This window comes from Rhinolophus hipposideros, assembly GCF_964194185.1.
Source record: "Rhinolophus hipposideros genome assembly, chromosome: 21".
NCBI classification, from domain to species: Eukaryota; Metazoa; Chordata; class Mammalia; order Chiroptera; family Rhinolophidae; genus Rhinolophus; species Rhinolophus hipposideros.
This window is the reverse complement of record NC_138067.1, coordinates 16327548-16388495: the sequence shown is the minus strand read 5'-3', so window position 1 is coordinate 16388495 and position 60948 is coordinate 16327548. Positions and strand designations below refer to the sequence as shown.

Genomic DNA, 60948 nt, shown 5'->3' with positions numbered 1-60948 from the left:
TGACCTTGAATTCAGCTCAAGATCACCATGTCATAACGTGACTTTGAATGGCTGTCCAGGATTATTTTATGGATCTGCCATAATTTACCTAACTAGTCTCTCATTGTCAGACATTTCTATTTTTTCCATTTGTACATAACCTGAAATTAACATTGTGGCAGATATACCCCGTGCATGTCTTCTGTGGGGAATTGCGGGTGGTCTGAGATTTTGGTTTTGGTGACTCAACCCATCACCTCAAGGACAGTAGGATTCATTGTAAGGATTCTTGACCTGGGAGGTACCTGGAACCAAGGCACTTAGGGATGGCCGCTGTTTCTGGCCTCGAGTCAGTGCTCCAGGATTGGCTTGGGGAAAGCAGGGTGGGGCAGACGAGGAAAACTGGGCAGACACTGAGGCAGGGGTTCCTGGTGCCAGGAGGGACTATGGGGTTTATTGTGACCCTCACAAGCCCAAGGATCCCGCAGCCAGGGTCAGCTGCTCCCTGTGATTGAGATTCTCGGTGGCAACAGGGCTGCTGGAGGCTGCAGGTACCCTATCTCCCCAGAGAGGCGGGGAACTAGGTCCTTGACTCTTTCCCATCAGAACCTGGCATTAAGGGAGGTGCGGAACCGGAACCTAGGAGGGGGTTGTGGGGTTGGATTCCTAGCGCCTCTATGATTCAGCCAGGTTCTTTGTCAAGAGCAATGTATTACACCTAGGATGCCAGCGAGGGCCGAACATTTGTTGATGACGCACGCCACCTAGTGGTCATTTCTCCCTATAACCAGCACAGTGGGCCTGGATGGTGTTTCTTGGTCCAGCCTCCAGCCCCAACATCTGGGGACGTCTCCCTCAGATCCAAGTTCTCCTGGAAGCCAGGAGGTGGCTTCTAGTCCTAAGTCTGTCTTTAACTTGCTGTGTGGCTCTGGCCACATTGCACCCCTTTCTGGGTCTCACTTTAGTTATCTGTGAAATGAAGAAGGTCATGTCATGCAGGCCTCATAGGTTTGTCCTAGGGAAAGGGAAGGGCTCAGAGCTTCTGCTGCCCCTGCTCACTTTAGCCAGGCCCAGGGCTGGCTGGAGAAGGTATGTGCAGTGTGGTAAGCAGATTCCAGGGAGCATTGGGTTTGTGCCCTACTGTGGTGTCCACCAAAGTTTCCAAATCTAAAGGTGAGCCTTCTGCTTTCACGAAGATGACTCCTTCTGCCTCAGGATGAATAGGAGCCAAAGAGAGGAGGTGGCCAGGATGACCCAGAGTTAAGAGCCAGGCCCCACTGGAGCGTTGGAGGAATAGGGACTGACTGACCTGGAGGTGACTTGAGACCTGAGAGCCTTCTAGGAGGAGGAGGAGGGGGAGGGGGAGGGGGAGGGGGAGGGGAGGGGGAGGGGAGGGGGAGGGGGAGGGGGAGGGGGAGGGGGAGGAGGAGGAGGAGGAGGAGGAGGAGGTAGTGGACAGATCTCATGGGTTCCAAGGGTGGACAACTGTGAGTTCAGGAGCAGGCATTTCACACAGGTAGGAAAGCAGCTTGAAAACCAGCATGAGGGGGTGACATTAGCAGGAATGGCAGAATAAAGAAATCCTGTCTTCCATAAAAGCAATAACAGTGGAAAAATTGTCAAAATAAACTTTTTCAGAACTGTGGAAATTAACCAAAGGCTTGCAACAATTAAGGGAGTGTTTATTCAAGAAAATGGCTAAATCTTGGTAAGAACAGTGAACTTTAAAGTGCTTTCACTTACCTTAGTCCCATCTCCCTCTCTCCAGCCCTGTAGCCATGTAGTAGCCCTTAAACTCAGCCCCACCATCACAGTGAAAATAAGCCGCCTAGCAGCTGCTGGAAGGGGCAAAGGGGTTGGAGGTCCTCCAAAGCCCAAGGCCTAGATAACTGCCATTATTTTCCCTAGAAAACATCACTTGAAAGGTTATGTTTATTAAGCCTCACTTGAAGTTTGCTCAAAGGCACAGCCATTTCCCCCCTGAGGGCATTTGTTGAAAACAATCAATGGCAATTATTTACATAGCTGGGGCAAGCAAGACGCTGACCAAAAACCTTAAAAGGAAAAGTTGGTAAATGAGTTGTCCATGGAGGGCTTTGAAAACCTTTGGCATGTTCCTGGGAATCTAAAAGGCCACTCATATGTGTAAGACTGTGCATATGTACAGGAAAGACCCGAGAAGGCCCTAAGCTCTCAGTTCTGGCTGACTTTGAGGCTCCGTACAATCAGAAAGTGAAGGCTAAGGGAGAGGTGTTCTCAACATGCACACAGGGTCCCTCATCAAATGCTGAGAGAGACTTACTGATTCCAGGCATCTAAGGGTATGTTTGCCAATCGTTAGTCGACCACTACCAAGCAGAGACTTCAGTGGCCATACACAACAAAAAAGTACAAACTTTATGGTGTTAGTTTAGGGAGCCACTAAATAAATTGCAGCAGCAAGAACAAACCAGTAACAACAATCCCTGTGGGACAAGGATCTGGTTTCCACAGTTGCCACATTGTATTATTTAAAGTATGCAATTTTCTACAAAAATTATGTGATATGCAAAGAAACAAGAAAGTATGACTTATTCACAGGAAGGAAAGCAATAAAGAGAAACTACTCCTAAAGAAGCCCATGTGTGGGACTTACTAGACAAAGACTTTAAAATAAATGATTTAAACATTCATTTAACATATGTTCAAAGAAAACCATGTCTAAAGAACTAAAGTATGAGAATGATGTCTCATCAAATAGACAATATCAATAAAGAGGTATAAATTATTTAAAAAAAAAGAATGAAGTAGAAATTTTGGAGTTGAAAGTACAATAAGTGAAATAAAAAATTCACTAGAAGAGCTTAAGATTAGATATGCGTTAGCTGAAGAAAGGATCTGCAAACTTGATGATTATCTAGCCTAAGGAACATAAAGAAAAAAAGAAAAAAAAAGAATAAACTCTTAGATACCTGTTGGACATCAGAAAGCATTCTAATATGTGTATAATTTGAGTCCTAGAGGAGAGGAGAGAGAACAACACAGAAAGACCCTTTGAAGAAATAATGGCCCATACTTCCCAAGTTTGATCAAAATATCAATCTGCAAATTCAAGAAGATCAATGAACTTCAAGTAAAATACGAGTTTACCTTAGAATTTATCTTAGACACATCATAATTAAACTATTAAAAATCAAAGCGGAAATGTTGAAAGTAGCAAGAGATAACAACTTATCACACACAAAGTTTCCTCAGTGAGATTAACAGCCATTTCTTATCAGAAGCCAGGGAGAACAGAAGACCATGGGTTGATCTTCAAAGTGCTGAAAGAAAAAAACCTTATAAACCAAGAAGCCTATATCTAGCAAAAATATCCTTCAAAAATAAAGGAAAAATCAAGACATTCCCAGATAAACAAAATGGAGAGAATTTCTCACTAGCAGACTTTCCCTACAAAAAATACTAAAGGGAGTACTTCAGGCTGAAATGAAAGACACTAGACAGTAACTTGAATTCACATGAAGAAATAAAGACCAGCAATAAAGGTAGGTATAGGTAGGTATAGGTAGGTATAACGACAGTTTAAACAGCTATTTTCTTGTTTGTGACTTTTCCCTACTATGTGATTTAAAAGACAAAGGCACAAAGCAATAACCATAAAATTGTATGTGCTGATGGACATACAATGTTCGAAAATCAATATGCATGATCATGATAGTACAAAGGACGGGGGAGGTAGTGGAGCTTTATCTGAGCAAGGTTTTATATACTATTTAAGTTGGTACAAATTATAACTCGATTGTTATAAGTTAAGATTTTAAATATAAACCTCAGGGGACCCACTAAGAAAATAACGGAAAAAAAACAGTAAAAGATTTGACAAGATAATTAAAATGGTACTAGAAAATGTCTAACATAAAATAACATAACATAAAATAAGGCAGTATTGGGGTAATAGAGGAACAAAAAACACATAGAAAACAAATAGGAAAATGGAAGACATAAATCCTACCTTATTGGTAATTACATTAAATATAAAATAATTAAACACTCTAATCAAAAAGCAGAGATTGGTAGGATGGGTAAACTGCCATGATCCAACTATGTTTTGTCCACAGAAGATATACTTTATATTAAAAGACACAAATAGGTTGAAAGTAAGAGGATGGAAAAAGATATACCATGTAAACAGCAACCAAAAGAGAGCTGGAGTGACTATTCTAATATCAGACAAAATAGACTTTAAGATAAAAATTGTTTCTAAATATGAAAGTTACATTTTATGATGCTAAAGGGTCAATATTTTACAACCATTATAAGATACAACCATTATAAACCTATAGGTCCCTACAACAGAGACCAAAACTAACTGAAGCAACAACTGACAGAATTGAAGGGAGAAATGGACAATTCAAGAATAACAGTTGGAGATTTCAGCACCCCACTTTCAACAATGGATAGACTCGCTAGACCAAAGATCAACAAGGAAATAAAAAATGTGCACAACACTATAAACCAACAGGCCCCGATAGACATCTGTAGAACACTCTACCCAACAACAGCAGCACATACACCTCTCAAGTACACGTGGTGTGTTCTCCGGGATGAAAACATATGTTAGGGCATAAAACAAATCTCAGTGAATTTACAGCGATTGAAATTATAAAAAAGTATGTTCTATGACCACAATGGAATGAAATTAGAAATCATTAACAGAAGGAAATTTGGAAAATTCACAAATATACGGAAATTAAACAATATATTCCTAAATAAACTATGTATAAAAAAAAATCTCCAGGGAAATAAGAACAAAAAATTGGAATTGAGACAAATTGGTCTCTGAGAGCTTCAAAAAGTAGTGTTTGTGCAGAACACAGTTTGCAAAATATCATTTCTGGGGGACACACTGCCCAGGAAACCCTGCTGGCAGGAGTCAAGGAGCAGGGTCCATGCCGAGCTGGGCTTCATCCCCCACCTCCCCAATTCAGACCTGAGCCTGACATGGAGGCAGCTGCTTCTCATTTTCATTTTGAGATTCTCCAACCAGGATCTTAATGTTGGGGTACATACATCCCAATAAAGTGCTGGCTGCTCAATCACTGTTGTCAGCCAGCTAATTGGAGATTGATTTCCTCCCTCACTGCTGATGTATCTCACCTCCCCGAGTCTTCATTTGCAAGATGGAAATGGTATTGTGGCTTCAGCTCCCAGAGGTTCTTGCCTAGTGTATAGGGTGGAATTGGGGGGCATGTACAGAGACTGGGTGATGGTATGGGGTTCTGGGAGGAGAGGAGGCTGCACTAGGCATTCCTTGTTATTCTCTGCTACAATCCCTTTTCTGTGGTGTCTCTGAAATTCTGATGGCAAATGTCTCCTGGCTCCTTTGATGATCATGGTTGTGTGTGTGTGTGTGTGTGTGTGTGTGTGTGTGTGTGTGTGTATTTCACATGTGCTCTCTAAGCTCTAGAAATGGAAGAACTTCAAGATTTTTCTTTATTTAGATATAAAAAATACAGTACGTCTCATGCACCAGTGTGGTCAATATATAGTCATTATCTCTAGAGCAGTTACTACAATGATAGGAAATAGGTTACAGGAATCTGTTTATCATACTAAAAAAAAAACCAAACACCTGTTAAATTGTTAACCTAAAAAGCAACTTGCTTACTATGCAAAACTCTTATATTTTTGTGAGAGCTAGAAACATGTAAGTATTATTAGTAAAAAAAAAAAGTTTACGAAGAACTAGTTACTGGTTAAAAATAAGTCAGTTTTATCTACAGTCCCCTGAAGTGTGAGGGGCCTTACCCAGAGTGGGAATCTCAGTCATGACCAAGAATGAGTTGGAGGGTTTGCCTCCTTCCCTGACCCCTCCCGTTGAGTGATGCCACTTCTCCAAGGCGTGTTTACAGTGGAATATTCCATGTGTGGCTAAAAGTGGGAGATGAAGAGAGGACTAGGGCATGGGCAGGGCAGGGGCCTTGTCTTCTGCAGGGTGTGCCCGAGGGATGGGGCCCTGCTGGAGTTCCCTGAGATGTGGCAACACCGAGGTGTAAGGGCAAACTGTGTGGCTCCATTGCAGTCATGCTTGGGTTTAGACATTGGCCAGAGTTGCTAGTTGCTGTGGGTGCCTGCCTCTAAGTCAGTCAAGAGATGAGGAGAGAAAGAAAGGAAAGAGAGAGCATGAATGAGTGACCAGGTAAGACAGAGAGGGGGAGAGGTGTTCTGCTCTGGGAACATCGGTTCCCCCTTCCAGGCAAAACTAGAGGGGTGTTGATGAGGCTCATATTGGGGTCACAGCTACTCCAGGCCCTCTAAGGAGGGTATGGGTGTGGAGGTATCCCTCACTCTAGGATTTGTCACGCTTGGTCCCCACTGTCCCTTCAGGATAAATTCATAGTTGCTTCAAAGTTCGGCGAACCATTTCCCTGACTTTGGTTGAATTTTCAATGTTCAGTACAGCACAGTTACCCGCATGGCAGACAAGTGAGGTCACCTCAGGACCTGAAGTTGGGAGCTGCCAAGGGCCACTTTCTCCCTCTTGACAGACCTGGGGAGGGGCCCAGACGTGGTGTGGGACTTGGGAGGGGGCAGTGAGGAAGTTAAAGCAGGGCAGGCATGATGGACAGTTCCAGTCTCCCTTGGGACTGGGCCACCGGGAGTGTCAGCCACGGGTCCTGCTGTCCTGCACTTTGCCTTCAGGCAGACAGGCACCAGGGCCTCACCAGCCTCACCAGGGATTTCAGGGACCTCCGGGGAAGACCTCTCCTTGGCAGGTGACCATAAGCTGCTTTGAGGAGCCAAGGAAGTCTTTGTGTTAGACCTGTGGTCCCTGGTGATGGGGTTATGTGCATGTCCAAGCCCAGACACAACGCTAGCTGGGATTTTCCAGCATTTGGGAGGTAGCCATCACTGACATATGTTCCTGGACATTTCAGGGGCCTGGACTTTGCTACCCAAGGTGGTCAGGTCTCTGGGACTCGCGAGGAAGGGCTGCTGGGCTGGGGTGTCAGTGCTGCAAGTTGAGGGCTCCGGTCCTGGTGTCCGACTGGCGGAAGCTGCAGTGGTTTGGGCCCCCAGGCCCAGAGGCGCGCAGCTCCCTAATACACGAGGCCCTCCTGGGGGTCGGAGCCGTACAGCTCGGCCAGCATCTTGAACCGGGGTCCCCAGTCGTTGAGGAAGTCGTAATCGACGTCCGCGTCAGAGGAGCCGGTGCCCAGGGAGCTGAGGGACTCGGCGATGGACTCGGAGCCCTCGTAGCCGTAGACGTGCAGCGTGTCGTAGGGCGGGCCGCCGCCGTCGTGGTCAGCCTCGTCTTTCTTCACCTCGATCACGGCGGCCATGTCCCCAGGGCCCCCGTGCACAGCGGGGGGCGTGCGCCGCGGCGGCTTCTGCACCTGCGCGTACACCAGGGGCCTCGTGTCCGGCCCGGGCCGCGGAGACCGGGCCCCGCCGCGCCGCATGGAGTTGAGCACCGACACGTCGTAGCTGTTGGTGTCCATCTCGCCGCCGCCCTCTTCGTTGTAGGTGACCAGCTGCTCGTGGATTTCCGGCACACTCTTGCCGTGGGCGCGGGCCTGCTTCCGGAGCCGCCGTCGCAGGACGATGAGGAGGGTGATCACTGCGGGGCAGGGGAGTTGGACCGGGTGCCGCTGGGGGGGAGGTCGCCACCTGGGGGGGGGGGACACCGCGCCCTCCCCTCCGCCCTGGGAGCTCCGGCACCGCCCAGCTTCCCCGTGACACCCAGGCCAGCCCCCAAGGTTTGCTTTGGTCCAGACGCCTGGAGGGCCCTCCATCCACCACCTCCGTGGTGCCTGCCCGGCCCTGCTCCCGTGGAATCCTGCCTGCGTGTCCCGCCACCGGTGAGGATGGGGGGCGGGCACGGAGGGCACCGCCCTCAAGTTCGTTCCCTGCTGCCAGTCTCCACCCCATCTACCTGCACCTTCCTTTCCTCCCTCCTCGCACCACTGTGGCACATCCTTCTCTGTCATGTCCAGGGGGAGAAAGCCAGAGGTGGGCGCAGGATGGCGAAAGGGACCGAGTCGCAATTTGGAGTGCAAAAATTCGGATCCATTGGTTCGTGGACAGTTCTGATAATAATGCTTAATAGAGGGGATGGCAGACATGGGACTCATCACAGTAGCGGTGAGCACCTACTGTATACATGCTGGCATGCGATCGGCACATTTCCATGTTGTCTCACTCAAGGTAGGAATTATTATCCCATTTTACAGGCAAGAAAATGAGCTCAGAGAGGCTGAGTGATGTGCGGAGACTACCGGGGCTGGCAGTGGTGTAGATGTCGACCCTGGTGAAAGCCCAGGAGTGTGGATGTATGAGGGGGACCAAACCCCCCGAGGAGGGGTGGACTGACAGCTCCTAAAATTAGACTTAGATCATCCCTCAGGCTCTGTCCTTCTAGTCTGGAATTAGTTAACAAACTGTTACATATGTAAGTAAAGTTGAGATGCTCTCTCTGAGCCTCATTTTCCTGGCCTGTAAAATGGAAACAATGGCTTCTCTGCTCTGTTTATATTTGGTCAGGTGGTTATCAGGTTAGTGCCATTCTGTGTGTGGTGGCAATGCCATTATCATTATTGTTATTAACTATTATTCAAAGAGGAATCTGGGTCGGGACTCTCTGCCACAGAAGCCCCCCAGAAGGGAGGCACACTCAGGGGGCCTCTCGGGAACTACTGGCAGGAAAGGCCTGGAGCAGAGAATGTGGGTGCTTCGCTATCTCCCACCTCAGTTCCTGTCACCTGTGGTGTCCTCTGGAGGACGGGCCCCTGCCCCATCTCATGGCAAGTGAAGTGCAGGAGAACGTTTGCCTCTCACAGGAGTCCCCAACCATCAGCTGGTGGGAGTTGCTGGGTAAACACTGGCTATGAGTTCCGCCCAGTCCCAGTGGGAGGAAGCTCCCGTGACTCACGGGGGTAATTTGGGTGACAATGCACTCTTCATTGGCTGCCTCCATTCCTCATCTCACACCCCATCTACCTTCTGGGCTTCCTGGGAGCATCTCCCAAGTAAACCATTTGCACCCCAATCCTTGTGCCCAGGTCTGCTTTCTGGGAACTCAAACTAAGGCAAGGCTTTAAATATTCCTAAAATTTCAGAGTCCCAAAAAAGAAAGAAAGAGATTTCAAAGCTGGAGGGTTCCTATGAAAGGAAAGAAAGCCCGTGGATATAATCTAAACTAGAAGTTTTGAGATTTTCTATTTCTTTCCAAAAGAGGAACTGTGTCTTCTGTTTTCAAAGTAGGTTTATGTAAATAAATGCCTAGAACAGTAGCTGGCACACATGAAGTTGAATAAGTGAATATAAAAGTTGAATAAGTGAATGTCATATATAAAGTATTTTAAAGCAGGGCCCAAGGGCCTGTCCTCCTCCCCGGTCCACCCCCACCCTTAGGCACCCAGGGAGGTCGAGCTGGCCTTCCTGGCCCCACCTCTGAACCCCAGGGGCCCACGTTGGGTCCCTGGCCTCTTCCTCCTCTGGTGCAGCCCGTGCAGTGTCCCCTCCCTGCCCTCCTGGGTACTGACCTGTGATGGTGAGGATACAGAGGAAGATGGCTACCAGCGCCTGGACGCTGACGCCCACCTGGTAGGCCACCTCCTCACAGAAGGTGAACTCGCCATACTCATTGCACTTGCACACTGTCACAGCCAGCGTGCTGGTGCCCGTGAGGCTCGGCCTCCCGTTGTCCGAGATGAGCACAGGCAGGTGGTGGACCTTGGTTCGTTCCCGGTCAAACTGGCCGTACTTGACTGTGATGTTGGCTGTGTTATCTGGAAACACCAAGGCTGCAGGGTCAGGCTCTGCTGCCCAGAGTGCCCGTCCTCTTATCCACACTGATGGCGTGGCCTGCCTCCTCCAGGGAGCCCTCTCTGACTGTGCCAGCCCTTGTGCTGCCTGGGCTGCTTCTGTGCCCTTTGCAACCCCTGCCTCATGTTTCAGCCATTTCAGTGCAGGTCTGTTCCTCCAGAGAGGGGATATTTTGGGCAGCTCCTTTTGACTTAGTCTTTAAAAATGGCTTGGCCAGAATGTAAAATTTTTGCTTTCTGTGTCTGTGGGCAACTGATATACCTGAGCTTTCTTCCTCCTTAACACACCTAATCGGGGATTTCTGGGACAGGCTGGAATTGGGACTGTGCTTCAGCTCAAATACTGGCTCTCCCTCCCAGCTCCCGTCAATGGTTTCATGTATAGGCTAATTCCCCAAGGGAGCCTTTTAAACCTGCTGATTTTCAGACCCTCCTTCAGCAATCCCCACCTCCCTCCCTCCTCCATTTCTGACTCAGTGGCTTTGCGCAGAGGCCAGATAATCTGCCTTTTGTAGGCTCCCTGGAAGGTTGTGATGCTGATGGTCGGGGAGGGTTCAAGGACTCCCTGCTCCAGGATTTAGAAGGGGAATTTGAGCAGCCGGCAGGGTCTGCCTACTCAGGAAGCCAGCCGAAAGCAAAGGAGGCCATCTTTTAGATTTCAAATGATAGCCGGTGACCTCTCATTATTTAGTAGTCATGTCTATTATAATGGAGAATCAACGATATGGCATTGACGTTTTATGGGAGAAACGAGGGCTTTCTCACTAAACTCACTTAATACCATAGCATGATATTCATGTTATAAGTGAATCTGGGACCAACAATTGTGCCTCCTGGTGGCACTTGGGTATCTTTTGGTTGGCCTTTAAAGCTTTCTACCTGATTGCAGACCTTCTCTGAGGTGGGATTGAGTTGGACCTTGTGGGTGGGGTGACAGGTATTTTTGCCACATTATTTACTGCTAAAGAGCTGAATGTCGAATGGTCTGTCATTGACTGTCAACACATCATGACCACCTTGCCCATCTCACAGGAGGCTGTGGCTGATTCCCTGGGTCTATCCCCCCTCTTAGGGACCCTACTCCCTGACTTTCCTCAACAGTGGCAATGGCTGTTTCTATACAGGGTTCCTCATCAACCACAGTTTCGCCAGTCAGGGATGGGTAGGGATTCCATTCACCCCATACTGGGTGAAGGATTTCTCTATTTAGACTCAAAGGGGGATTTTTTCCTATTTTTGTAAGGAAGCTGCTGAAGCCATGGAAGCCTGTCTGCTATTGGCTGGAATTCAATCAACTCAGCATCATCTCTTTCCCAAGCTCTGATTGGCCACTGCTGACATCATAGGACTCTCTGGGTTGTGATTGGTGGGCCAAATCCTCTTCCAGGGCACCTGGTGGTAAGTAGTTATTATAACTGGATTACGACAGTTTTCTCTACCCTTGGCATCTGGTTTTGACTCTTTGGGAGTGACCTCAAAATTCAGCAATGTGTAATTGTGCTGCGCACAAAGATCTTGTGTGGGAAGGAATTCCTTGGCTAGTTCATGAATAGAGCTCCCCATATCTATTCCGTCTGTACCCCATGTCTATTCTGTATGCCTCGCTGACTTAGATCTTAAGGGGAATGGCAGGCCACGTGCACTTGGCAGTTTGGCCAGGGTGGCTCTGACCATTGCAGACCAATAAGGTATGTGGCAGAAGTTGTACAAAATATTCCGTAATGTGAAAACCCCAGTGAGGGCCTGCCCCCAATTTCTTGGCTGGTCCTTGACCCTGGTGTTTCAGGACTCAAATAACCCCATCCCTGAGCCCCCTAAGAGCCAGGCTGACTACTTTGACGCATACCGTGATTATCTGTGAGGCTGAAGTTGCTGTGCTCGGTGCCCAGGGAGAATCTGAACCTCACGTTTCTTGGCGTTATGTCCTTGTCTGTTGCCGAGATTTGTACAACCAGCTGGAAAGTGTGAAAGATGGGGGACAGTCAGTGGTGGTGTTGGGGTGGCCTGGGGTTCACTGATAGAGATTTTGGGTTTAGACCTGATCATGGCTGCTTCTCCCGTGCAACACTAACCTAAATGATCTCCATAAAGCCACTCTTTATACCAGCGCCTTCCCTGCCAATCTGTTCTCCACGTATTTTCTCTGAGTCTCAGTTTCTCCATCTATAAAGTGGGGATAATGTCGCCTTTCCTTAAGGTTGTTGTACAGGTTACATTAAGCTCGGTGAAATGCCAGCTGACTGTGGATGGGAGGGAGGTGGTGCCCCACAGCTTGTCCCAGATGGGTGCCGCCTCACTCGTCCCCCCTAAGCCAGACTCACCTTGCCCTGGGCAGCATTCTCACACACTTTGGGACTGTAGGGCTGGGCGAACTCGGGGGCATTGTCGTTCTCATCCAGAACTTCGATGTGCACCTGCACGATGGATTCTTTGCCTGTGGGGGTCCCTGCAGAAAGAAAGGACTTGTCACCACAGTGGGCTCAGCTCATGCCAGGCCCAGGAGCTGAAGGTGTGTGGATGGGCACTCCTGGAGGGATGCCCATTTTGCAGGAAGAGGGGGCTATGGACCTGGAAGAGAGGCCAGGGATGGTGCTCTGGATGAAAAGTGTGGAAGAGAAGGGGTTTGAGCTTTATATACAAGCATTACTTGTAAGAATAAAAAGGTAAATAACCTAAGTGAATTTTAAAAAGGTTTAATGAAGTTAATTGGATTAAGTAATTTAAGTAGCTAAATTATTAAACTAATCTAATGATTCAAGTAAGTAATTGAACTGAAATACATATAATTTATTAAATTATATTAATTGATTTCAAAATAATTTAAAAGGCAAACAGCCTAAGTGAGATTTGGTTAATAAATTATGCCGCTTCAAAAGAATGGACTATGTGGCCATTTACATGCCCATGTAAATTACATTTAAAAAAATGTAATTAAAAAAAGACATTTTAGTATCATGAAAAAGTGGTTCTGGAATAAGGTTACATAAAAATGCAGGATATGATTTTACACACATATTATAAACTTACTTGCATAAAAATATGTATAGAACAAAGACTAGAGAAGCTATACTAAAGTGCTAACAGTAGTTGTCTCTGTATGGTGGGATTATAGGGGAATAATTTTCTTCTCCTTTTCTGTTTTTTTATGTTTTAAAATGAACAACAAATTATTCCTTTTAAAATTTAAAAACTGCATGAATGATATTAGATGGGGGAAAAAGGGGGTAAGTATTTCTTTGGAACATATGCAGGAGCCCATTGAAGTTGGCCTGACTGCCACGTTGGGGGGCCCAGCAGAAAGTAGGGGCCTTCCAGGGTGGTGCTTAGTGGGGCCTTGGCCACGTCAATCCGTCTCTAGGCTGCGGGTCTCCTGGGTAAGTTGGGCATGTTAGTCCTTTTTCTGGAGGGGAGTTATGATTTGCTCATATAGGCAAAGGGTGCAAAACTCCAACACTTGCCTTTCCCTCTGGCACAAGTTACACTAATTTCTAGAGAACCTCACAATCTTGGAGTTAGAAGCTGCGGCAGATTTTGAATTCAACCCACTAACTGGAACATAAACAGCCCCCAAAGCTGCCTTTTCCAAACTTCCACAATAATAAGATTCAAATGGCACTTGTTCAGTATACTTTCCTTGGCACTATTTCTGGTTCACTGGGCCAAAACCTCCAGAGAGGGGCCTGAGAAGCCATATGTTAAGAGGTTCCCTGGATGATTCTCATCACAGGGACATCTGGATGCCTGTTGGTTAACAGAGCTTCTTAAACTGTAACATGCACGAGATTCTGATTGAACTGGGGTTGGGGCCTGGCCTTCTAACAAGGTTTCAGGGGCTGTGGATACTGCTGGTCCATGCACATTTGGGGAGGGGGGCTCTACAGCATCCTGGGCAGGTGGTGCTTCAGCAGGAACTTGTAATACCTGTAGAGACCTGCAATGACAGATGATGCCAATTTTGAAAGAATGAGAGAAAGGAGAAAGACCAGGTTCCCTGGCAGATGGGGCCACTCACCGCTAGAATCCAGTTCTTTGGCTTCCACAGTCAGGTTATACCAGGGGTAGATTTCTCTGTCAAGTTCTTTATCATTGGAAATACCCCCATGCTTGGTTACTCGGAAGAACTGGCCCTTGTCACTGGTCCTGCGGATGGAGTATCTGCCCAGGGGAGAGAGATTCATGGCTTTCCATTGTTCTTTGCTGAGTTCAAACTCTCAGCATGACAGACGAGGCCCTTTAGGATCTGTCCTTAGTATCCTCCTCCGTCCTCCTTTCACTGCGCATTGCACTCTACCACCCCGAGCTGTTCAGAGCAGTGAGATATATCCTTCGATTTGAGCAATGTTGCCATCACTGGACTGAGGGTAGTGCTTGGGACTCCATCAATAGCACTTTCAGGCAGGTGGCACAATAATCAACTATACCACAGCTGGGATTGTTTTTTTATGATTAATGAAAAGATAGTTGGGCAAGAGCCAAGAAGAAATAAAAAAGGAACTGGAAGAGATAAGAAATGAGTGAAAGAAAATTAAATTTTTAAAGTGAAAATTTGAAAAGTTCTTCCAGAAATCAAGAGCAAAGAGGTATGAAGAGGTGAAGAAAGAGGAAAAATATCATTATTTTATATGTATTATATATATATAATATTTGGAATATATGTATTTATTACTACTGAAGAAAATTCCAGAACAAATATAAACAGAAGAAATAAAAGATATAATAAAAGAAAACTCTTCTGATTTGAAGAAAGCCCCAGGTCTACAGATTAAAATAGGTCTTTGATATTAGGCATAATTTTAAAAAGAGATCAATATTTAGGCATATCCTGATGACACTTTTGAATTTCCAAACAATATGAAGAAAGTGAAAAGAGTCTAGACAGAGAAATTGCATTTTCATAAAGAGAAATCAGGTTCACCCAAGAAAGTCCCCACAAAATTAAATGCTAGAACACATCAATAGTATTTTTAGAGGGAAGTGTCTATAATCTTAGGATTATATGAACACATCTAATTGTTATTAACTTAAGGCAAAAGAACTAATGTATTTGTAAATATTCAAGAAATCAGGAAGTATATCACCCACAAAGATTGGTCCTGAAAAAATTATTTGAAAACTTCATCTAACTAAGAAATATCTCAATATAAAAAAAAACTTGGTTTGGTAGGAATTAAAATGAAATTATTGATTTATTAATTATCCATAGGAAAGCAGTGGTGTGTGTGTGTATGTGTATGTGTGTGTGTGTGAGTAGAGAGAGAGAGAGAGAGAAAGAGAGAGAGATAGGTAGAGAGAGAGATAGATTTTGAACGACAAAATACAGGTCTAGGAAAACATTTATAATTTTACAGATAGAAGTAAATCTCACTGATAAAAGTAAAAATGGATGTACTCAATCCAAATATCTAGGTGAAAATAATAGATGGTGAGAAAACGAAAAAAAAACATTGAGAAATGGGAAACGTAAAACGGTAAAAGAAGTATAATCAAACATCGTTTATGATGAAAAATGTAAATAGGTTAAACACAAAGCATCTCAGTTTAGGTTGAAAAGCAAAGCCAACTACATTCTATTTCTGAGAGACAACTTAAAGCCAAATGACTTAAGAAAGTGAAAAAGTAAAGGTTGGTCAACACAAATAACATGAAAACAGGGCTGACAAACTTAACATTAGGCCATATGGAATTGTAGGCAAGATGATTAAGCAGAATAAACTGGGTAATTTCATAAGGATAAAAGTCATAACGAAGGTAAAATAATTATAAACTTCTGTTAAGGGAATAGAATGATTAAAATATATAAAGCAAAAGCTTTGATATTCTAGGAAATAAATGAAAAAAAGTATCAGTGTATTCCACCACAGAAAAAGTTAAAGCAAAAATACAGAATATCCAACCACTTGTAAATGAAAACGAAGACAAATCTCTTAAAAAACCCCTTGGCTCTATGAAGAAATAAAAAAAATCATTATAGACTATTTAGAATAAACTGGCCAAAAACTTATGAGATGTGGCCAAAATGGAGGGACATATTTTGTCCTTAATAAGAAGATCTGATAACATAGAAACATGAACGCTTCCAAAATTGATATGTAAGCAGACCTGATAACATAGAAATATTAATTCTTCCGAAATTGATACGTAAACACAATTAAAAAACTGGATAAAAAAATTTCAAAGTTCATATGAAGGAATGAATGTTTCAGAGTGCATAAAAATTATGTAAAGTAAGAATACAGTGAGGGAAGGACTTGCTTTATACACACTAAGTTTCGGTGTTAAGCTTCTACAATAAAACAGAATGGAGATAGAAGAGAGGATTCCGAAATAGATTCAGGAATATACAGGAACTTAGTATACAACAAAGGTGGGAACAAAGGTGACTTGTTTAATACATGGTGCTGGCACAATTGACTACCCCTCAGGAATGAAATGAGATTGGATTAAATTCATACTTATTATCAAATGTTAAAGGCTCTAGAAAGTATGACTTAGAACTATATCGTTTGTCCCAGAAGAACAAGTAGTGATGAAATGGGCATAGTATGATCTAAAACATTTTAAAACCAACCCAAGCAAACAGCAAATCCACCATAAATGTACCTAGATGTTTGTGTGGTCATGAACAAAGGCGTGATAGGACCACATGAAACAGGAGTTGGATGAATATCGGTTATCTGGGAGTGGCGGTTACTTATGTTTCTTTATCGATCTTCATGTTGTTTCTCTGTGTGAAATAAACACTTTTTCCTTCTGTGGTTTTGGGAAGATTCATAAAACATGTTTAGTGTCATCTGGTTGGTTGCCCTCTTGACTGTCTGATCTCCCCAGATGGGACCTGGGGGAGCCTGGGTCCAAAAAGAACAGGCCCTTCAAGGTTGAGCAGCTCTGATGGCCAGGACCATGCTAGGTGGGTGTCTGGGCAGGACGAGATCCCAGCTGGCCATGTGGGTTAGTGGAAGAGCTTGGGCTATACTAGTCTGGCCTCTGCCACTTCCCACACACGTGCTGGGAGAAGCGAGTGTCCCCTTTGAGTCCTGGTCTCAGTCCAGCAGGTGGAAGAACCGCAATGCCAGGATTGTCACGACCACCAGCCTCACACTCTCCTTACCCAATGCTCCGCCGAGCGGCGTCAGGGTCCACGGCCCGCACTGAGCCGATCAGAGGTTTCTTTTGGTTCTCCCGCAACTGGAAGTGGTAGAAGGGCTGCTGGAAGGTGGGAGGCTCGTCCACGTCTGTAATGTTGATGATGACCCGGGCCTTGTTTTTGGCAGAGGCGCTGCTTGCGTAGCGGAGGTTGATGGTGGGGTCCATGGCCTCAATGGTGAAGGTGTATTGCTGGATGCGTTCATAGTCCAGGGGCTGTGGGAGGGAAATGTATGGTGGGCATCTGTTCTGAGCCAAGCACATGGCACATGAGCTTCACGGCAACCTGCGAGGTGGTACTCATTTTACGGATAAGGGGCCTGAGACCTGGAGAAGTGATATTTCCAAGGTCATCAAGGGAGTGGTTGGGCCTGGCTGTCCTCAGCTGTCCCCCATTGCACTCAGCTGCCTCCTGGCTGCACCCCGAAGCCTGGTTCTATGCCTGGCCCTGTTCCAAGTATTGGGGACAGACAGGGATCAGCGTCAGTTCTGCTCTCAAGGGGATCAAAGCCTAGTGGTTCTAGACACAGCTCCTTAAGGATGAGCCTTTTCTTCATGTCTTTGCTAAAGGTGTTCCTCCTGCCCTGCCTGCTTAGTACACTCCTAGTCACCCCTCAAGAAGCCAATTCAGAGCTAATCAGATGTTCTCTCAGAACCCATCCCTGTCCCCCCGACACAGGCCATTGTCCCTGCACAGGTCGCTGTAGCACTTACACCCGGCTACGTGTTTTGTCTTTGCGTGTCTTCCCTGCTCGCTGACCGCTTCAGTAATGTGGAGGCAATCCGACTCCCTGGGTGGCTCCAGTCCCCAGTTAGAGCTGCCCAGAGATGGACTCAGGGGAGCTCTGCTGGCGGTCTGGCTTGGACACAGGGGTTCCGGAGTATCCCATTCGAGGTGGGTCATCCCTGGCCCAGGACCTCCAGTCCTCTGAATGGCCATTCTGGAGGGGTTCTGTGCCCCTGGCAGGACCTTCCCTCCTCTTTCAGATTCAATTGGTCTGGCTGCTGTCAGCAACGGCCACTGCCAGGGGCCACCCACATCCTCACGGCACTCACTGTTTCCTTATGTGCTGATACGGCTTTCTGCTGCAAGCAACTGTAACTCTACCAGGGCTCTAGTGTCCAGGGCAGGCCAGAAAGAGCCAGGGAGGGAACGCCCCCAGGAGCAGCCCTCAGTCCATGCCACGGCGCCCTCACCCTCAGCTGCTGCAACTCTGAGGCAGCTGTCCCCCAGATGTCCCCAGTGGAACTGGGGCTCCATTACCCACAGTGATTACCTGCTCGCGGAGGAGCCCTACAGACTTCCTCCTTTTCATGCGTCACTGCTCCTAGGGCCTCCTGGGATCACCTCCCAAATAAACCATTTACACCCAAATCCTTGGCTCCAGGCCTGCTTCGGGGGTAACCCAGCCCAAGGCACCAACTCTTCTCTCCTGGCTCCCCTATCCCAGCTCCAGGGCCACAGTCTTCATAAGCACATGACCAGCTCTGAGCTGACCCAGATGTACACCTCTGATGGCCTGTGACCCGGGAACAGCCCCTGGGAGAGTCCTGGGGATGCTGAGAGCCCCCAACCCCACATCTGAGCTCGTTGCCCCAGACCGACAAACCTTCATGGGCTTGATGATGCCCTCATTGCGCGTGGAATCTGTCTCGATGCTGAAGGTGTCCCTGTACTCGCCCTGCACGATGCTGTACTTGGTCATCCGGTTCTGGGGCTCGTCTGGGTCCTCAACAAACAGAGAGCCCAGGGGGCTGCCCACACGGATGTCTTCGGGCACCGAAAATGTGTACTTGGCTGATGCAAATAGGGTGCCCCAACGGGCATTAGGTTAATGAGATGAACAAGGCCATTGTCCCTCACATTATCCTAACAGGTTCTGATACAGGAAATGGACATGATAAAATAATTACAGTAATAATGCCACTGGAATTTTGGGTCCCAAGGCAAAGAGGTTTGCTCTATGTGTCCTATCCCTCTATCCTCCAACAAGTAGTTATTGAGCACCTACTGTATACTAGGCACTTGGCTAAGGGACCTATCAATTGACAGGAGACACAAGTCCTGCCTTTAGGGAGCTTGGGCCATGCATAGTAAGGCCACCTCAGGAAAACTGGCCTTGGGGGCAGCTGAGACTCTGAATTATGCCTCAGTGTTGGACAGTACAAGTGATAAGCCATCTGACTTCTTCCCCAGCCCCTCCCAGAACATGTGAAAAGCTCGTGTCAGACTTTGGTTAGGGAGAATCAGTCTGTGGGTGGGGTCAGGGCCCCATGACGGGGCAGTGGCACAACCTTGGGAACAGGACCTCTCTCTGAACCAAAATGGCTTCCCTGTGCCGTAGGCCCACTCTGAGGTCGGGGGAGAGACAGAGGGACTCTGGGTTCCTCCCTGAGAGCCCCCCAGGACAGTGAGGCTGGCGCATCTCAAGCCCCGCCCTCCCCGGGGCCCTAGGGGACGTGCTCACTCTGGGTGAAGATGGGGAAGTTGTCGTTGATGTCCTGCAGAGTGATCAGCACAGTGGCTGTGCCTGAGTCTCCCCGGAGGCCCTGGGCATCTCGTGCTTCCACCACGACCTCATACCTGGCCTTCGTCTCTCGGTCCAAGTCTTTGGTTGTTGTGGAAATGAGTCCTGTAAAAGTGTCCCAGCAGGAGCCACGTTACCTGGGGAACTTGTAGAAAATACCGATGCCTGAGCCCTCCCCAGAGAGCACCTGACTTAAAACCTCCCCAGACGGTTCCATGCGCCGCCATGGCTGAGAACCCCTGGCCAACCACCCCCTGCCTCCATGTCCTGTACTATAAGGCCAAAGCTGCCCAGACTATTTGGTCCGATGTTGGCCTTAGCCACCTGGAGCATTGTGCCGAGAAAGAGCGCGAGGCCACCTCTAGGCTCAGCGTGCAAAGAGTGCTATGATAGATTAGTGATGCTTGCCTGGGCACCTTACAGGGTGTGGTGACATCTGGGCTGTGGACTTGCCATCCCTCTGAAGAACAGGGCGCCCCAGGTCTGGCCAACGGGACTTCTGTTTTGCTCCCAAGACTCAGTCCTCACAGTTTTTAAAGTCACACTTAATAGACAATTACTATGGACCATGAGCTCTCCATACACTAATTCGAACTTCGCGGCTACCATGCAATATGAATATAAGCGTTGCCATTTTCAGATTAGGGAACTAAGGCTTGCAGAGGTTAGTGGACTTGCCTGAGGTCTTAGAGAGGATGAGTAGGAGAGCTGGATCTGGAAACCTGGTCTGTCTGAATCCATACCCCACATTTATTTCTGCCACTTGGGTCCTGCTTTTGTTCCCTGGACTGGAGTCCGTGTCTTGGGCACCTGTCTGCTTCCTCCTGCCCTCGCCAGCCACCTTGTCTTAATGTGTGATACTGACCACCTCCATAGGGCAGTGTGGTTCAGTGGTTGGGGATACCTGTCACACTGCACTTCCTCAGCCCCTGTACGTGGGATATCCACCCCAGTCCCTCCCTCTAAGCCAGTGCCTGCCCAGGAGGGTTAGTCCCACAGACCAGACTGATCGATGGCAAAATACTCGTTTCCTTTCAGGACTTCGTATGTGACAGAGGTGTGGTCTGCTATTGTAGGGTCATCTGCGTCCACGGCTGTCAGATGGGTGACCGAGGTCCCTGCAGAGAGAGCATCCAGGGGTTGCTGCCTTGTGCCTGCTGGCCCCTCATCCCATCCCCAGGCGAGGGACGATGGGGCACAGGCTGTTCCCTGAACCCATCTCCCCCACGTCCTGAGGGAGAAAACCCTCGTGTGGGGGCAAAGTGCTGGCGGGGGTGGAGGCCCAGCCTGGTCAACCTTGAAGGGGGCAGAGAGCGCAGGTGATTTTCATTTCCAGGGAAATGAAGGAGGGGCAGGGGTTTGGGATATGAGGAGAAACCCAGGAGAGTGAGGGGCTGCTTCTTTCCTCTCCTGGAAGGCTGAAAACAAAGGAATAGGAAGGTGTCCCCAGAGGGGTAGGTGTCACAGCGCTTTTCCCCGTGCACTTAGGGTCCTCATACTGAGCAGGACGATCTGGTCCCAGGGTGGTGGCCAGGGATCCTGGACTAAGGAGTGGGGAATGGAGTCCTTTTCTGGCGCCTCCTGGAGGCTCTGGGTAGAATTGAGGAAGGAATAGTAACCTCTGGAAACCTGGGGTCCATGCTGGTGACACCCCTTGGGGTGAGGGTTCTACTCCTGCATGTGTCCCACAGATGACTCTTCTTGCCTTTGTGGTACAGTTGGCATTTCTTCACGTGCAAAGGCTATGTTTGTGGTGTGCCAGTCCTGAGAGTCAGAGCAGTGGGTAGGGTTTGTTCTAAAGAGTAATCAGATGTGTGTGTCTCTGATGGTTAAGGCTCTGTTCACGATCAGGATTAGGGCTCAGTCTATAATCAGGATCAGGGATCAGTCCATGACTAGGGGCAGGACTCAGTTTGGGGCCAAGCCACACCTTAGTCTGTGGACCAGTGTTTCTTTCAAGCCATATAAAATGGGAAATAGGCATTATAGTCACTGCTCTGAGCTTTCTGAACCCTGGCCCAGGCAGAGAAGTTGCTAATGGAGAGATGCCTTCAGGCTGGGGGTGAGGGAGGGAAGGAGGGCGAGGGACAGACTGGGCACATACCCACAGCCGACATCTCAGGCACAGATGCGTTGAAAAACCGGTGTGTGAACACAGGCCAGTTGTCATTCACATCGTGAACTTTGATGGTAAAGCTGGAAGGAGATTCCAGGTTCATGTTGGTATTCTTGTCCACCACAAGAGCAACAAGGTGGTACTCAGAGATCTTCTCCCTGTCTAGCCTCTCAAAGGCAAACACGTCTCCTGTGTCTTCTTTGACCCGGAAGACCTTTTCGGCGTACTCTCCTTTGAGCAGGTACTTGGCGTTCTTACTGTTCACACTCGATTTGATCTAGGAAAGAAGAGGTGCTGTGAGCTGGGAATGAGCAGTGGTGTGCGCGCATGTGAGTGTGCAAGTACGTGTGTAGGTCTGTTTGTGTGTGTACACGTGTGCATATACGTACACACATGCATGTTTGTGCACATGTGTGTATGTGTGTGTGGTGTTGGCCAGGGATCCTAAATGTGACACTGTATTTTTTTTAAACATTGGCATACGATATTATATTAGTTTCAGGTGTATAACATAGTGATTTGACATTTATATTCCTTACGATGTGATCCTTATGGTAAGTCTAGGAACTGTCTGTAACTATACAAACTTATTGGAATATCGACTGTTTTCCCAATGTTGTACATCTCATGACTTTATTTATTTATAATTAGAAGTTTGTATCTCTTATTCCCCTTCACCCTTTTTACCCATCCCCCCATTACCCTCCCCTCTGGCAGCCATCAGTTCTCTGCATCTATGAGTTTGTTTCTCTTCTATTTGTGTGTTTTTTTAGATTCCACATGTTAAGTGAAATCACATAGTATTTGTCACTCAGCATAATAGTCTCTAGGTCTGTCCATGTTGTCGCAAATGGCACGATTTCATTCTTTTTTATCGCTGAATAATATTCCATTGTGTGTATGTGTATATATATGTGTATACAACACATATGTATATATACACATATATATTACATTACTATATATATTACATATATATGTAAGTATATATATATACACATACATATATGTGTGTGTGTGTGTGTGTGTGTGTGTATATATATATATATATATATATATAAAACACATACCATATCTTCTTTGTCCATCTGTTTATTGATGGACATTTAGGTTGCTTCTATATCTTGGCTATTATAAATAATGCTGCAATGAGCATAGAGGTGCACATGCATATGTCTTTTTGAATTAGTGTTTTGGATTTCTTCAGACACTCAGAAGTGGGATTGCTGGGTCACAAAGTAGTTCTATTGTTAATTTTCTGAGGGACCTCCATACGGTTTTCCATAGTGGCTGCACCAATTTACATTCCCACTAACAGTGCACGACGGTTCCCTTTTCTCCGCATTCTCCCTGACACTTGTTATTTCTTGTCTTGTTGATAATAGCCATTCTGACAGGTGTGAGGTGATATCGCACTGTGGGTTTAATTTGCATTTCCCTGATGATTACTGATGTTGCACACCTCATATGTCTATTGCATGAGAAAGAGTGGGTCTCAAGACAGAAGAGGGAGGGTCAAGAAGGGTGTGGTCAAATCCCACTAGGTCTGGGAATGTCCCTAGGGTTTAGCAGTGTGCAGTCCTTGTAGCCCTTTGTGGGAACAGCAGCAAGTGGACGGTGGGGTGAGAAGCAGGTGACAGAGCATAGGTAGAGAAGAGTCTGCAAGGTGAGGAAGTGGAGACAGGGAGTGAGGCCCCTCACCTTGGGCGCATGGGGAAGGAGAGAGAGAAGGCAGCAGCTGGAGGTGGTGGAGCGTCCTGGAGCGGGGCTGGGGTGTTCAGGGGGCAGGTCCTGAGCGGGTCCTCAGGCTTGGTGGCTGGGTCAGATGATGAACAGTGAGGTTGTGTAACCTGTGGCCTGGGGGGACTATACTCAAGGAGGAGGAAGAGTCCGAGGCCCTGTGTGAGTTGCTCAGGGTTAGGATAAGATGGTAGTTCCGAACTTGGTTCTGGGTTGGGTGTGTTAGGATCCATGTGGATGGGGGGAGCAAGGGGGAGTGAGGCAGCTTTGATGTATTTGATTAGAATTCTGAGTATGATTTTATGTGAATATAAGTTTCTGTTTTCCTTCCCTCCAATTTTTCTTAAATACTATATATCTTTTAGATTAGTTTTAGATATACAGAAAAATTTAGAAGACAATACAGAGAGTTCTTATACATTCTGATCCCAGTTTCCCTTATTATTAACATCTTATATTAGTCTGGTACCTTTGTTATAAATTAATGGACCAATACTGATACATTATTATTAACTGAAGTCTATGGTTTATGCAGATTTTTAAAGTTTTTACTTAATGTCCTTTTTCTGTTCTTGGATCCCATCCGGGACAGCACCTTATACCTTAGTCATCATGTTTCTTGGAGCTCCTCTCGGCTGTGACAGTTTCTCGGCCTTTCAGTGTTTTTGATGACCTTGACAATTTTGAGATGTGCTGGTGAAGTATTTTGTAGGATGACCTTCTGTTGGAATTTGTCTGGTAGTTTTCTTATAATTAGACTGAGTGTATGCATTTTGGGGAGCCTTCCTTTTTAAAAATTATCACTATATTTAGATACAACGTCTTCATGCCATAGCCATGCTGACCCATATTTGTGGATTCAGAAGGCTGCTCAGGGCTCACTCCTATTGTCCCCAACCAGCTCTGTAAACAAAGGCTCTTGGCTATGGCTTTGATAAACAGGGACTTCCTTCCCTCAGATGACGTCTTTGGAGCCAGGAGGTGATCCTTGGAGCCCTGTCCTTGCCTCCCCTAGGCACCCTTGTTTCTATGCAGGGTGGAGACAGCATGTGGCTCCTCTGTCCCCTGACCCCATGCCAAGTGAACACTGTTGGCAGATGACGGCAGGCCTGACGCTCTTCCTGCTGCTTGAAGACCCTAGGATGAGTCCTTCAAAGGTTGCCGTGTCAGGCTATGCGTGTTACAGGGGGCCCCCAAGTTCTGCTGATTCTCCCTGACTCAACCGGCAGATGTTCCTTGGGGCTGGTCATTTTCTTCAGTGGCTGATTCATGGCAGTTATCCCATTGGGAAGGATGTAGGTAGGTTGACAGCATTTTCCTCTATGACGTAGTTCATATTTCTGTTGGGAGTCAGGAACCCTCTGCTTTCCTGGGGCTAGGTTCTCCTAGGGCTCTGTCCTGGCCTCACTGTGGGATCCTGGGCAAGTGTCTGTTCCCCTGTGTGGCCATACTGAAGGATTTAAACTTCCCTCTCAAGATTTAAACTTTTTGAGAGCTAGAGGAGTCTGTGGGCACAGTCAGTTGGCAGTAGGCAGAGCTGTGAGTGGAGATCCCCGAGCAGCTGTGGCATTTCTGGTACAAGGCCAGACAGGACCCTCCCCCATCAGAAGGTCCTCTCCAGTTTGTTTCTCTATGACCATGGGGCTCCTCCATCACTGCTGTTTGTGAGGTTCTTTGCTGTGTGTTATCCCTCTAGACTAGGGCTGGCAAGCTCTTTCTATAAAGGGCCAGATAGCAAATATTTTCAACTTTGTGGGTCACATGGTCTTTGTCACAGCTGCTCAAATCTGCCATTGTAGCATGAAATCAACCATAACAGTTTGTAAGTGCATGGGCGTGCTCTGTTCCAATAAAACTTTATTTACAAAACCAGGTGGTGGGCTGGTTCTGCCAGCGCTTGTTTTAGACCAAAAGCTCCACAAAGGTGGGGACCATGTCCATCTCTGCCCACTGTGGTCTTCCCAGAACCTAGCCTAGTGATTGGCATCAGACTTGGCCTCACCAGCCCATTCATCTATTCTTTCTTTGGCCAATCATGTTTAGAGTACAAGAAACAGACGTGATGAGATTTTATGCACTTGAAAGAAAAGGTTTTCCTCACTGAAAACTCTCAAAATGCCCAGTCCGTCTACCTGTCACTGTGTGTGAAATTCTACCACTAGAACAATTCTTTTGAATCAGAATGGCTGGTTTTGACATGAGTAACAACTTGACAGAGTACGACAGTTCAATCATCACTCAGATTAGTTCTAATCTCGGAAGGTGACTGAGGATGAACAAGTTTTAGAGGGGAAGGAAGTGGGGCTTGGAGTCATGGAGGGCAGGCATCTTGTTGTGGGTATCCTAGAAATCTGGGGAGTTATGTGCATGACAGAAAACTAGGGAGGGATTGTCTGAGAGAAAGGGTTTTTTGAGGAATTTCAAAGGCAGAGACCTGGGTTGGCCAACTATGGCTTGGACAATTAGCTTTATCACCAGCATGATTTTGTAGAAGGCTGCTTAGGTTTTCTGGACCTCTCAGATGGAAAAATTTAATGGCAGCCTTGGCTGGTTTTGCCCTAAGCCCTGAACCCCAAGGTCAGGCTGGCCTCCTCAGCCTGTGCCCAGCGTGGTCCGTCTACCAGTGATATTTGGTCCATGGACCAAGATCTGGGAGAAAATGAGCCATAGCCTTCAATATCACTTCCCCCACCGTCCCGGCCATGGTCACCACCGCCAACTTCCCCTTCGTCATGATTAACACCATTATCACCACCACCACCACTTTGCTCTTCTCCATCACCATCATCAGCACTATTATCATCATCACAGCAACAACTTCCCCTTCCTCCTCATCACCATCACTATCACCACCATTCTCACCTTCCTCTTCACCATCACCTTCATCGCCACCATTATCCTCATCCCCGTCGCTGCCACCACCATATCACCAGCACCATCACGTCTGTGATCGCCATCACTACCACTGCCAACGTCCCCTTCCTTGTCACCATTATCACCACCACTGCTACCTTACACTTCCCCATCATCGTCATGGCCACCACCATTATCATCATCAGCACCGTTATCACCACCACCACCACCACATCTACCACCTCCACCGTCTATACCACCATTACCATCCCCTCACAACCATCATCCCCACCCCTACAACCTCCACAATGCCTATCACCATCTTTACTACCATCACCGTGGCCCGCCTGCTGCAGAGGCCTCTCCTGCTCTGGGCCTGAGCCTTACCTTGCCCACATAATGGGGCAGTGGCACGTTTTTCTCTTCATCGATGTGCATCTGGTTCCAAATCCAGTCTCTCTTCTGGCGCCGGAGGGTGGGTAGCATGCTGGGAGTGTCCAGCTGGGCAAGGTTAGCACTCGTGGCAGTTGCCACCAGCAGGCCCAGGCAGGTGCCCATTGCGGCCAGAAGCATTAGGAGCACATGCATCTTCCCAAGAGGCACAGATCTGGGGACAGAGAGGAGACACCATCAGGGCATATTGGTCACTATGCTGGGGTGTGAGCAGCTCCCAGGGACAAACGAGCTCCCCTTATCTGTTCATTCCTTTGTCCTTCACCCTTTGCTGATCCTAGCACAACCAGACTCTGTTCCTGCCCCCAAAGAGCTCCCAGCCTGGGAGGGGAAGACAAGCACAGAAACAATTCCTACTTAATGTCACATGTGCTGGTGTGGAAGCAAGTGCAGGTGATAGGAGAGCCCGGAGGAGGGCTGCGGAGAAGGCTTTCTGGACGAGAGGGTGACGCTAATGGTAGCTCCCGAAACCTTGTGCAGTGGGCACCCAGTTATCCTTATTTTCCACGTAAGAAAATCGACACACAGAGAGGTTCAGTTGGAGGTGGAGCAGGTGGTGGGGCTGACAATGGATCCCAAGAGTCTGACTTCAACAGCTAACATTTATCGAGCACTTATCAATTGCCTGACACTGTTCCAAGCACGTAATGGGTTGTCTCACTTTAATCCTCCCAATAACCCTCAAGGTGGGTATAATTGTAACCCTCATTTTACAGATGAGCTGAGGAACAGAGAGGTGTAGTAACATTTCTGAGATCACTCAGACTGGAAGCAGCAGTGCCAAGATTTGAAGGAAGTCTGTCTGGTCCAAAAGTTCATGTTTTTTCTTACTCTCTCTCTTGTCTCAGCAGCTGCTATGACATGGGATTTCAAGGCTCCTCTAAATAAACATGTCCTTTGGCCAGCTTTAGAGCCCCTGTAGCAGTGTGGCTTTGATGCTGTCTTCAGAAGGCTCTTAGGAAACCCAAATGTGTTAACCCAGAGGGTCAGACCTCACCCCCAGAATTCATGGGAGATTATCAGCTTAGGAGCTGTCACCAGCGCAGGGGTGGTTGGTGTGGGGTTTGAGAGTCTGGGCTTACAGTACTAGCTTCATCATTTTCAGGGCCCACAGCAAAATTTAAATGTGCGGTCCCATGTTCAAAAGTTATTAAGAATTTCAAGACAGTGACAGAAGAACATGAAATCAGGCATGGGGGCCTTTTAAGCACAGGGTCCCTTGTGATTGCCCTTCAAGGCAGCCTTCAGGACATGCGATCAGCCCAGATTGGGATCTAGGGTTCCCCATCGATGGGGGCCTAGCGTCCTCCGGAATTCCAGGGAGAGGGATTTCCCCACTGCCCCACAGTGGGTGGAGGCTCTGACCTTGGCTGTCACTATGCCCTCAGCCCTGACCCCTGTAGTCCACCCCTGCTGGGTCCCTGTGTCACTGACCTGTGGCGCATGGGATGGTTCAAGAAAAGGAGGCAGGTGGTGGGAGTGGGACCAGCACACCTGCCAGGAGAGAAGAGGACTCACAGGGTGCTGCTGGAAGGAGACCCACTCACTCCCTGACTGTCCCCTGCTTCGGCCCAGGGGAGAGGCGGGACTCTGCACATCACAGGAGGTTTCCAAACTCTAGTCACATTTCCTCTGAGACACTGGCGCCAGGCTGGCCTCAGTGAGGGCCGAGGGTGTCTGTCTGTGCTGGGCCAGCCTGGCCTCTGGGTCTGCTGATCTTAGCATCCAAGGTTCCCATCTTGTGTCCCCTGCCACTGGCCCAGGAGGAAGTGGGCTCCTGGGTTGGGGTAGAGCAGAGCAGGCCCCAAAATACAAGTGCCGTGTGCCTCCAAGGCCCTCCTGCCTCTGCCTCTCACTTTCCTCAGTCACAAAGGAGGCGGTAGACTTTGGAGAGACCTGGCTCCCTTTGAGGTGGGTGTGGCAAGGGCAGCCATTCCAGGTGAGAGGCAGGCAGTGAACAAAGCCATGGGGAGGTTGGAAGTCCTGGCCAGGAAGCTGGTTTTGACTTAGGGAAGGCAGCAGGCATGACCCCTGCCCCAGCCTTGCTGGGCCCAAGCCTGGTGGGTCATTTCCTTCTTTGCTTAGAAAGGAACTGCAAGTCTTAGTTCTTTCTTCCTCCCTGAAATGAGAAGTGACTCGAAAATGAAAAAGTGAAACAGAAGTGAACCTGAAAGAGAGAGAGAGAGAGAGGAGGGAGGGAGGGAGAGAGAGAGAGAGAGAGAGAGAGAGAGAGAGAGAGAGAGAGAGAGAGAGAGATACCTTTCAGGTTTCTGAGCAGGACAGGGTGTGAACCCTGATGGGTATTGAGCACCTACTGTATGCTGGGCCCCATGCTAGGCATTGGGGTACAGCAGTGAGCAAGACAGACAAGAACCATCCTCAGGGAGTGCACACTGTAGAAGGAACACTGGGAAAATAAGTAAATGAGGAAAAACATCAGCTAGTGATCAGAGGGGCTCAGGGAATTACAATGGGGGACACAACAGAGACCGAGGAAGCAGCTGGTTGAGATGGAGAGGCCAGGAAAGGCCTCTCATAGAGATGATAGCCTCTGAGTGTTAGTCCTAGAAATGCCAGGGGAAGGAAGGGAATTCTAGGCAGAAGGACCAGCAAGTGCAAAGGCCCTGAGGTAGAAACATGGTTAGTGTGTTTGAAGAAGCAAAGGAGGTCCCTGGGTAGGATACATGATGCCACCCACACAGACGTCCACTCCTCATCCCAAGAACCTGTGCATGGCAGGTATGATTACGTTAAGGATCGTGAGATAGAGAGATTATCCTGGGTCATGTGGGTAGACACAATGTAATCAAAGGTTTTTAAAAGGTGAAGGAGGGAGGGTCAGAATCAGGAAAAAGGAGATGTGACAATGGAAACAGTGGTTGGAGTGATGAGGGACCCTAGGCTGAGGAATGAGGGTGGTCTCTAGAAACCAGAAAAGGCAAGGAAATGGATTCTCCCCTAGAGCGTCTAGAAGGAACACAGCCCTGACTTTAGCTCACTGAAACCTGTTTCAGACTTCCGACCTCCAGAACTACAAGATAACAAATAAATACATTTGTATTGTCTCAAGCCACTGTGTTTGGGGAGGTTTGTTAGAGCAGCCGTAGGCAACTAATGCGGTCAGCTGTGGGGAGGGGGCTGGCGGGGTGAGGGGTGACAGGAGGAGGCAGTCACTGTCATACAGGAGAGAGTTGATGGTGGTCCAGACCAGGTTTAGGAGGGGATGGCCATGGGAAATATTTTGAGGGTAGAGTTAACAGGACTCGCTAGTGAAGGGGAGGTCGGGGAGAGGGATGGGAAAGAATGAGGGAGGGCTCCCAGTCTTTGGCCTGAGCAGTTGGGGGACAGCAGGGTCTTTCCTGAGATTCAGAAGCCTGGGGCTGTGGCATGTTGGTGGGGAGGAAACCAAATGTTCTGTGCGGACTGTGTCAGATTGCAGTTACCTATGAAAGGTCTCTGGTCATGGCCAGCAACTGATGGAGACCCGCCTGGAGGCTGGGGGAGCTTGCAGTTGCCGTCTGGACAGTGTTCAAACTGCGAGGGTGGAACAGTAAAGAGAGCAGGTAGCTGGAGAAGAGAAGTGACCCCAGGACAGCACGACCGGTTTTGCCTCTTTCTCTGTCTGGTGAACTTGTCCTTCAGAGTTGAGGACAAGTCCTCTGGGGACCGTCCTGGTCCCTGTGTCACAGCCCTGCATTCCCTACATCCTCCACTGGATTGACATCCAGGCCCCAGGGCAGGGCTCAAGCCACAGCTTCCTCTGCTTCCTGGAGACCATCTTTCCCTCTCACCCCAGCTATGTCTCCCCTACTCAAGGCTCAGCCACATGGCACACGTGGATTGTTTCTCCCTGGGCCCACACAGTGCGGCGTGCTGGCTATGACGGCAGCCTCGTACTTTGCAGAACCTCCGTTGCATGGCTTTGTTGCTAAGCGACTGTGCACAAGACACTTCACCCCTCTGAGCCTCAGTTTCGTCCTTGGTGCAGTGGGAACACTAGCATCTACGTCTCAGGGTTGTTTTCAGCTTGAATTAGAAAATGTTTGTGACGTGGGCAATAAACAGTAGCTAAAAATGGAACCAAAGGTGTGTGAATTCTCACTGACACTCTGGTTCTGCTCCCTCGAGGAGTCTACTTACCCTTCTTGGTACTTCACACCCCATCACTTGGTGGAGGGATTTGCAGGTCCCCACCTGCCAGATCCAGTCTCCCCAGGCCTCCCCTGACCGCTGCTCTGTGTCGAGGGGCTGACCCCTGGGCTTTCTGGCCCTGGCTTCTGGTGTTTGGCCAATAGGCGCTCTAGCAGGAGCTCTCAGGATGGGAGGAGAAAGCGGGTCAGTTCTTCCCTTTGGCTCTTGATTCTGGTTCATATTATTTGCTGTGGCTGACAGCTCCTGGTGGGAGGGCAGCCCCTCCAGGGTCCTGGCCCTGACTGGGTTCTGGAAACAACCCTCCCTCCTCTGTGCCTTGGCTCTGGGTGGTAACGGCTTCCACTGTTGCTGGTGCCCACATGCCTCAGTGTCCCCCGCGTTCCCTTAGCCGAACTCCCAGCTCTGTAAGTAGTCCCTCCGAGCACCCAGAGTAAATACTGTTTCCTGCCAGGACCTGTCTGCCCCAGTGAAGAGGAGCACAGCTTTCTTCAGGGTGGGACCTGCTTGGATGAGCTCGAGGTCCCAGGGCTGACAGCATCCATCAGCTAAACAAATATGTAACCATGCTGGACTTAAATAAAGCCGAGGCCACCCGTCACAGGCTCCGGCCACGTGGCACACAGGGGACAGTAACCCCTCAAGGGGCTTTGGCTGGCCCCACATATAAAGTATGACCTGAATGTGCAGATCCATTCTGTGTCCAGCAGAGGCTGTGCTGTGGGCCCTGGAGAGAACTCCCTTGGCACACAGAACTGGCACTGCCCTCCAGAGTCACCCCACCACACCAGTGTGTCACTTGCTGGGGGGGACCGGGGGAGGTCTGCATGCTCAACTGTCTTGTCAGTGGCAGATAGTGAGGAGGCAGGACCTTGGAGATGAGGACCTTTGGGAGACGAAGCTCACATAATCCCATCGCCAGCCCCCATCCTGGACCCTCGAGGGCTCTCCCAAGACAGCCCTTTTTTGCCGTGGGTGGTGGATGGGGGCTGACATTCCTGAGTATCTCCTCAGTGGCCCACATTATCTCATTTAAACCTTGCAAACTGCAAGGTAGTTGTCAGTAATCCCATTTAGCAAAGGAGGCTCAGAAAGGTGGAGTGAGTCATCCTAGGCCACACAGCAAGAGGGGGAGCCAGGATTTGAACTTAGGCTGCCTTTCTCCCCACATATGTGCCCCTCTCTGTGGTGACGTTCATGTGCAGTAATAATAATAAACTGTTCTCCATGCTGGGCTTTCATAGCTACCATCTCATTCAGTTTTCACAGTATCCCCAGGAGGTATGAATTATCAACTCCAGTTCAGAGAGGAAGAAACTGAGGCTCAAGACAAACAACTCAGAAGGGGTAGACCTGGGACTCCCCACTACCCCTCAGATCTATCTTTTCCTAAATCCCAGGCTTCTTCTACATCCAATCTCAGCGGACCTCAGGGTCTTTTCCATCTGAAAAGCTGTATTTTATTTGTGTTATTTTGCCTTTTGTGTTAGAAATTTGGCCACCAAAATGGGGGCCGAGGAGAATGGTTTTGTCTAACAATTGTTCCACCTCCAACTGCCGATAGAGGGAGAGGAAGTCAGGCAAGAGGATTTGCTGTACCCACAGCTGGAAGCAGCATTTCCCATGGCTACATCTCTGGAGGTGTAGTCAGAGCCACAGCGGGGTCTGACTTATTTCAGCCCTTTACCGTCCTACAAATAGGAGTCATGTCTCTTGGTTGCTGTCACCAAGTTTTCAGAGATCAAGGTGCTGCTGGGTGGCTTTGGGTGTGACACATGTGCAGAGGGTCAGATTTCTGTGCTCAGAAATTCCCAGCTGAGCAGCCCTGGCAAGTTGCCCAACAACTGCCTTGAGGGGAGAGGGGATTCGCTCTCTGGGCAGCTCAGAGGTGTGGGCCACGCACGTATTGACCAGGTGCCTGTCCGTGTCCTTGTCATCTAGGATTGTGACAACGCCCGTCCCTGGAGCCATGTTGGAGACTTTTGGGGACAACTCCAAATGGACTCGTGGGTGAGGTGGGCCAGCTGGCAAACCTGCAGGGGTTGTGCCCTTGGTCAATCTGGGAAAGTCTGGGGGACCCACAATGAGAAGACAGTGTGTGGCCCAAAGACACTGGAGAGCGGGCATGGAGCCCAGAAAAAGGGGTAGAGGAGCCCGGGAGGACCTGGGGAGTGGCTGGGCTCACCCATGCCTGGATGGCAGGTTGGGGCCTTGGAGCGCCCCCGAATCCAGGTCTGTGTCCACAGTGAGTGGGACCACTGAGGTCGGAACCTCGATGCCAGGCTCGGTCACATCCTCTTCACCTTTGCATTGCCATTCTCTCTCCTCTGCCTGGATTTAGTCCCAGGTCATCACTTTTTTGAAACCCTCTCTAGGGCCCTGGGGTTACACAGTCATTCAACAAACACAGTGCACCAACTATGTGGCAGGCACTGAATAAACACACCTGGGGAGCAAACACAGGCTGCATCTCAGTGGGGGAGATGGACAACAACCTCTTGATAAAAAATAGAGCTTCAGACTGTGATGGAGGAGTGCGGGAAGCAGTGAGAAGGCAGAGAGGGGGAGGGCTCGGATTGGTCTGAGGGTCTCACTCCAGGAGTGAGTCCTGCCTCTCTCTGTCCCCATGTGGGACATCAGGCAAAACTCCCTTTGCTCTCTTTCTTTTTGTGGCCCCCATGTGTCCTTGAGATTTAGCCTTGAAGGGGCTGTGAGATCTGTGTTCTTTAAAAGGAGGGTCTAGGGGGATGCAGAGGGCACAAAGGGAGGGGCTAGAACTGCTCCATTTGTAGCTAACTTGACTCTGGGAAGCCTGGACCCAGCTGGGAACTGCTCAGTGGGGCAGCCTGGCAGATGCCCCTAGGCTGGTCCTGCCCCTGACCACTGGGCAGACCCCTGCTCCCTGACCTGACCAGAACCCTGCTAAGCCTGAGGTTTCAGGGGCTAAGTTCAGGCTTTTGGGGGGAGGGGTATTGAGAAGACTGGAGGGCCCTTGGGGGCGGGGCAGAGGAAGCCTCCAGGTCAGAAATACATACATGCCATCTACAGACACACCACACAGACACACTACACCCTCAACTGTGCCTTCACAAGTACACACCCCTGTCCCCAGGCATCTGCCCACGCCAATTCCTGAAGAGTCTCTACTCTGTGGGGCTGGCCCCTCTGTTCCCACCCAGCACACCCACCATCAGCTGGGACAAGACCTGGCAGCTGAGCCCAACCCTAAGCAAAGCTTCAGAGAGTGGACGGGACGCTCAGTTCCAGCCCAGCCTCCTGCAGGCTCTGGACTCCGGCCCAGAGGCCCTGGGTCAGGGATGAGGGGCTGGGCCCAGAGCATGCCAGAGGTGTGTCTGTAGGAGGGGACGAGCTGGGCCCCTGCTCCCTGTGTGGCCCTGAGCAGCTCTCCACACTGCCCTTTCATGCCATCCCCCCCACACCTCAATTCAGGGCTGAAGTTGGAGCTCCTGATCCCCAGGTTCCTTCAGGAACTCCCCAATTGTCTGTTCAAACCCCAACATTTACAGCTGGGCCTTGGCAACTACAGACACTGTGCGGATGAAGGGTGAGGCCCTGGGAGCCTTGGGGATGGGGTGTGTTGGGGGTGGGACTGGGCAGCTTACAAGCTGGCCCCTTGGGACTTTCTCCTGGTTTGTAGCTCAGTTTGGCTCAGGGACCTGCTCCTGTGTGTCCCAGACCTGATCCCCTTCCCTCGGGGGTGTACCAACAGCCCCGGCTTAACTCTGCTTAGAGCTGACCACCCTGCTCCCCTGCTGACTGCCCTCCCTGGCTCCTCACCTCCAGCAGGATGAATCTAGCTCCTGAGCCAGCATGGCGTGTCCCCTGCCCACCACTCTGGCTCTCCTCTCCCCCACCTCCCTGCCCTTTCCAGTCATGAGAAGAACTAGGTGTTTCTGGGATACTCAGGTCTTCCTCTCTAGGTTTTTTGCACAGGCTGTTTCCTCTGGATGACCCTGGATCCCAGAGACCCCAGTATAAATTTGTTTTAAGTAGCAAACTAGCTCTAGTGAATCAGTAGTGTCTACTTCAAAGATAGCAAGTATTGAGGATTCAGGGGCTGAGTTCAAGTTCAGTGGGAATGAACACTGTGGTGGATTAGTGATGTCTGCCATGGGTATGAGAATGGGTGAAGGGCCAGCTCTGCCTGAATGCCCTTTCTTGCTGTGTCCCCTGGGTGAATGCTTTACTTCTTTTTAAGCCCTAGCGCCTCCCGCATGAGCTCTTCTGATTGACTCCTGCCCCCAGTACAGCCTGTGCTTCCTGGCCCAAGTGCCTCTGACCAGGCAGGCTCTGGGTCTGTCTTTACTTCATCCAGTATCCAGCTGCATGAACGCAAGGCCCTGGCCCTTGATGGTCAGGTGTTCCCATTGCTGCATGTCAGCCTGCCTTAGTCTCCAGTCCTGGTCTTGTCACTCTTCCCTCTTCACTCACAGGATTGAAAACAAATCTGAATTATTTGCAGACAACACCTTGGGTGGTCAGAGTGGGTGCAGTAATTGGTATAACTCAGTGAAGCTCCTCCTTGTTCCCAAATAGCCTCTCTACCGACCCAGTATATTGTCATACACACCCCCATTAGGATATTGGTTCTTTGAGGACAACGAAATTATCCTTCTTATCAGATCCCGATGAACACACACCTGCCTCTGTGCAGGGGACCTCTTACAGGATAGGGCTGGCAAAACAGAGGTCATAGGTGACCACGCACCCATTCCTGTACCCATGGCAGACATCACTAATTCATCAGTGCTCATTCCCACTGAACTTGAACTCAGCCCTTGAATCCTCAATACAATCTTTGAAATAGATACTACCGTGTTTCCCCCCAAATAAGACCAGGTCTTATATTAATTTTTGCTCCAAAAGACGCATTAGGGCTTATGTTCAGGAGATGTCATCCTGAAAAATCATGCTAGGGCTTATTTCCGGTTAGGTCTTATTTTCGGGGGAATACGGTATTCTACTGTAGAATACCAATTCACCAGAGCTAGTTTACGATTTAAAACAAATTTGTGCTGGGGTCTCTGGGCTCCAGGATCATCCAGTCTATGCCCCTGTCTCCGAATGGGGCAGCTCTAAGTTTCAAGGAGAGAACACCTACCCTACAGAGCCTTTTCTAATCACCTCTGGGCTTCCTGACTTTGGGACTCTGAGGCAGTCAGTGAGGGCAACAGAATGAGTCCCACCAACCTGCTTGTTTGAACTTGCTCAGCTGTTTATGAGCTGTGTGGCCTTAGGCTCATCCCTTGCCCTCTCTGAGCCCCAGCTTCTTCATCAATAATAGCTGCCTCCCTAGTCAGGAGGGAGATCACAGGTATGAAGCCCAGCACACAGTAGGTGTTCAGTAAATGTGTGGGTATCTTGACCCTCATTACTGACCCCCTTCAGCCTGGTGGCTGTGGGCTCAATTGGCTGACTGGTCGACTCACACCTGACCTCATTTCCTGGTTATGCCCCGGGCCCACCTCCTACTCCCCTCTGTTCCTTTCCAGAAGGAAATCTCATTCATTGCCTGCCTGGCCTGGCCTGGCCCCATGGGCCCTGCTACCTCCTCTTCCTCCTCCTAATATCTGCACCTGCTAGGATCTGACTGTTATGCTGTGGCCCCAGACAATCTGGTGGTCCTTGAATGAGGTTAGGGATCATTGGGTCCATCCCTGCCCTAGAGAGATAAGACTGAGATTGCCGACCTAAGACCTCAGTCTCCTTCTCTTCCTCCAGGAAGCCTTCTGTGATTTCTCCATCCAACATCAGCTTGGACCTGAGTTAGGATGAGCTTTTCAGTATCTCTCCAGCCAGAAGCCAAACTCCTCAGGACATTCCTTTGCCAGGGTCAGTGGGCTCCTGACTTATCCTGGTACCTGCTTCTATGGCTTGACCTGTCATGTACAATTCTCCTTGACTTGTCTTATCTCTGAGCTTGATTATGGGGTGTGGCAGGAGCTGTGGGGCCGGAAAGAGCTGGCTTCACTCATATCCTCATTCCACCTCATACTGTGACCTTGGACTGGCCACTCAGCCTCTCTCTGTCTCTCTGGTCCCATCTGTCAAATGGGAATTCATTTAGTAGCTTCAAGGCTGCTGAGGGGGTGCAGAGAAGTGATGGATATAGCAGGCCTGGGTCCATATGAGCAAGGGGCTGATGATTGCTCCTAAGCTGGTGGCCACTGTGTCCACTTTGAATCCCTGAGGCAGCGGCAGAGCAGTGAGTCATCCAACTTTGGGAGAAAATAAGCGTGGCCCCCTCTGGCTTCCTGCCCCCATGTCCGGCCCTTGTTTAGCAGCACAATTGCTCAGGTCCAGACTGTAGCACGGGCAGCTTAACCCGTTCAAGGCCAGTGGACGCTTCCCCTGCCCCCTCACCACAGGAAGCCGGGATTGGCAGGGCTGCCTGACGCGGCGGCAACCAGGTTCTGCAGGTTATCTGCTGCCCTCTAGGCTGGGGCCCACAGATGGCTGGCCTCAGGCCAGACGGGAGAGGCCCGCTGCTCCCCATCACCTCAGGATGAACTAAAGCTCCTGGTCCTGGCACTCGTGGCCTTCAGCGTCACTAGCCATCCTGCCACCCCCTGCTCTAAACACTCTCTGGTCACACTGGCCTTCCCAGTTTCTCAGAGCTGCCTAAGTTCTCTGCCTCCCCCAGAATTCCCTTCACCTTCTGTAGGATCCTATCTGCCCACCACTCACGGCAGAAATGTCCTTGTAGAGGGTGGGGAGAAAGCACAGTGCTTGGCACAGAGTAGCTCCCTAGGGTGCTTGCCAGAGGAAAAGCTGAGTTGACATTCTCTCACTTTCCCTGTTACCTGCTGGGGACCTACCGACCTCAGGGGTCAAAACCTTTATGACATTCACAGCCAAGATCAGCTCTGGGTAGCAGGTAAATTCAGCCATGGATTCTTGAAAATCCTCTACATTGAGCCACTCCTGGTGCTAAGCATTAAGTTGACTCATGAAGAGACAGTTTCCTCCATTTTATAGATGAGAAAGCTGAGACATGGAGAAACTATGTGATGCCGGAAAAAGCCTGGCCTTTCGGGTACAAAATCCTCATTCAAATTCCTACCCCAGCTCTTCTCCAAATATCAGTTTCCTTACTGAGAAATGGAGAAAGGCTATATTTAACTCATGGGGTAGTTGGTAGTCGTAAGGAGCCCCGTTGTTTAAGAGCCTTCTCTGTGCATTGTCTTTTGTTCCCACAGTGAATTGTAGAAAGACTTGCTGTCTCCATTGCTCAGACAAGCAAACTGAGGTTTGATAATGTGGAGTAATTTTCCCAGTCACACGGGAAGTGGGTGGGAGAGCTGGGATCTGCACCCAGGACCGCTGTCCAGGCTGGGCCCTGGAGACTGCCTGCCTTCAAGTCCTTTTGGGGGACTTCCCTAAAAGAGGAGGGCCTCAGGACCCCCACCTTCAGGTATCTGGGTGTCAGGGGAGAAAGGGAGGGCCACCTTCCTGACCGCAGCTCCCACAGCTCAGAGTGACCCCTGCAGTGTCTGGGGTAGGAAGGGAAGGGGCTTCCATTAGCAGGGCGTCAAGTGCTCAGAGCTAAGCCTCAGCTTGCTTATTCTGAAATGCGGAAACTAGAAACTGGATGACGAGGGGCAGGGGCTCAGAGCTCCCCTTCTAGGAGTCTTCTCCCAGTCCCAGCAGAGAGCCTTGAGGGGAGGGGATGAAGACAGGCCTTGGTTAATCCTCTACCTGGGGGAAGGCGCACCAGAGGGGAGCCTAGGCCTGGGTGCCAGTCCTCTGCCCAAATCGACCAGCACACCAGGGGCAGAGCCTGGCACTCTCTGAGCCTGGCACCGCTGGAAGCCAGGGGGCCCTTGTGTCACATAGAATTGGAGAGTACATGTGGGAGACCTGAGGCCTTCTCCCCTCCCTCAGCCCTGGGAATGCTCATTTGTGCCCAGGGCACCACTGCTGGGAGCACTTCTCAGCCCTGCTCTGAGCCTGGAGGGGACCCTGTGTACCCCGAGGACTGGCTTTTCCCTGGGACCCTGACAGTGACCATTCTACAGGTGGGAAAGGCAAGGACCCTACTGTCTTGGGGACATGGTGAGGGTCTGAGAGGTTTGGGGTTGGGAGCGCTCACTCACCGTGCCCGTGGGCTGAGCGGTGTCTCTGTTCTGTCAGACTGTCCGTCCGGGGCTGAGTGCTATGGAGTTCTGTGGAGCTTGGCGGACGGACAACCTCTCGAGGGGAGCCACACCCGGCAGCGAGGGAGGCTGGCTGACTCCCCTTCAGGTTTTCCAGCTGGCCCTGGCCCACGCCCCCCTGGGATGGTTTCCTGTTATTGTTTCTTTGTGAGGGCTGGGCTGGCTGTAGATAGGCAGGCCCTGTGGTGGGCCGCTCCCTCGGCCCCGCTGGGCTGTCCCACAGAGGCCTAGCCCTGGACCTGCCTGGACCCCAACTCCAGGCCTCAAATCTGGTGCTCTAAGTCTAGTACCTGCCAAGGGCCTTAGTTCACCCTCCTTGTAGCCGCAAGGGCAGTTGTCATCACCCCCATTTTAGAGCTCAGGACACAGACTCAGCAAGTTTAAAGTACCTCTCTAGCCCTCTGAGGTGTAGTGGAGTCAGAAATCCAGCCTGGGTCCACCTGGACCCAGAGCTGATTTTCTCAGGTGACCCCATGACATGGGAAGGGGCAGAGTTTGCACGTGATGGGGAGGCTTCGGGGGCTTTGGAGGTGAGGTGGGTGGGAGAAGGGGAACAGCATCTCTTGGCTCTGCAGGGCCGGATTGGTGCCAGCCTGGGTTTGTGGGGCTGCTTGAGATTAGGAATACCAGGTGGAGTCAAATGCCCTGGTTCTGCTTCTGGATGTGACCGTGGACCAGTCGTGTCCCCTTGAGCCTTAGTTTCCTCATCTGTAAAATGGGGACAATCAGAGCCTCAACACCATAGGGCAGTTGAGATAAATGAGTCAAAAAGCAGCTTGGAAGATAGGGAAGCTGAGGCAGGACCAGAGCTCAGGGAACCAAGAAGCTGGGGCAGTGAGGAGGCGGGGCTTAGATTCTGTCACTCATGAACATCACGTGAGTTTTTACAAACTGCAGATACCAGGGCCCCGCCCCAGGCCAATGGATTTGGAACCTCCCAGGATGGGCAGTGGGACTCTATCTGTCCCTTGAATAGTTGCCCCTGTTTTTCCATGGATGGATGAATGGCTGGGAAGTCCCGAACTGGATTTATTATATAGCTGGGCGGAGACCTGAGAGGACGAGGGCTTTGCTCAGGGAACTCAGTAAGTCAGTGACACTAGAACGGAGATGCACACGGAGGGAAGAATATGTTTTTGGAGAGGGAGATAAAGATTTCTCTGTTTCAGGCATGTTGAGTTTGAGATGGCCTTTGGATACCCAGGTGTCACGGTCAGTTGGAGATAGGGGCGGATTCAGGTAGCCTGGAGACGAAGCTGCGTAGTGGCGAGCTTAGTTATGGCTGGACCTGAGGCCATGGCAGTGGACGTGCTTACAGGGAGGGAGGACTTGAGCCGCTGACATTTGTAGGTCCTCTAGTGAAGAGAGCCCAGCAAGGAAGGACAGAAGCCAGGGCTGGGAGGGGGCGGGCGAGGACAGGGCGTGTGAGCTGGGTCAGCCTGGGAAAGGCCAGAGTGGATTTGGAAGACAGAGGTCATCCTGACTGTGATCAGAGCAGGTTAAATGGAAAAGAGCAGGCAAGACAGGTTAGAGCGGGCTAGGGAGGGAGGGTGAGAAAGTGGAGACTTGCGTGATGACAGTTCCTTCCCCGGGACTTGCAGTGAATAAGAACAGAGAAATGGGAGGATTTTTTTTTTTTTTTTCAGAAAGCTATGGTGGCGTGTTTGTGTGCCAAGGGGATGTCCAACAGTTGGGGAAGGCAGGTGATTCTGAAACAAGCAGAGTGCCAGTGCCAGTCATGAGGTCCCCCCCACCCCCAGGGGGACCCAGCACATTCAGTCACTGTGGGATGAACAAAGGCTCAGCGGTTCCTTCTCCAGCTGGATTAATTCTGCTTTCTCCTGGTGGGGGTGGTGGGGGTGGAGGGCGGGAGGGGCGTGGCAGGGAGGGCTGTGTGACCACAGAGGAGGCTGGACAGGCCAGCGCCCTGTCTCTGGTGCCCCAGCCTCTCACCTCTGCCTGTGCGGGCTACCTGCCCTCGTGTTGACGGTGTATATGCCCACTGGGAGGCGGATGGCATCACTTCCTGCTGGGTCTCAGACTCCGTGCTGGTGGCATGTCTCGATGGGGTGTGTCCTGGAACCGGCTGCCAATTTCCTTTGTGCTCCCAGTTTGTGGGGAAGTTGACTCTGTCCTGAATCCCGCTGTTCCTTTGGTCTGTAAACAAGGGATGGCCATCCAGGCATATGCCCCTGGGGTGGCGATGGGGTCGCCATGCGGAGGTAGCCCAGGCCCTGGGAGGGAGGCTAGTGCCCCTGAGGATCTCATGCCCAATTTCTGCCACTGTGCAGCTTCTGCAGGAGGCAAAGGGGGTAATGGGTACAAGGCCAGGAAACGCCATCAGGAGCAAAGGAGGCAGCCTGTAGGCTGGCAGGAAATGGGATGGTGTGTGAGATCTGATTAGCTGCTGGAGGAGGAAGAACAGTGGGGTGGTGGGGTGGGCTGGGGAATGCAACAAGAAGGCCTGGGGACATCCATGTGGCCTCTGCTGGGACTAGGGCTGCCCAGGGAGGGGCCCTGGGTCTCCCTGCTTGGAGACGCCTGGGCTTGGGGGTTGGCAGTCCCTCTGCAGATCCCTGCCTGGCCCATCTCTTCCCCCTCCACCCTGGTTGTGTCTCCTTTGTGTGTCTGTCCCTGGGGGGCACCAGGCACCCGGTGAGTGGTCCACAGATGCCACCTTGAAACTGTAGGCTCCTTAGCGTAGCAGTCAGTGCGCTGTGGGTCACATCTGTGGCTTCGGGAGGGAGGGCTGGCTGTGGGGGGCTCTTCCCCCTGCACTGCGTGGTCCTGAGCCCGTATGCAAGGCCCCGGCAGGGAGCATGACCACAGCACCGTGTCACATAGGCGAGGAATAAAGCTAGGATTCTCCTGTGAGAAAGCAGCTGAAATGGATTCTGTCAGTAGCTTGATTTGGTTGCTGAAGTACTTTTCATTTTCTTCCTCTTTTCTCCAGATAATTGCTCTAGACATCTGTGGCCACCCAGGAGTGTGGGCACCTGAGGGTCAGACTTTCCCTGGACCGGTGGAGGGCAACGAGGACGCCGAAGGGTGGGCTGGGCCTGCAGGCTGCTCACTGGGCTTCTGCCCACTGGGAGAGAGGGGAGTACGGCTTGTGAGCTGTGAATGCAGAGGGCCTGGGGGCCAGCCTGCTGAGCTGTCACTCAGCAGGATTTGGGGGTGGACACAGCCTCCAGGAGAAAGAGAATTGGGGTCAGTGTAGGGTGCGCTATAGGGGCTCGGGAGGGAGGGCGAGCAGGGAGAAGCAGCAGGGGAGGGGTCTCACCCTCAGCTGTGGTTCCATAGGAACAGCAAGAGGTCCTCAGAGCTGGCTCCTTTCGGTGTTCAGAGCTGAGCTCAGGGTGGCACAGAACAGGGGTCATTGAACAATGAAGGCATGAATGAGTGAATGGGTGCATGAACAAATGACCTGTTGTGGCTGACTCAGGGCGTGGGGCCGCGATATACCTGTGTTCTGTGCTATTCGCGTATATACCTGTATTCTGTGCTATCCGTATATGTACTCTTGTGCACAGTGGGTCCTTTTCTCAAAGGCTTCAAGGAGGCACTGCATCAATCAATCAATCAATCAATCAATCAGTCAATCACTCAATCAATCAATCTTTCAGCCCTGCTGGGTGCCTAGCTCTGTGCTAGGCTGGGGGTGGGGACCCAGAGAAGTGAAAGATACCATCCATTGATAAACTCTGAGATTGGGTGGAGTTAATTACAGTCACCAACACTACAAGAACTGAGCTCTGTGACCTTGAGGGGGGCCATGGATCTGCCCATTTTACAGCATTAAGTAACCAGCCCGGCATGGCACTACCCAGCTCAAACCAGGGCTCAGTGATTATGCAGAGCCTTGGGCAACCCTAGAGCCATTCTGAGCGTCCTGCCTCTGAGCCTGTGTCCTGCTCTCCTTGCCTCCTAGGGTGCTCTTTCCTTCCTGCCTCTGCCAGCCCAAACCCTCCTTGACCTTCAGTGCCCCGCTCAAACATACAACCCCTCCATCTAGTCTTTCTGGATTCCCATTTGGGAGGCATTTTGTCCTCGGGAAGCTTCTATCCTGTCTGCACCAGACTTGTTTGGTTTCAAAGCTTATTGGGCCCCTCCACTATTTGCTTAGGTAATGATTTCTAAGAGGTATATGTACTATTCATATTCCCCTAGGCTTAGAGAGGCTGTGTAACTTACTCAAGGTCACACAGCTCCTGAGTAGCAGACCCGAGATTTCAACTCCCATCTCTCTGTTCCCCGTTTAGTGCTCATTGTACATTATCCTACTCCTGACAACCTGTCATTCTTTAACAGTGTTTTCTGCTCATTTACTATTTCAAAAGTTCCATTTAATGATGCCCAGGCTTTGCCTCGCTCTGTGCTGGGCATGGGGGATGCAGAGGTGACCCAGGATGGGTTCTTGCCCTTGAAGGTTTCTCACTCTGGTGGGAGAGACACATGCCCAGAACTGAGCTGTATTGAGTGGGGCCACGTTGGTGGCAGAGGTGTGTGCCCTATGCTGGGTGTATTCAGAGGAGGGGGCCTAGGGAGCTGCCAGAGGACGAGGTCCCCAAGCTACTCTGAAAGGATGGGCAGGAGCTCACCAAGTACAGAGCAGGAGGAAAGATTCGCTGGGCAGAGGGAATGGCAAGGTCAAAGACACAGATTTAGGAAGGAGAAGCCATTCCATGGGGGCAAGCACTGAGGTGCAGGGAGATGGAATGGGAGTCTGGCTGGGGAGGAAGCCAGGTGGTGGAGGGTCTCTCATACTTCCCTGAGAGCTCAGGAAGGGGGACACCTGGGGGCTTCATGCCAGGCAGGGACCCAAGGAGTCCTGAATTGTAGGAGAATTGCCCCATATATTCGGGTGGCCTGTGGTCAGGCCAGGGAGAGGCCTCCGGCTGGAGAACCACAATTCAGGGCTGCTGACTGTGCAGTTGCTAGAATGGGCGGGAGGATGGGAGCTAAGGGGGCCTCTCCTTGGCCAGGAAAGGTTGAGCAGTGTTTGAATTCCCGACAGTGAGAACAATACCTTATCTGCAGAGCACTTTCCCAGATGTTTCTCACTTTTCTCTCATCATCCCTGGAAGCCTGTTAGAAAACGGTGCTCAAGCGTTGTGGGGCTGAGGGGAGGACCCAGGAGTAGCTGGGGTTCAGAGGGTGTTCTATGGCTGTATCCTGGGCTCATCTGTCTCTGGACAAGCCACATAGCCTTTGTGCCTTAGTTTCTCCTTCTGTAAAACGGTTGTGATTGCATACCTTTCTCATGGGATTGCTGGAAGGAGGAATTGAGAAGATTCAAGTACAGTGCATAGAGCAGTCTCTGGCATACAGTAGGTGCTCAATAATGCAAGTCATGACAGTGATGCTGCAGTGTGTGAGGCAGTCACACGTGTACCCATGTAAAGGTGTGAGCACAGGCACCACATGTGCATTTATTTGGCAGCCGTGTGGCTACATGTGCACATGCAAGAGCACACATGGAGCTTGTAAAGCACCCACATGGATGTGACCGTGGGTGTGTGTTTATGGTGCATGAGTGGGCTGAGGGGTGCAGCTGGGCCACAGGAGGGCCAGGCCTTGGGGAAGCACCTTCCTCCTCCATCATCTGGAATCCTCTGCCCCTGTTACCCCACTGACCAAGCCTTCTGCACCCTCGTCTCCTGCAGAGCCCCAGAGAGGTCAAGGCCTTGCTCCAGGGTGGCTCAGTGAGTCGGGAGAGGTAGGATGGGACGAGGCCCCTGCCTCCCTGTCTGGAGGGCAGGCCTGAGTTTGGTAGAGACCTCCCCCCACGGAAGCCAGGACTTCCTGTCTCCAGGGCCCACATTCCTTGTGTCCTCTGTCAAAGTGTTCTGGAGAACAATGGAGCGGAGGCTTCGCCATCTGGAGGGCAGGAAGGTGGGTCAAGGGCTGCTCGGGCTGCCTCTCGATGGGGCATACAGCACGGCTCTGGCACCGGCCTGAAGCGTGGCAGTGTGGTGGCAGGGCCAGAACTTGGCAAGCCGGAGATGTCTGCCTCCTGCCGGCCCTGGTCTGTCCCTTCTCCAGGCCCCCTCCAGACCCCTCTGTACGCACTGCCCCTCACCCCTGTGGCCTGAGGCACGTCTTCTAGGCACAGTCCGGGTAAGGGAGAGGAGTCTGAGCTGGCCCTGGGGAGGGGAGCTGCCAGGGAGAACCAGGCAGATTAGATGGAACTGGTCACTCAGGCTGGTAAGGTCTTGGGGAATCGCCTAGCCTCACCCGCCTGCCATGCCAGGAGGGAAATAAGAGAGACCAAGCAGCCAAAAGAAATTCTCCCTAGCCCCTGTGCCAAAACGCCTACTCACCGGGATGTCTGCCTGTGAATGCTCAGTTTATACACAGTTCTAAGGAGCCTGTGGCAGGAAAGGACAGGACAGCGCTGGGGCCATTCTTTGGGAATCAACAGGGTGGGGTGGGATGCGGTGCAGTACAGTGGGTGGCAAACCAGCCAGAGGGGAAAGCCGGGGGTCTTTGGTCTGCATGGCTGTGTCTGCCCTCCCTTGTGCCTGACAATCTGGCCGCCATCCCAGGTTCCCCTGCCATGGGCTGAGGGACCATCTCTGAGACCAGCTCCCTCAGCCTGCTTGTATTTCTGGGAGTTTTTAAGTCCCAGCTGGGGCCACTCTCAGGAATCACACATTGTGCCTTGGCTGGAGTGAAAGAGGACTGGAGTTAGGCCTGTGGAGTTGGGGAGGAGTCTAGAGTCCTGGGATGAGGGAGGCTCGGTGGGGAATGGCTTACCACCCCCCTCCTGCCCATAGGCCAGCCCTTAGGGCCTTCAGCTCTGGGACCCCCACTCCGGCCCTCCCTCACCCTGGGGGTCTTCCATAACCTTATCCCATCCCACCTCGATTTTCACCAGTTTGCTCTTTGGTGACAGTTCCTGTCTGGCGGCCACCATCTTTCATTCCTTGGGACAAGATACAAGCTCCTTAGCCTGGCATTCAAGGTGTGCTGGGGTCTGGAGCTGTCTGCAGCACAGTGCTCTGTTGGGCCTCAGGGCGTTTGCATGTGCTGACCCCACTGCCTGGAATTCCACCTCCTCAAGAACCTCTAGCCCCTCCAACGCCCTGAAATCCAGTCCAAATGTCATCCTCTCCATGACAAGCAACAACAGTAAAGAATAGAGATATTCTCCTTTAAAAATTACAGCTTTATTGCGATGTAATTCATGTATCATAAAGTTTACCTTTTAAAGCATACTAGTCAGAGTTCTTTAAGTATATCCATAAAGTTGTGTGACGGTCACCACTAACTCATCCCAGAACATTTCCATCACCCCCCAGAGAAACCCAGAACCCATTAGCAGTCAATCCCCTTCCCCTTCCCCCCAGCCCCTGGCAATAACTAACCTCCTTTCTGTCTATGGATTTGCATATTCTGGACATTTCATAGAAATGGAATCATATAGTATGTGGTCTTTTGTGTCTGGCTTCTTTCACTTAGCATGATGTTTCCAAGATTCATCCATGTTGTAGCAGGTGTCAGAACTTCATCCCTTTTTATGGCTGAATAATATTCGGGTAATAATATTCTGCTGTGACATACCACATCTGTTTATCCAGTCATCAGTTGATGGAATCTGGGTTGTTTCTGTTTTCGGACTGTTATAAGACTGCTATGAATGTTTGTGTCCGGGTTTTTATGTGAACTTAGTTTTAATTCTCTTGGGGTACACATCTAGAAGGGGAAGTGCTGTGTCATCTGGAAACTCTCAATTTAATCTTTGAGGAATTGTCAAACTGTTTTCCAAAGTAGCTGTACCATTTTACACTTCCACTAGCGATGTGTGAGGGCTCTAATTTCTCCAAATTCTTACCAACACTTGTTAATGTCTGTCTTTTTGATTCTAACCATCCCAGTGGATGTGAAGTGGAATCTCATTGTGGTTTTCATTTCCATTTCCCGTATACCTCACGCTATTGGGCCTCTTTTCATCCATTTCGGCTATTTGTATATCTTCCTTGGGCATATGTCTTTTGGACTCATTTGTTCATTTTTAATTGGGTTGTCTTTTGTTGTTGTAAGAGTTTTCATATGTCCTGGATATATAAGTCCCTTATCAAATATATTTGATAATGCAAATGTTTTCTCCCGTTCTCTGGGTTGTCATTTTCTTGATGGTGTCCTTTGAAATACAAAGACTTTAAGTTTTAATGAGGTCCCATGTATATAGAGTTTTTCTTTTGTCTATTGTGCTTTTGGTGTCAAACCTCAGAAATCATTGCCTAGTCCAAGGTCATGAAGATTAGCTACCACTTCTTGAGATGTACCCTGTGCCAGGTACTTTACATAAATTATCTTCTCTCATCACATCCTGGCAAGGAGTGGTTTTTTGACTCTCATTTTACAGATGTGAAATCGAGGCTCAAAGATTCAATCCTGGGCCTGCAGCTAGTAGATGGCAGGGTGTCTCGCCTCAGAGCTGCGCCCAGATGGGTGCCAGGGTGACCTCTATGGAGCCTGGAAGCACAGCAGTGGGTTAAGGAAAAGAGTACCTGACATTGAATGAGTACCTGGCATCCTTTGTGCCAGGCGTGGTGTTTGGTGCTTTGTGAGCATTAGCTCACATCCTCTCTCTCTCTCTCCATGGTAGAGGCTCTCAAACTGTGGTTCTGACCAGCAGCATCAGCCAATTTCTGGGCCCCACTCCAGATCAGCTAAATCGGAAGCTCTTGGGATGGGGCCCAGCCATCGGTGTTACTTAAGAGCGTCAAGGGATTCTGATGGTGCTCAAGCTGGAGAACTGCTCCCTTAGAGCACTGCCTCTCTCCGCCCAGGCTGCACCCTACAATTGTCTGGGGAGCTTTCCTGTGTGTTTGTTTTTGTTTTTAAGTACTAGCTTGGGAAAAGGCACACCTAGAGATTCTGATTTCATCCATCTGGGTGGGAGCACCAGTTTTTAAAGCTCCCCAGGAGCGTCTAATGTGCACCCAGGGCTTTCATCGCTCACTGGCTTAGGAACAGGTACCACCACTAGCCCCATTTTATAGACGCAGAAGCTCTAGGAGATGAAGGGACGTGTGCAGGGTTATATAGCCACGGAGGAGAGGGGGCTGGAATGCAAAGTCCCTGCCTTCCACTTCCCCTCCTTCCTCCCACTTATTACTTTTTGCTTAACTAGAACCTGTGTGTTGCTTCCCCAAGCTGCTTTCTTTGGAAAGTAAATGATGTGTGATGTCACCATCTAGTGGCAATTGAGTAGAACTGATGAGCCTCTTCAGGACTTCCAATGACTGTTCTCAGGATACATGTGGGAAGAGGGAAGGTGACCATTCACAGCCGCTGTTGGGAGACTTGGGCCCATTTTTTCAAAAGGCATCCTTCGAGAAAAGGAGATTGGAATGATGGTGGGTTTCATTTTAAGCTCTAGTCAGGCTCTAGAAACTTCTAGGCCCATCCGTGCACTTCGTTGTAAAATCCAGTTTTAGCAAGAACCCTGCTAAGTCAGGTTAACCAGAACCACCCCCCTCCCCCCCAATATTTGATCAGGTCACTCACCCAGGGGATGTCTGATCAGCAAGAATCCTGTTAGGTTGGTTCAGCCTGAATCCCCCTTTACTCCCGATGTTTCCTCCTGGTAATTTTCCATCCACTGACCCCCGCTCACCCTGCTCCTTAGCTGTAAATTCCCACATATCCATTCTATAGTATTCAGAGTCGAGCCCAGTTTCACTCCCTGACTGCAAAATCCCATTGCAGTGGTCTCTGTATCTATCGTGAGGGTCCTGCCTTACCATCTTTAGCAAGTGTCATAAATGTCTTTAATACTGGGGAGGCTAGGTCCCAGGCAGGGGCTGCAAGGAGAGGCAGAGAGGGACCTGAAATGGAGAGAGATTCACTTTGGCAGTAGAGCTTCACTCACCCCCAGGGGTGTCAGACCTCTGTTTGGACATTCATTCATTCAACACACAGCCACTGTGTGTCAGGCCTCGGGGGGGGGGGTGCTGGCTCTCTGACATCAGGGGAAGAAACAGAATATTTGGGGTGCTCAGTCACCTGTGGCCCAAGCACGTCTGTTCTTGGCCCTGGGAGGGGCTTCCGAGGAGGCAGCTGGGACTGAGAGGGGGGGTGCCCCTAGTTGGGAGACCTGAGGTGGCTGTGGGAGGGGGTGGCCTCTTGAAGCTGGTGCCCAGGGTCTGAATAGGAGCCCACAGAGATGAGTGAGAATTGATGGCTGCTGCCCACCCTGCTGGCTCCCGTGGGACCAAACAAGAGCTGCCAGGACGTGTCTTGGGACTTCTCACGTGCTGACACAGCTGGGGTCCTCACCAGGGGCAGGGGTGGTGAAAGAAATAAAGCATCTGAGGAGGGAGGGAGTGACTGACTACGTGCAAGGCATCCACAGGAAGTACACGTAACATAAGAGTCATAATCTTAATAATTTTAAGTGTCCACTTCAGTGGCATTACGTACTCATGTTGTGCAACCGTTACCACCCGCCGTCTCCAGAACTTTTTTCATTTTGCAAAACGGGAACCCCATACCCATTAAACAACAACTCCCTATTTCTCCCTTACCCAGCCTCCGGCAACCACCATCCTGCTTTCTGTCTTTATGATTTTGACTCCTCTAGGAGCCTCATATAAATGGACTCCTACAATATGTGCCCTTTTGTGACTGCCTTACGCCACTTAGCATAATGTCCTCATGATTTATACATGTTGTGCATGCGTCAGAGTTTTCTTCCTTTTTAAGGTGAATAATACTCTATTGCACGTATACACCACATTTTGTTTCTCCGCTCATCAGCTGATGGACACCTGGGTTGCTTCTACCTTTTGGCTGTCGTGAATAATGCTGCCGCGACCGTGAGTGCACAAATATCTGAGTCCCTGCTATCAATTCTTTTGAGTGTATACCCAGAAGTGGAATTGCTGGATGATATAGTAGTTATATTTTTAATTTTTGGAGGAAACACCATAATGTTGTCTGTAGAGGCTGCACCATTTTACATTCCCACCAACAGTGTACGGGTGTTCCAATGTCTCCATGCCCTCAGTGACGTTTATTCCTAATAGTAGCCAGCCTGATGGATGTGAACTGGTAGTGCATTGTGATTTTGATTTGCGTATCTGTAATGATTAGTGACGTTGAGCACGTTTTCATGTAGCTTAGAATTTATTGGTAACAGTAAGTCTTAGTGGACAAAACCCATGTAGGGCGTATCCTATCAGAAGGCTCATCCATCCTGGAAGCTCACCATCAGATGTAATGTCTTTGCTTTCTCATGAAAATATTGTTTTAGCGCCTGTTGTGTGTCAGCCTCATCTGATCACAGGTTCCTTTATTCCCAAACACATATTTTTATCTCATGGAAAATACAAGGTCCGTGGAACACAGTTTGGAAACATGGACGCAAAGGGAGATAGGTCTCCAGTGGGATGCCATGGGGCTCCATCCAGGTCCATCTTGATTAGCATTTTCCATCAGTAACTTAGAAGAAGTCCTCAATTGTCTACTAATAAATCAGTGAGCTATTTAAGCCCTGTTGGGATAGTGAATGTACTGGGCAACAGGGTCAATATCCAAAGATGTCCTGATATGATGAAAAAAATGGTTCAAGATAACAACAGGTAGCATTACAAGCATGAGTTGAAGGCCTTGCACTTGGGCTTAAAAAAAAAAAATCAGGAGCAGCTGCCCAAAGACGGGAGACACATGAGAGACATGAGAGAAACTGAGGACACTGGGCCAAGGGTTGGGATAATAATATTAATAAAAATAATACTAGCTAACATAGATTACCTTATTTGGCCCTTACAACAATGTACTATTGTAGGTAGGTAGGTACTATTATCAATGCCCATTCAACGGATGGGAAAGCTGAGGCTTTTAGCGGTGAAATAACTTGCCTAGGATCATATAGCTAGGAGGTGACAGAGAGCACCAGTCAAGGACAGGAACTCTCTCAAGACCTGCTGGCTCTGTCCTGGCCAGAGCCTGGAGTGCTGTGTTTATTCTTTTTAAACCATAGGAGGCATGTGGAGCAGCTACAGGGAAGTTTAACCTACAGTAGACTAGGAGGCCAGGGAGGTAGTGAGCTTCCCATCCCTGGGGATGTACAAGAAGGGCTGGAAGACCCTGGCAGCACTGTTGTGGTGAGGATCCCGGCGTCCGATAGGGACTAGGACAAATAATATTTAAGGTCCCTTCATCCCCTGCAATTCTATAATTCTGATATAGCAACTTTCTACTTTAACATCAAGAAACGGGAGAACTCTATGTTTTTTACGTACTGAACATATACATTATTTATAATACTTTGGGTTTTCTCCTATGACAGATATGTGCATTGTATTTATTCCCAAGTGCTAGGACTTGTGACAAATTTCACATGACCATTTAGGGTTTATGTTTTGGCTGATTATTAAGACTTTCATAGTTATTGTACGCTTACATTTATGACACAGGGTTATTCACATTTATGAAGTTCTGGATGCCCAGGCATCGATCAGGAATCCAAGCTGAACACTTACATCATTCCTGTGGAAAAACGTGGCCTGCTTTGTGACAATTCATTTTATGATGTGATTTCAGAAACTCAGTGAATTTACTTTGAGGAAAAAAAACCTTGCACTGTCACTAGGTTGAAAGACATCCCAGAGGTGGACAAACCTAGTCTGCTATGTGGCTTGGGTGAGTTTCTCAACATTTCTGTGCCTCAGTTTCCCCATTTAGGAATCGGAGGCCTTCCTGGCGTTACTGAGGTGGTGTGTGTGGCAGTGCCCATCCTCAGTGACACATCTGTCCATCCTGTTGTCCTCGTTGGCATTGAGGGTGCTGCTTTAGGATCCAGGAGCCTCCAAAAAGGCCGGCAGCTCACCCAGGGTTGGAGCTTTCCGGGTTCCTCCCTTGCCAAGCAGCGTCTTTTCAGCAAACGTGAGGATTTTGCATTGGGTTTCCAAACTAAACCAGTTTCACCTCAAATAAAAGAAATCAATCTTCACAGCTGAGCTGTTACTCCGCCATTGATTTGACATAAATTTTGAGACTGCTTGGCTAATAAATAAGCAGAAAGGCAATAAACATCAGGGGGAATTATCTGTGAGGGGGTCGGGGCAGGCAGCTGGGGAGGGGGGTGATTCCCGCTTCCCTCACCCACTTCCCTTCTGCTCCCAGCTTGACACACTTGTCAATGGAGGGTGGCTGCTTGATGTGTGTGGTACATGTGGGGAAGTGGGGGAGGGGCTCCTGCTCACCCCCCTCCCCTGACTCTTGGTTGCTCAGACCTACCCTGCAGAGCAAGGGAATGCTAGCCCCTCTTAAGTATGAACCTCAGCCCCAGAGTTGTGTGATCGGGGGCAGGTGAATTAACCTCTTTGCCTTGGTTTACTCACCCGGAAAACCAGGGACACTTCTGGCAGGCATTATGTGAGGCACAGGGACACTGCCACTCACAGTCAGCATGCCAATATGTGTCAGCTATGGCTCTCACACTGTGAGCTGTTGGCCAAGTCCCCAGCACATAGTAGGTGCTGTGCCAGTGACAGGTGTTCCTATTCTGGGGCGTGCACTAATGAGTTTTTGGCCCCACCCTCAAGTGCGGGACCCTTTCTCTTCCTTGCCACACTTGTGTCCGGCTGCCAGCCCCACTGAGGCCCCAGGGTCATCCGTTGTCACCTCCCCTGGTACCCTTCACACCCTCCAATTCCTAGTCTCTGAGTTCAGGTCCTTGACTTCTGCTGGACGTACCTCCCCTCACCCCACTTTCATCCTGTCTGGCTTGGTCACAGTCCCCATGTTGCAGAAGTGTAGTGGAGTCTCCAGCCAGGCTTCCCGTCCCGGAGAGGATGCCCTCACCCGTGTCATTGCATTTTCTTATAGTGTGTCAGCAACTTAATTACTGGTTAATAGGGACCCAAAATGGATAACTCTTACCTGCATCTGTTTACTGGTAGGTGATGGAGAGGAAACAACTGTGCATTTGAAAAGTCATACATTTCCCCCAACATGAGTTCTGTCTCCGGTCATAAATGTCAGAGATAAATGAATCTGTTTTATTAAGAATCGGCACATTGGTGCATGGAGGCAGTGCTGGGCCGTGAATCATGGAGCCCCTGCCCCCCACATTGCCAGTGCCTGTCAGCGTTGCCTTCCTGCTTGAAAAACTGGGAGCTGTGAAGGGCTGAGCCAGCTCCTGCCATCCAGCCACTGTCATCCAGCCATCCCCATCCCCTTCCTCACCAAACCCAGGCCCTTTCAGGTGCCATACCTGTTGGTGCAGGTGGCTTTACTATGTCAGCGTGACATTTCCCAGGACCCTGACCACTGTCACCCACCCTATCCCCGAATTCAGAGGCAGGCAAGGCAAGGCTTGGCTGGCATTTCAGCTCCATGCTGTGTGACCTCAAGTGAATTGGTTGTACTCTCTGAGCCTCAGTTTTCTCAGCTATAAAGTGGGAACACTAATGCCCAGGACAGATTTAGCCATTAGGCACAATAGGCCCAGTGCCTGGGGCCCAAGATACTAGTTTAGGGCCGGTGATAGGCAGAAGAATGGCTTCCCAAGGATGTCCACATCTTAATTCCTGGAAACTGTCAATATGTTATGCTGCGTAGCAAAGGGGTATTAAAGTTGCCTGTGAATTAGTGTGGCTAATCAGCTGACCTTAAAACAGAGAGATTATCCTGGTGGGCCGATGTGATCATAACAGTCCTTAAATGTGGTTGAGGAAGAGAGAGAGAGAGAGTGATCGTCAGAGTGACGTGATGTAAGAAGGACTTATCGGCCATTGTTGGCTTTGAAGATGCAGGAAGGGGCCACGAGCCAAAGAATTCAGGCTGCCTCCAGAGGCTGCAAAAGGCAGGAAAACAGATTCTCCCCCAAAACCTCCAGAAAAGGATTGCAGCCTTGCCGAAACCGTGATTCTAACCCAGTGAGACCCATTTTGGACTTCTGACTTCCAGAACTGTAAATAATAAATCTGTATTGTTTTTAGCCACTAAATTTATGGTAGCTTGTTATAGCAGCAGTAGGAAATGAATACTGGGGCCCACAAAAATGTTCCAGTTTCTTTTAAAATCAGAAGAAAAATAAATGTAATTCAGGCTGGATTATATTTGTCTTGATACCAATGCACTCATAAATGTAAATTTTCATTTTTTGCTTTTTTGGAGGAAGGCGCCTACAAAGGCAAAAGTGCCGAGGCCCAGGAATGTCAGAATGCAGCCCCTGCACTTCTTGCCTCATGGTTTGTAACGCACTAAAATGAGAGGATGTTGGCAGAGCACCTTCTAGGGCGTGGGGGTCACACAGTGGGAGTCAGAAATTGTGACAGTTTCTCCTTGTGAGCACTGAGGCTCCCCACTGGGAGCTGCACTGTCCTCAGGCTTTGCACCCCACTCCTGGGACCCTGCACCCCACTGTCTGGGGCCTCATTGACCTAAGAAGCCTGTGGGGCCCAACCCTGGCTTTTTGCATACCTAATGGGGACCTTTCTTCCTTGTCCCCCTGTGCCTGATCCATTGCTGCGTCTCCCACAGTAACATAATTGCCTGAATATCTACTCTGTGCTTAGACTTGAAGGTGGGGTCTGATAGCTCATCCGTGCACCCCCCAAATAGGAATATCTTTGAGTTTTTGAACCCGTCCGATGGGACAGTCACCATCATTCCCGTCCAGCACCCCACCTGGAGTCTGCATGACTTGTCCTGCCCAGCAGTTTCTTTGACGTCCCCAACTTGAGAGTCATTGGGGAATGTGTGAAAATTACAGTGCCAGCCCCACCCAGCCCCACTGAACCCCAACCTCCTGCTGCTGCATGATTAATTGGGGCCCCTGTGATCTGTCCTCCATCCGGGAGACCCTGCCACACTAGTGACATGCTCAATTTGCAACAGCAAGGGAAGGGTACAAACCAAAGGGAATGGACATGTAGAATTGGGTACGTTCTGTGGGCCAGGTCCTAGGCTAGGCACAGCTACACTGTGTCTTCATGGCCATCTTTCAAGGCAATAACAACCCCATTTTAGAGATGGGAAAAACTGAGGCTCAAGGAGGCAGCATGAGAACTTTGGAGCCATGGCAGTTGAGACAGGGTGTAGGTAGAGTGCAAAGTACTGGGGCTGATGGAGCTGAACTGGAACATGGTGCCACACTGCAGGGGCCCTGCCACAGGTAGGGCAGGAGGCATGGCTTTTCTTCCTTACCCTGACACACTGATGCTTGGTGTGACTGAGCCCATCATTTCCCTTCTCTAGGCCACATTTGCCTGACTGGGCTGGACCCAGTCCTTGCAGTGTAACTGAAAGCCCCTCCCATCTGGGGCGGGGTCCATTCTGACTTGGAAGGCTCCCTATAAGACCCTCTTTGTGAGGCCTGCTGGGGCTCAGGTTTGCCTGTCCCTGGGAAGAGGCCATGGCAGGGCCAGGTGGGCAGGAAGATGGCCCCTGCAGGGGCCACCCAGCCCTCAGCTGCAGGGAGGACTCCAGGCCTTGGCTGCAGCAAATGCACCTGCTGGCCAGCATGTTCCTTCTCTCTTGAAATATGTATAGTATATATATCATATATGTATATGATATATGTATATATCAAATATGTATAGTATATATCAGATCACGCATACAGTAAAGACCATACATCTTAACTGTACAGCTCAATGAGAAAGACAATTCCACCAGCCCAGAAATTCCCCTCATGTTCCGTCTAAGTCTATCCAACTCCCTCCCCACCAGAGGTAACTGCTATTCGACCTCTAAGAACACAGTGTTGCCAGTTATTGAATTTCATATAGAGAGAGTCACGTAGTTCATTCCCCTGTGTCCAGCTTCTCTCACTCTGCGTTATGCCTGTGAGATTCGTACACGTTGTTGTGTTTGTCCAGCAGTTGTTTATTAAATCGTTGAGTAATATTCCATTGTATACTACATGGACTACACCACATCCATTCTTTCATGGGTAGATATTTGGGTTCTTTCCTGTTTGGGCTATTATGGAAAGGCAGAGCATTTCCTTGGTTTGGGTATTTTTGCAAGTGTTCACAAGCTTCGGAAACGTCCTGTTTCACACCCATCCTGACTGTCTCTCCCTTCTCTTCTCCCCCTGGCACCTGTTTAGCTGCTGTTGTTTAGGAGGCTGTCGTCGGGCTCTTGGCCATGCTGTGGGGACTCACCCCTCACTGGGCAGGGGGTGCCCAGAGGTGGTTCTGGCATCTACTTTGTCTGGCCAGGATGCTGTTTGTTTGTTTCCTTGTGTCAGAGCATTGCTGTTCTCCACCCATGGTCCCCAATAAGCCAACTTTTAGCACCTGGGTGATCCTGCCCCTTCAACCTTCCTGCACCTTGTGTTGACTGATTGTCAGCCAATCAATAAGGCTGTTGGTGCGCTTTCAGCAGACTTCACAGGTGCTTCTCTTTGGCGCTTGGAATTTATCAGAGATAAAACTGGAAGGCCACTGCCTTCCGATAAACTGCTCCGCATTAAGTTGCGGGACTTTTTCCTGGCTTTCTTCTTCCTGAAATACTTTGGGCATGGGCACTGCTGCCTGAATTAACAAGCTTGTGTATCCTTGAATATGTTCATCTGTGTGTGTGTGTGTGTGTGTGTGTGTGTACCAGCCAGCGTGTGCATTCCTGTGTATGCACATGTGTTCACATGTACTTCTATCAAGAAATTTCTCTGAAGCTGTTCTCTTGTTTTAAAAGGATCCCTCCAGCCCTGCTCTGTCGACACTTGGCTCTTGGTCAGTAAGAGCCAGCAGCCCTGGGAAATGCACCTTCTGTTGATGGAAGAAAAAAGGCCAGGCCACACCCTGGACGTTCTGCCTGTGACCTTGGCACCATCATGGGCAGATGGGCACCTCAGCTCTGCTGTGTGAGAGGCTGTCAGGGTGGGAGCCTGAAGGGTGTCAAGCGGTGCTGGGGGAGAGCGAAACGAAGGGCTCTCCCTTAATGTCCTGGGGCAACGAGGAACTGGAAAGAGATGGTGAGGGTCTATGGGCCAGACAGGAGTGTAAGTCTGGGCTTCAGCATTTACTCGCTGTGTGGATTTTGGGAAAATCACTGCCCCTCTCTGAGCCTCAGTTTCTCATCTGCCAAATGGGGATAATGAGACCTACATCAGAAAGAGACAGAGCGTGGCCCAAGACACGGCTGGAGAGGAAGGCAGGGCTGGCTTGCTCAGTGTCTGTAGGCCACCGTGGGGCGTGAGTTTCATCCTGATTACAAGGATGGGAAGCGGTTGGGGCAGTACTGTCCAGCAGAGCTTTCTGTGATGACAGAAACGTTCTGTGCCTGAGCTGTCCAGTACGGTAGCCACTAACCATACATGCCTACTGAGCATTTGGAATGTGGCTAGTGTGACTAAGGAACTGGAATTTTAGTTTAATTTTGATAACTACATTTAAATTCAAATAGCTGCCAGGGGTTAATGGCTACTATATTGTATCTACCACCAGAGGGCAGCACTAGAGGATTTCAAGCAACATAACCGGCACAATCCGATTTTTGTGTAAACAGTAAAGCATCCGCAACTCTTTCTTTGTACCTCTCCCCACTTGGCTCCCCCCGCCCCTCCATTGTTTTCTCTTGTCCCATGAACAAGACTGGGAGCTACTGACTTTTTCACAGGGACACTGGAGGGCAGCACTTCCTAAATGCCCAGTGCATGGTGGCTTCCTGAATCTTCTGTCAAAGTTTTGCTGGTGGCTATTGCCCAGTCAGCCTCAGGGGAATCACAGAAGCACGGTCTCTGCTGAGCTTTGTCTTTGCCCGAGATGGGGGCAGAGGGACGGGGCTTATGGCTGCTCTGGAAGCAAATCCGAGTCTAAGACAAAATTCCTTGTTTGTTGATCTCTGCAGAAGTTGGGCTCTGGGCCCCTCAGTCTACTTTTTTCTGAAACCAAGTTCAGCGAGAGATAGAGGGGGAAGGAACAGCCTTGAACTTGGAGTCTCAAGACCCAAGTCTGCCTGCCTGCCTGCCTTGGGATCTTGGGCAAGTTGCTGGGCATCTCTGGGCCTCAGTTTCCTCCTCTGTGACACGAGATCACAGTGGTAATGACAATATGCGATCTCTGTTGACTCCAGTGCAAGGAGCTTTGGCCACACAAACTCATCATCCCTGTCAGCTACTTGACGGGGCCAGATGACAATTTACCCCCAATTTATAATTGAGACTATTGAGTCCCTGCCAGGCATGGCCATTTACCTAGGTCACAAAGCCTTTGAGTGCTAGTCAGGATTCGAACCCAGGTCTAATTCCCAAGTCTGTGCTCTTTCCACCTTATCAGGCCAGCTTTCATGGTCCCTTTACCTTTCACGCGGTGGGAATGGAAATGGTGATGGCATTGAGGAGGTGTGCACCACCTGAGTCTCCTCCAGCCACAGTGACCTGCTTACTGTCACTGAGGCCCTGGGCCTCAGTGTCCTCATCTGAAAAGTGGGAATACTTCTACAGTTAGATTCAAAAGCTTGTTATGAAGGTTAAATGGGATTTGGATTGTGTAAGTATCTTGCACAGTGAGACGTTGGTCAATATTTAGAAAGCATGAAGCATTCAGATGAAGGGGCCTGAATGGTCAGGGAGCTTTGTGGAGAAGGTGGTTCTGCAGCCTGCGAAGGCCCTGGGGGTTTAGCAGGGAGGATGGGGAAGGGACCACTAGTTGGGGGATGGGGCGGGGAAAGACACCAGGGTGGGGGAAGCAGTCTCTGGAATATGGCAGAGGACCCTCGTGGCGGAAGCTGGGTGAGGCAGACACAGGAAGTGCTGAGTAAGTACTTCTGTGTGTGTGGAGCCCAGCACACAAAACATCACAGAGAGTGAACATCATTTTTTACTCCAGTTTCAGGAGACAACACCTGAAGATCCACACACACTGCTGGGGTGGCCTCTGGTCCCTTGGTGTCTCCCCAGGCTCTGCTCTTAGGGTGGGGCCTGTGTCCTCTTCTCCCGAGTATGGTACAATGTTTCTGGCCTCTCTTGTCCCTCCATCATGTTGTCCCTTTCAGCCCCCCTTCCTAAGTTTCCACTCTCTCCCGAGTGGAGCCCCAGTGGGGTTTCCTGTTGTTCCCCTGCTGGGTGGCAGTGGGAAAGCCTTGATCCTGCAGGTAGAGGAGGGATGTGGGGGGTGTGAGAACCCCTCAGATGTGCCCGCTTCAGGACACACTATCTGAAAACCACCAGAGCTCTTGCGAGCATTTCTTACAAACCTTATTGTGTTAAAGAGATCAGTTTCCCTTCCCCTTGAGTTAAAGTAAAAAGTGTTACTGGTAGGTGCACCTTGAGGGTGGAGAGTGGGCTGGGCAGTGCCAGGCTGCAGGAAGGGGAATAGAAGACAAACTCTTCCCTCAGACATGACTTGGTCACCTACCTAACGGAAGATGAAGCCAAGACCTCATTCGACTGCCTATGGGCAGCCGGGGGCCCCGCCAGGCCTCACAGGAGCCTGCTTCCACTTTGGGAGATGCAGCTACAGCTCACTGGCCTCTCCTGGGCTTTAGACATCCGTCACTCATAGACGTCCTGGTGTCCCCTCATCTGACACCTGCTCCACAGGGGAGAGCTCACACACTTAACTTAGTGGGGATCTCAGGGACAGTTCCATTCATCCCCTCCTTGTGGGGAAAATGTGGCCCAGTGTGTAAGGGACCACTCCACAGCTGTACACCTGAGTCGAGACAGGGCCAGGCTCCTGTCTGCTGTCCCTGTTCCCTGCTCTGCCATCAACATGTCTGTGGGAATCTAACAACTTCTACCAGGGAACCCTGGGTGCTGCCTCCTGTGCTAAAGTAACTGCCGTTGGGGAGTAGGATAAGCCCAGAGAGGTTGTGGGGACTTGCCCACGGTTGTTCCGGGGTTCCGGAGCAGTGCCCTACCCCATCCCCTCTCCCAACCCCAGGTGGTATTTGTTCCCTTGCTGGGTGGGCACCTTCCTCTTCCTGTGTCTCTCCAAGTACCCGTTCCCCAGCCGCGGGGGCTTCCAGCCACCTACACCATCTCTTCTCTTCTTGCACAGAAAAGAAAAAAAAACCAAATTATTTGGGGACATGGATGCTGGGTTTTATGCCTTTAATCTTTCTCTCTCTCTGAAAAACATCTTTCTGCTTAAGAATTTGAAGAGGGAAAGCAGTCACGGAGAGGTTTTTCTTTCTAAGAAACGATGTTTTTCTTCACTCTCTTCTTTTTCAGTGTAGGAGACTGGGATCTGGGAATGAGTTTGTACTCAGAAAAGATAAGAAAAAGTCTCTGCTCTCCACGAGGCAGTGCTCAAGTGTGACCTTGAACTAGGGAACAGAATACCAAAGGTATTGATTGATTGACGTTTGATTGATTGATTCAAGTATTTATGGAGTGTCACCATGTGGCAGGTGGCATGGGAGAGGCAATGGGGAGCAAAATACAGACCTGGTCTCTTCTGGGGATTGCCAGGCCCATCCCAGACTTTCTGAAGCAGGAATTTGGGGGGTCATGTGCATTTTTAAAAAGTTTCACAGTGGAGTCTGGTGGTACCTTGATTTACATGTAATTGAGCTAAAAATTTCATGACGTTTGTCTGGATGGATCACGCATACAGATGGTCTTCAGGAGAGCTGGCTCTCTGGAGAGACCTAGGGTCTCCAGCTGGGCTTTCGAGCTGTTCCTGGGTTCCGGGCATCATGGTCTCTCAGAGCAAAGGCAGACTCTGAGCTTGGTCATCACTTTGCTGACCCAGACGACTGCAGAGGCCACATTTTGTGGATTGAATTGGGTTGACGGTTCCCTCGCCTGAACGTGGCCTGTCCCTGAATCCAGCTCTGGCTGTACAGTCTGTACTCTTTGGGGGGCCCATGGACCAGGAGGCTGATTTAGGTTCCTAATGCGGTAGACATTGGGGTGCTTGGCCCAGTTTCCCCCCTCCAGGGCTCACACACTGTCCTTCACCTGCTGAGCATATCAGTTTGTAGCCATATCACTCACTGGGATTGCCCTCAGCTGGCAGGAATTTCCTCCTAAAACATTGTGCTCCTCCTAGATAAAAGTCTGTGGCCCACGAGTGGCTGATGCATGT

General features: G+C 49.9%; 1 protein-coding gene across 2 annotated transcripts; it reads right to left on the bottom strand.

Annotated features, from left to right (window-relative positions):
• Positions 1 to 2355: 2355 nt before the first annotated feature.
• On the bottom strand, positions 2356 to 39054 carry CDH5 (cadherin 5). Of its 2 annotated transcripts, XM_081031337.1 has the most exons (13): positions 38885 to 39054; positions 28053 to 28112; positions 26553 to 26772; positions 21561 to 21849; positions 20458 to 20574; positions 19397 to 19561; positions 18539 to 18726; positions 16894 to 17144; positions 13798 to 13940; positions 12107 to 12231; positions 11632 to 11740; positions 9504 to 9749; positions 4219 to 7579 (listed from the first exon to the last, which is right to left on the bottom strand). In XM_081031337.1, the coding sequence occupies exons 2-13, from the start codon at positions 28061 to 28063 to the stop codon at positions 7059 to 7061; spliced, it is 2385 nt and encodes a 794-aa protein (XP_080887463.1). In that variant the 5' UTR covers positions 28064 to 28112; positions 38885 to 39054; the 3' UTR covers positions 4219 to 7058. The 2 variants fall into 2 exon arrangements, with proteins under 2 accessions (XP_080887464.1, XP_080887463.1); XM_081031338.1 differs by lacking the exon at positions 28053 to 28112 and having other exon boundaries at positions 2356 to 7579; positions 38885 to 39010.
• Between the last annotated feature and the right edge of the window lie 21894 nt (positions 39055 to 60948).

Bases quoted from the DNA above. Each gene is read 5' to 3' on its own strand.
- CDH5 (XM_081031337.1), bottom strand. The intron at 21,850-26,552 runs GTAAGGCTCAGG...CTTCTTTCCTAG, and splicing joins TGCCCCATTATGTGGGCAAG to ATCAAATCGAGTGTGAACAG. The intron at 12,232-13,797 runs GTGAGTGGCCCC...TTCTTTCTGCAG, and splicing joins CAAAGAACTGGATTCTAGCG to GGACCCCCACAGGCAAAGAA.